This window comes from Elgaria multicarinata, chromosome 21 (assembly GCF_023053635.1).
Source record: "Elgaria multicarinata webbii isolate HBS135686 ecotype San Diego chromosome 21, rElgMul1.1.pri, whole genome shotgun sequence".
In the NCBI taxonomy this organism is placed as follows: Eukaryota; Metazoa; Chordata; class Lepidosauria; order Squamata; family Anguidae; genus Elgaria; species Elgaria multicarinata.
The window spans coordinates 2,636,905-2,708,152 of NC_086191.1; the positions used below are offsets into that span (position 1 = coordinate 2,636,905).

The following is a 71,248-nucleotide window of genomic DNA, read 5'->3' on the forward strand; positions in this document are numbered from 1 at the left end:
TGCGCTCTGGGAGGATCGAGAAGAGATCCTGGCCCTCCTCTGTGTGACAACCTTGCAAGTATTTGAAGAGTACTATCATGTCTCCCCTCTGTCTTTTCTCCAGGCTAAACCTGCCCAGTTCTTTCAGTCTCTCTTCATAGGGCTTTGTTTCCAGACCCTGATCATCCTGGTTGCCCTCCTCTGAACATAACCACCTGGAGCAACCCAGAGTTGCAGTACTAACAAGACACTGGAAATTGAGATTTACTTCAAACATGCTGGTTAATTACATTTTACCTCCACAGCATTTGTGTGTGTGTGTGTGTGTGTGTGGGAGGCTTTATTTGACCTAAATACCTCAATACAATTATCTTGTCATAGGGAAGATAACATAGCAGTAGTTTAGATAGGGTTACTGGTCCATTTGTGTGGTCGGATGCAAAACTCCTAGGTAAGTCCATAAAGCAATTTTGCAGACAGGAAGAGGTCTGGAGCATTTAAGGTCTTGCAGCCAAATGACACAGTCTTATCATTAAGAACAGGACAAGGGACAGGACAGCAGATTAACCTCCAATACGTTGATGGAACAAGCCTGCGAGACAACTCTGCCTTTAAGAATAAAAACTGCCGGATTTCTCACTGTGAAAGAAAAGGGAAACAGCTACCCCAAAAAAGCTATTTTATTGTATAAAATTATGCATTACAAAATAAGTACTGGGCTTTATAGCATATACTGGAAGAAAAGGCAGACAACATGTGAAACTATTTTTTAGGTAATTTCTGAGCTAGAAAAAAAACAGCACTGAAAACTAGGAGAGTATAAATATTGACTGAAAAGAGGCAGCATGTTCAGAAAACCGGCACCAAGAGAACGGCGTGTTCATGGTTAGGTCCTAAGGGACACAACTGGGGTGTGCCCAGAAATAAGGGTCGGTGGGCAGGTCTCCTCAAGAGAAATTGAGGTGCCGTTGGCTTGTACAGACAGAAGTGAAACCCTGTGATCTATTTCTAGCAACAGCAGTGGGTCAGACGAGCGAGGGGAAAGTTTGAGACATTCATATACAAACCCTTGGAAGGATAATTTATACGCCAGCTTTATAAATGCTTTTACACGTTAATACTATTGTGCAAACAAGGCTGTATAAAAATAGATATATATATATATTTATATAAAAAGACAAGACTGCTTTATTATTTCAGGTATACAAATGACAAAGGGCTCAGGCCAAAAGAATTGCCGTCCTTTGAGGTCTGCCTTGAATAGCTACAATCAGCGCACCTTTTCGGCAGCCTTAAGTATTCTCCTTTTCGACTTAAAGAGGACTGGGTGCTCCCATGGTTAAGAGGTCTCTGAAACTCAGACTTCAAAGCTGTGCTCAAGGACTGGAAGCCTGTTTAGAACGGTGAGCTGGCAGACACAAGGCTCAAAGCTCCCAGCTTCAGAAATGTGCTTCCAAGGTCTCAAAAAATAAAATAAAAAAAATCATCCCTAGTATGCTGCAACTATCAAAAAGAATGCAAAATCATGCTCAACAATGTGATGTTGACAAGGGTGCAGGGGGTAGTCCAGAACGACCACAGCACTCGATTCCTCAGATTGAGCCTCTTACCAAAACCTCCAAGCTCAATACCAACCTTGCTTCCAGCTGCTGCTAATTCAGAGTATTGCAAATACATTTCCTGGAGCTGCTCTTCCTTGATAGAACTGTATTCTAGTGCTCATGAACAGTACACAAAGATCACAGAAGTGCGTCAGCAACAGCTGCTGCCTCCCCCACCGGCTCCACCTGTCAGGTCTACCCACCTTCTTAGGAGGAGTCCTCCAACTGCAAGGCTTCCTGACTAATGTTCTCCCATGCCCAGTATCTACCACAGCTTGAGCTGCCATTCCATCCAGCTGGGCCAGAACTACCCACACATTCCCCCGGAGCCCCATCACCTAATCAGCAACCCATAATAGGGCAATCCCGGCATATGTGGACCTCATGCCCACACTAAGGGGCATCACCCACTTCCCCAGAGATGGACTGCTTCCTCACTTGGAAGTCCAGCCAGGGGTGGATCCGTAGTTTGTCTTTATCCTCTTCCAATACTCACCTATCAAGGAGCTCAGGATCACACTTCGTTTGTTTGACAATTTCCCCCCTCTAACGGCCCAGACTACAAATGTAATTAGTACAGTAATTAGTATCCCCAGCCGTGGAAAATGCCTCCATCAACTGGGTAGCCATATCCAGTGTCTCAGGGCCATTAAACTATCAGATTCCAGGTAGAGAACAGCTGGATGTTATTTTAACATTATTAGCTCAGCAACTTGTTCAGAGGCCCTAACGGCAGGCTTAAGCCAGCATACACAGCCTTAATCATATGCCCTAAAGTCCTGGGATGTACTGAGGAGGCGTAACAAATCTCTCGTAAATGTCATCTATACATCTCGTCACTTCAACGGAGGCTCAGTTCAGACATGTTAGTCAATGCAGTGTGAAAACTCCACTCAATGGTTGAGCTTTTTCGGAGGTACTCCCCACACAACATGTTCTAACTCCACCGTTGCGTGACTGGGCTATCGTGGAGTTGTGTAAACTCCATTGCGACATTTGATTGACAGATCCTCCACCCTCTCTTCCCCCCGTCCTCCCAATGGTATTCCATCGTTTATTGCTGGGGGGGGGGGGGGGAGAACAATCCCAGCAGCTCTCCTAGAGTGGCACTCGCTCCTTTCGCCACTCTTGCCAGGGAACTCTGTAGCCAGTGGGAAAAGTCAACTCAACGCAACCGAGAACTCCATGAAGCTCGCCACACCACACACTGGTTGTGCAGGAACTGTCCTCTGCACAGCATGGATATTCTATGTAGTGTTTTCCAAAAAAAAATCACTCCACCATGGAGTTTTCCCGCCAGACAACACATTTCTCAACGGTGGTGTAAAAACTCCACTGTGGAGTTTTAAAACCACCATTGAGAAAATGTCCAAGATGAGCCGGAGTATCCCCAATATGACTTCCTTCCTCTCTGAGTATTGCACTGCCTCTTCTGCTGGAAGAGCGTTGACTGCCTCTTATGCCGCTCCACTGAGACAAAGTGTCAGAATTGGGGCCCACTGTGCCTCTGGCCATCCTGCTACACATTCAGAAGTATTCAATGAGGCCTCGGGGTCTTCCTCTGCAGTCATCTTTGAAATAAGTACAGGCCTTGAAAATCATTTCATCTACTAGCTCAGCTGACATCTGAGCAGGCTGCATGTGCTCAACATCTGGTTGAAGAGCAATGCTTGTGACTGTTGTTGTCCCATAAACATTTTGACATGAAAGTTGTATCTGTTGGGCAGCTAACAGATGCAGCACCTGTTGTTGCTCCTGGGATCAAATCTTTTGGTTAAACAGACAAGCTTCTGAAGGGCGGGGTGGGGAAACACCGCCACCACCACTACTGGTCTGCAGCCTGCATTCTCCACCAATATCCCTGCGGGCATCTCAAATCCCTCTGCTTCCATGGGCTCCCAAAGTTCCCATCTCAGGAATCAACAAAATAAATACGCCTGACTTCAGCTTTTCAACTTGAGGCATACAGTGGCTCATGATGGAAAACAATGTCAAGTAAGCAATTCAACAGTATGATGGTAATGTGGGATGCCGGTGATATTAACTTTGTCAATAGCCAATGCAACACCTGACATCGAGGTTGAGGAAGGCAGAAAGACGCTGTCAGGTAAGGACGACTCTTCTTCGGCCTTTCACCCCTGATGACAATGGAGAAAGTCCCAGTGGCTCTCGAGAGACCTTTCCGGATGAATCAGCAAGGCCAAGGACTGGCTGGGAAATAACGGGCAGGATCCAATGGTAGGCCTATGTCAACTAGGCCCATTCACTGGAGGAATACCATTGGATACTGCCCAATGTTCCAGAATCCTCTTTGCGCACTTGTTCAGTCCTCTTTATGTACCTGTTCTGCCTTACTACAACCTCCTCTCCCTCCCAAGGTAAGCCGGCCGACTCATTCACCGTCATGGCCACCTCCTGGGTCTCGGCCTCACCCTTCACGTGTTAGGGCTTTCTCCAAACATCCAGCCCTGCTGGGTCTCCTTTCCCCTTGCCAGAGTTTCTTTTCATGCTTCTTCCTCTCTCCCTCCCACCTCTGTCCTTGCTGGCTCATCCTCTATTCTGTCTCCTTCCTGGCTTCTTTGGCTCATCCCCTGACTCTTTTCCTGTGGTCTTGATCTGTCGTCCACCTTTCTTCCACTTCCTTCCTCCCCACCCCTCAATCGGCTCCAGCTGGGGTTTAAATGATGGCACCTTGCTAGCTGACCCAGCATAGCAGGCTGACTTCTGGGATAGGCCGTGGCTTCCCAGTCAACGTTGCTGACTCTCCAGAAGACCTCCAGTAGCTGCTGTCACTCATGGCCAGCTCCTTGCCGTATAAAGCAGGGCGATACCGTGAGTCTACGACACAAGGACATGCATGCTTGCATGTCAATTTCAATTTAAAAAAGGAAGACGCAACCACACACATTGCTATATGCTACACATTACTATATACAGCTGTTAGCCTTGCTGCTGCATTTTAACTAAACGCAAAGCAAAATTCTAAGCCGATCAAGGCAATATCAACCCAAGAGCATATTCTACTTAAAATCTAGTCCTAGGATGGAGAGCGCCTAGCTCCATCACGCCCTGCGACACATATCTGGAGTTGCCTTCCGAGATGTCAAAAGAAGAATTATTGCTGTTAACAAGTTATACTGCAAAAATGACTTGAAACTGGCAATACGAAGCCAGGCTATTTTTCCTCTCGGAAGGAATAACCACAGGGATCTAAAAGCCCTGCATTTGGGGGGGGGGGGGGGAAGGTGGGAGATACTACCCTCTATGTCTTCTAATTCCTCTCCAGCTGCCAAGAATTATTCTATGTGCAATGCCAAGCTCAGAAAGGCTGAGTCAGGGATGGCCAGGCTCAAAAAATACCTCTCATTTTACCCTGTAAATGAAGCATCTTCAGAGTGTAACCATGGGAATTAATCAGCTGCCTGCAACAGGACTGATGAGAAGTCAGACCCCAAAATCTAAGGCAGGTAACACTCAAACGGTAAAAAAAATAGTTTCCCACCACCATCCAAAAATGAGACAAAAACACAGTCCTACAGTTGTGCTTTCTGATACGTCTTGTTACCCCCAAGAGTAAATGACATAAGGTTCAAAGTCTTAACGATCGCTGCTATTTTCCTTATGCCATTTTAATAATCTAGTAAATAAGATTACACCCTGTAATCAGTGTTAGTTAATCTGGATTAACTACCACAATCAAAATAAACAAATTAGAATGCCCATTGCACCTGGAATTCTGCATTGAAAACTGGGAACACACCACTATCGTACCAATCTAATAAGATACGGAAGTGTTATGCTGTAACAATATTACCTTAAGGACCCTAGAAATGGATTCTAAGCAAGCTAAATTAAGGCTGCAATCTTACCTGGTAGCAAGCCCTACTAAAGCAATAGGACTTACTACTGAGTAGACATGTACATGCCTGGACTGTTAATCAGGAAGGCTACGCAAATATGTTACAACTGAGTAACTGGCTTCTCCGGTAACCTGAACTTTTCTTCCCTTTAGTGTTTAATGCTCCCTTTTCCAGCTACTCATAGATAGCTATTCCTTAAACATCACATTTTGCTGGTTCATGATACTATCTTACAGTCCGGAAGGTAGCTCTTTACACCTATGCACAAGAAGACGGGGCAGAGTCAAGCATGACATGCACACAAGGGGCTCCTTAGTGCTGATGAGTGAATGGGGGTTATGACTAACATGATTCCCCCTTCGCTGCACACGTGATTTGCAGAGCACCTCTGCCTCTGAAGCTTGCTTCAGGCAACTTTCTATATATATACATAGTCAGTATTGCTATTTAAGAGTCCTGCTCCTAGTTTCAGTCTCTTTATAAAAAGTGCATATATAAAGTTTGTATTCTAGAAAGGTTTTGGAATGCCCAAAGAGGCTATTTCCCCCCCGCCTTGCAGTCAGTCCAGAATTATAAACAGACTTCTGAATTTATGCATTTCGCCAACAAGTACCTCTGCTTATTGTGTGACAGGCTAACTCGTAAATCACTGTGCTAATGCAGAAACATGAGGCTGCTGTATGGGCAGCAAGCCGGAACAGCAGGCTGCGAGGACGGCACACCACAGCGCACAGCAGCTTTACACACTGGCTAATGCAAGCTATATAAGCAGAACCTAAGGTACCAGTTGAATCCAGGGTCCTGGTTTGAAGATAAACACAATCCTAGTAATGAAGTCATTTAAGCTGGCCTTTTCTTGGCTTCCCTCTGATTCAGTGGGGCAGTTTGCACATCATGGCGGCATAGTATGGGTTAATAGCCCCGCAAATTTGCAGGGAAGTGCATCGCGCACGATGCCCGGTTTCTGTAAACAGCCTCTGATCGGAGGTTGTCAGCATAATGTGCAAACATGGACCAATGTGCTGTTTAGAACGTAAACCGAACTACAAACCTCCAATGGGAGGTTGTTTGCAGAAGATGGAAGTGGTTCACAGCCAGTGTGCATCCCCGGCAATTCATGAGTTAAATTACCCACAATTTGCTGCCATGATAGACAAACCAGATCAGTAGCGAGGGGTGGTGGATTCCTTGCCTATGGCTTCCACAAGCCATGCCAGATGGGGCTGGTATGGAAACGGGGACAATTCAGGTGGAAAGGCACCCAAAGAAGCTGAGCCCTTTAGAAATAATAAGTCTAACAACTTCTCCATCCTGTGCAAGAGGCTCCCCGTTAAGCTTAATCATAAGATGAACTCCATCTTCTCTAGAGCCAGGATAATTCCTCTAAGCACCTCACCACCAGGGAAGCAACTGGGTGGTGCAAATAAAGAGGTTAGGAAGAAGCAGATACACTGGGCCGGTTCGCACGACTGCCCCAGCGTATTTAAGCCACGGTGGGCTGCAGTGTGTGCTGGTGGCCATTTTGAACGTCTGTGGTTTATCGTGACGTCCAAACCCGGCGAGGTCCTTTTGTTGGTTCCGCTGAGTGGGATTTGGCAATAACACCCCAGGATGCCCTGAATGCGGAAGCACGACCTAACTCGGTTAAACCCTTGGAGAATAGCGGAAAGCAGTGATTTAAGCGCTGTGCTTTTTCGGGGGTGATGGGAGGCAGAGTATATCAAAGAATGTAAACAGCGGAGATACGTTTGCCTAACGCAGGCGTGCAGAACCTCTTCCAGCCGGAGAGCCAAATTCCATACCAGAGAAGCTCCCAGGGTCCGCATTCCAGGATCGGGCAGAGTCAAAGGCAAAGGGGCCAAAATACCAGCAGATTGTAGCTTAAAGCTCTTATTGCAAGTTACTGGGCCTCATGAAAGGCATTTCGACCTCTTAGAATGGGGGAGGAAAAGCGGGGAAACCAAATTGTGATTCCAGGAAGGCCTGAGGTTCTACACACCTGACCGAACACAGAGCTGTGCATTATTATCCGTGACAAACGCTGGGATTTTCCTGGCAATGCGACATTTCCGCTTAATACTGCTGACTGTACAGTACCTGGGTAAAATTGAGATCTAAGTGAGTACGTGTTAGTCTATTTAACACTGAAAAGGCTACATTTAAAATGTGCTCTACAAAAAAACCCTCCGGCAGAGAGGAAAAAGATAACCGAGGAGATCCAAGTATAAAAGTCTATACAGAAATGTTTAACAAAGACGTTTTTAAAATGTGCAAATGGGCCCCCTATTCTGGAAAAGGAAGCATCTGTGCACACTCTTAAGTGACGTGGTTCAGATTAGCACTGAAGCCGAATTCTGAACTCGACATCTTGCAAAATGTCAAAATTCAGAATCTGAAATGTTTGTTTTGCTCTCTGATCGAAAGATACGTAAATCTCAAAAGTGCTGGGGAGGGGAGGGGGGCTGGGGGAGGAGGCGAGGTGAGGAAGGTTGTTCTTTTGCCACTTTACAAACCGATCAGACGAAAACCTCCACAATCCAAAAATGTCCCACCGCTGAGAAGGCAAGAAAAAACTGGAAGGAAATTAGGAGGATTTGGTTGAATATTTTGCCCCCTCCCCGTCAAATTTGTAACAGCACTAGGTCAGATCCCTTTAGCAGGTAAGTTGTGAAGAGGGGGGGTGGGGAGAAAGAGCAAGGAATGGAACGAGAAATAGAGCCACTTGTTTGCAGCTCCTAACAGTTGGAAGAGTGCAGGTTCCCTAGCTGGCCGGCTGCCAACATCAGGATGTCTTTCTTCTCCTTGTGGAACCTGAGCTCCTTCCCAGCCAGCCGGGCCTCATCCAGTTCTCGCTCCGTCAAGGCCAGCTCCCTGGAAAGGGCCCCTGGGATGTTTTGCTCCCGATTCACCCAGTCCATCGCCATCTGGTTCCTAATGTCGTCATCCAGAGCCCGGTGGGAGTAGTGAGCCAGCACCTCCTGGAAGGGAGAGAGGTCTGCAGATGAGTTTCTAAACTTGTCAGACTTGCGACGCCCAAACACCAGGGCAGCGGGACGGAGTTGACTGGGACCAATCACATAGGAGGCTCTGGTGGCAAATGGGCCGGGCTCCGGAGACGTTGCCGCATGGCTTAAGAGGCACTTCAAAGAAGCCGCATGAAGTTGGGAGAACAGTGAGGGACACAGCTAGGGTACAGGAGTTAAGGGATGGAGCAACAAGTCATGCAAAGCTGAGAAAAGGGAAGCAATTGCTGGAGTGTCTGTTTGGATCCATAGAATCATAGAATGGGAAGGGGCCTCTAAGGCCATCTAGTCCAACCCCCTGCTCAGTGAAGGAATTAAAGCACCCCTGACACATGGCTGTCCAGCTGCATCTTGAAGGCCTCTAGTGTGGGAGAGCCCACTGCCTCCCTAGGTCATGGGTTCCACTGTCGTACTGCTCTAACCGTCAGGAAGTTTTTCCTGATGTACAGCCGGAATCTGGCTTCCTGTAATGTGAGCCCATGATTCCATGTCCTGCACTCTGGGTTGATCAAGAAGAGATCCTGGCCCTCCTCTGGGTGACAACCTTTCAAGGACTTGAAGAGTGCTATCATGTCTCCCCCCAGTCTTCTCTTCTCCTCATACATGCCCAGTTCTTTCAGTCTCTCCTCATACCAGAAGCCACTAGCCCCACAAGTACACAGGGTGAGGAAGAACCCCCAACATCTGTAAGTGCTGACTTAAAAGAAATCCCCCTTAACGGACACACAGAAGTCCATGTCCAGGTTCACCCTCCCGTGCTGCTTTGGGAGAATCCATGGCCAGCTACATACATGTGCATCACACGAAGGACTGGATCGTCAGTTTGAAGATTCAGGGATCCTTCCCCACAGGCTCTGCTTACCTGTCGAGAGCACTGCCTCTCTCGCATGGCTTTGAGGCTGCCGTTCCAATGCAGCAGCTGGAATACGGTCATCAGCTCCTGCCAAAGGAAAGCAATCCCGTTTTGAGTGCTGTTTCAACACGAATGAAACCAAGGAAAGGAAATTCAACAGATGCCCACTGACAGGTCAAACGCTTTTAAGGAAAGTGTAACCAGATGTTCTAAGAGCAAAAGTTGCCCCCAGCTCCTACTACTGGTCTACTACTATGACATCCCACAGGGCTCCACCTTGACCTCTGTGCTCTTGAACATCTAAACTAAAGTGTTTAATGAGACAAGATCAATGGCATCAAACTCTCTTTTTTCCATCTGATTCAAGTGAGGTAGTGTTGAATTAGCGTCTGGGCTCTGCAAAGACCAATAACCAAGTTCAGTCCAGCCAAGATGGATGTGCTACTGGTAGTACATGGCTCATCTGCCTGAGGCAGTGGTGTTTAAACCACTTTTGAAAGGAGTTCACTCCATTTAAATTGCAGGATCACAATTTGAGAGTATTCCTGGAACAAGATTTATTACTGGGGACACAAGCAATGGCATGGAGTTTGCGCACCAGCTGCAACCACTTGTAGATAGCCTGGCAGTAGTATAGCCGTAGTATAACCTTCACATTACACTACCGTAAAGCAGTGTATACACGAGAGTGTCTTTGAACACAATTCAGAAACTTCAGTAAGTTCAAAATGCTGTGTTTTAATACTGTGAACCGCTGAGAGATTTTATTACATTCAGCAGTATATAAATGCCACAAATAAAATAAATACTTGACAGTTTCTTTGATTCATTCTATAGAGTCCTGTGTTGATGGGATTGTTCTGGTTAGATGTTGTAGCAGCCAATGAGTGTAGTTCTAAAACCCATATGTGAGAGAAACACTTCAGGCTTTCTTACCACTGCGATGGAATGTGGGTTATCCCACTTACGTTTCTTTAAAGAAAAACCTGAATCTTCGGTCTATGGAATCCACTCACACAGTTTTAAATGGGTTCACACAACATAGTAACCCACCATGGGCTATCGTGTTGTCTGAATACGGCGCATTTTCTGCAGGGTGGTTTGTTAACCATACAGTGTGGTTTATTTCCCCCCCGAATAAGCCACCTTGAGAACCCACGGCTTGTTCTTGGAGGTTAACAAGTCACAAGAGTGTAAGTGGGTTCTTTGCATAACCACCTACCCAGCGTAGTTGGCCACCCACCATGGGTCAGTGCAATTGCAAACCCTGCCAACGTTTGTGAAGGCTGAGGTATAAATAACTAAAATAAACTGACTCAGGACCTCGCATTTCTATCTGGAGACCAGACCCCTATATCTAACTACCATCTGCTGTGATCCAACACAGATCTCTCACATGTTTTGGTATTTCGAAGGAGAAAAGGGGTGAAGTGTGGGGATTACTGCTCCCCAGCTGTCTTTCTCGGATACAATGCAATATGGTAGAGGGATCACAGGGCCACTGATGAAAATCCCAGCTTTTATGAAGGCTTGTAAAAATACAGTGTTATTCTAAGTGCTCAAGACAATGTATGTCTGTTGCATAGCTGGATAGAAAAGAAAAATAAAAAAACAGCACCAGCTGTCTCGGGAAATACCCTGACATCTGCAGATGGATGGTATGGATAACCAGGATGTCTCCTGGGTTGTGTCTCTTACGTGCTTCTGTGCCACTTACAAACCTAGAACCTCTACACAGTGCACAAAGGCAAGCAACGGTGAAGCCAAGCTGAAGCTGATGCCCAAAACAACCCCGCAAGTATCTCTCAGGCAAACAAGACAGCCCCATACATACGCCGAGAACTGGGAGGGAATACACAAGCAAAGGAGTCGCTCTGTATAAACAGCCCCATTAATGTAAACCTCGCTCTGCTGAGCTGCTGGACTGTTACTATTCATGGGAGACAAACCAAAGGAGACGTCAGTACTAGGGGAGCCGGTTTACAGCAAATCCCCAAACAAAGTGTCAGCCCAAGACGCCTGCCTGCCTTCAAGAAACAGTCTGGCCCCGTTCCAGGCCCTAACAGTAGGACCCTGGGGCCTGCATCCCCCTTGACCCAATTCCTCTCCATTCAGTGTGCTGCCAGCATTGAGTGACCACCAGAGATTTCCTCTAGCGACACGCAAGAAACAGCCCTCACTTTTCCATCAGCGCGATTTCAAGGTTTCATCGCTTAAGAATCCTGCAAGATTTCAATCGTAGGGACTGCCCATATTTCTTAATTATGAAAAGCCAAACCCTCCCTGCATTTCTAAACAATTTGGTTTTCCCCTCTACTTTGCATTTAGTCTTAGCAGGCATGTTGCTGTTGTTTTTAAATAATCACGCAAAACGAAGACCCTAATTATGTACACAGCAAGTTCTAAGAGCCTGAGGCTGAATTGCTTAATTATGAAGAGTACCTGGAACTCTAACATGGACTTCCCTTTGTTGGACTCCAACATGAAGCGGAAAGCACCGATGCCTGTGCTTGGATTATCTGCTTCTTCTCTGTTGCCCTGCAGGAAAGACAATCATTTAAGGAATTCAGAGTAAGCAAAATCAGCCCTTATGCCCCTGGCAGACTTCTAATCCCAAGAGGCGTTTCCACAGGGCTAGAATGCAAGTAAGAATGGTGGACTTTAGCAGTTGAAGATGTGAAATGGGGTATCCCTCTTTTTCACATAGGGCAGCCTCTTTTCACAAAGTGCAGTGGGTCTCTTACTACACAACCCACAGCTCCAATTTACCCCCCCCCTCTGCTTTTGATGTACGTAGCTCTGTCTTAAAGCACTTAAAAGGAATTAGGATAGCAAAGGAGTTATAGCATTTAAGCACAAAACAGAAAGCTGCAAAATTGAATTTGTGTGCTGATTATCAATATTCCTCAAGTTTCAGGGAGTATTTGGCCTTACACGTAATTCCCACTGGGTCTAAAATAGCACGCCACTAATACTAGCCTCTCTTTGGAATTTTGCTAACTTGAATAAAATCCATCACTTATACATCTGAAACTTGGGATTACTATGCTATTGGCATAACAGAAACTATTCAAAACTGTAACTGGTACAAAATGTGGCAACTAGAACACTTTAGAAGCTAGGCACTCAGATCATATGACTCCTTTTCTGTATCATTTGCACTGGCCGCCTGTTAATTTCCAGGTCCAATTCATGGTGCTGGTTTTGGCCTTTAAAGCCCTAAATGTTTGGAACCACATTATCTGAAGGATCGCCAACACCTGTACAGGTCTGCCCAAGCATTAAGATATATGGCGCCAGCTGGAGCCCTTAGGTTGCTGGGTACCAGAGACAGGGGTTTCTCAGTGGTGGCCCCACAGCCTTGGAACTCTTTGCCTAGAGAGACATATAGCTTCATCACTACTGAATTTAAAAAACAAAAACATTGAAGACTCATTTATTCCAGTCTGCATTTGGTGCTTAAAAATCATTGGATGCAGCTTTGTGTGCATGTGTTAACTGCAATGCATGTTCGTATTTTTGTTATATGTGAGGGTAGTGCTCCCTGAAAGATAGGTTAGAAATCATCATCATCATATTAATATTATGAATAATGAAGTGTTCTTATCCTGCTCCTCAGCCAAAAGGCCTCCCACAACAGCTTACATTCAATCCGTAAAACCACTCAGTCCCTGCCCACAAGCTTACAATCTAAAAAGACACAACGCATGAGGAAAGAGAATAGGGAGGGAAGAGGAAAAAACTACAGTCGAATGGCCTTGCTTCCCAATCTCATCTCCAGTTGTCTGGAAATGGCTGCTGGAAGGAGGAGGTGGTTAGGATGGGGAAACCCTCAGGAAACTTTCACATTGCAGAGATTTCATGGGTTTCGAAACCGATGTGTTTAACAAACCAGTGTTTGTGATAGACCACACTCCCTGGTTCACACACAACATGCTGAGATTGGGGGGGGGGGGGAACAAACAACACGCTGGCAAACTTCTTCGCTGAGCCACGTGAGAGAAGGTTGGGGCGAGTCTGTGAGGCCAAATCCCTTGCGTTCATTCCAAATCATGCACTGAGTGCTGAACTATGGTTTAGCGTTACGTGAGAACACAGCCATGTTGCAGGCACGATAATTACTTAGGAATGACTCTTAAATCTCAATCTGACAGCCCAGCTCTTTGAGCAACAGAGGTACACAGAAACCACTAAGGGCACAGCTTCACTGCAGACTTAATCTGGTTTAATAGCTATTCATTCCTAGGAACTGTAGCTGTGTGGGTTGAGCTAACAATCTAAGAGAACTCTCACCAGGCCCCAAAGTACAATTCCCAGGATTCTTTGGGGGTAGCCATGGCAATTAAATCTCTATACAGCCAGAATAAAAGCTTACAGTGTAGATGTATTCTGAGCTTCAGAAAGTTTTTCCCGCCTAGTCTTTTGCTGAAGAAAAAAAGAATAACATCTTCTCTTATTGCTTTGACTCAGGCTAGTTAAGCATGAATGCAAAAGACATCAAGCACACAACCATCAGGGCTAGTAGCCATGGATAGCCTTCTCCTGCAGGAATTGATCCAACCCTCTCTTAAAGCCATCCAAATAGGTGGTAGTGAGTTCCATAATTTAACTATGCCCTGTGTGAACTTCTGTTTATCTGTCCTGAATCCCCCACCTTGACCCAATTCCGCTCCATTCAGTGTGCTGCCAGCATTGAGTGACCACCAGAGATTTCCTCTTAACGACACGCAAGAACTTTTCCATCAGTGCGATTTCAAGGTTTCATCACTTAAGAATCCTGCAAGATTTCAATCGTCCCAGCTTCGTGGGATTTCAATCATCCCAGCTTCGGGGGATGACCCCACTGGGTTCTAGTATTATGAGAAAGGGAGAAAAATGTCTCCCTGTCCATTTTCTCCACACCAGGCATTATTTTGTACGCCTCTATCACGTCTCCCCTTAGCCTCCTTTTCTCCAATCTAAACAATCCCAGTTGTTTTAACCTTCCCTCATAGGGGACTTGCTCCAGCCCTCTGATCTTTTTCATGGTTTTTTTTTTAATGTTTCAAATGACCAGAGCTGGACAGTTGTGGCCTTCCAGATGTTGCTGGACTGCAACTCGCATGATCCCTCACCACTGGCTCTGCTGGCTGAAGCTGATGGTAGCTGCTGTCCAAGAACATCTGGAGGGCCACACGCTGCATACGACGCTGGACCGAGTTGGAAAAAAAGTCTGGTGTAAGACTCAGTAAGGGTGTACTGAAAGCACCAAGTCCAAATTAATAGATGTGGACCTGGGGGAAAATCATAGAATAGCAGAGTTGGAAGGGGCCTACAAGGCCATCGAGTCCAACCCCCTGCTCAATGCAGGAATCCACCCTAAAGCATCCCTGACAGATGGTTGTCCAGCTGCCTCTTGAAGGCCTCTAGTGTGGGAGAGCCCACCACCTCCCTAGGTCACTGATTCCATTGTCGTACTACTCTAACAGTCAGGAAGTTTTTCCTGATGTCCAGCTGGAATCTGGCTTCCTGTAACTTGAGCCCATTATTCCATGTCCTGCACTCTGGGAGGATCGAGAAGAGATCCTGGCCCTCCTCTGTGTGACAACCTTTCAAGGATTTGAAGAGTGCTATCATGTCTCCCCTCCATCTTCTCTTCTCCAGGCTAAACATGCCCAGTTCTTTCAGTCTCTCTTCCTAGGGCTTTGTTTCCAGACCCCTGATCACCCTGGTTGCCCTTCTCTGAACACGCTCCAGCTTGTCTGCGTCCTTCTTGAATTGTGGAGCCCAGAACTGGACGCAATACTCTAGATGAGGCCTAACCAGGGCCGAATAGAGGAACCAGTACTTCACATGAATTGGAAGCGATACTTCTATTAATGCAGCCCAAAATAGCATTTGCCTTTCTTGCAGCCATATTGCATTGTTGGCTCATATTCAGCTTGCGATCTACAACAATTCCAAGATCCTTCTCGTTTGTAGTATTGCTGAGCCAAGGATCCCCTATCTTGTAACTGTGCATTTGGTTTCTATTTCCTAGATCTGGGTACTAAAGGGACCAAAGAGCATTAGCAGCTTCTTCTCTCCCTGACAATTGCATCCCGCAGGGCTTTCAGAATCACTTACGTTGAAAGATGCCAACGCCTCCGAGACGCTCTTTTCAATAAACTCGTCTGTGATCCTGCGGGATGGATGCTCATTGAACACAGAATTCATCAGCGCAATTTTCGCTGCGCTCCTTCTGGCTTCTGCTTTTGTCGGACAAAACTGGGAGGGGAGGGAGGGAGAAAGAGGCATAAGATGGGCACAAGGACCGTAATCATATGGCCAAGATCAATTAGATCCCACATACTCCAAAAACCCGTCCCCACCCCAATTTTTTATTATGTTGCAACCGGGCACTGCTAAATGGCTACACTCCCAACATCCTGAAGTCATTAGGAGCGGGTTTTTAAAAACCAGCAACTCCAGACATGTTGCGTGAAAGAACTACAGAGGCAGCTGAAGTCAGCACATATTACTTGCAGAAGGAAATACCACAGCTGGGTCTGTCAACAAAATTAATTAGCTTAAAACCAAGCTGTAACCACCCTATTCTAAACATTCGGAGCTGCTCTCCATGTGGGCAGGCAATTCAAAACTAGGATTGCTTGTTTTGGATGCCTGCCTCAACCCCAAAGACTACAGCAGCCTTCCCCAACTGGATTCATAGAATCATAGAATAGTAGAGCTGAAAGGGGCCTACAAGGCCATCCAGTCCAACCCCCTGCTCAATGCAGGAATCCACCCTAAAGCATCCCTGACAGATGGTTGTCCAGCTGCCTCTTGAAGGCCTCTAGTGTGGGAGAGACCACAACCTCCCTAGGTAACTGATTCCACCGTCGCACTGCTCTAACAGTCAGGAAGTTTTTCCTGATGTCCAGCCGGAATCTGGCTTCCTTTAACTTGAGCCCATTATTCTGTGTCCTGCACTCTGGGAGGATTGAGAAGAGATCGTAGTTTTTGAATAGAGGTGTTGGCAAGCCAAGGTCCTTCAAAAACTATGAATGCAGCTCTAGCACAGAACCCTGAAGATTGCAAGAACACCGATACAAACCGCAATTCAATATACTTTGAATTACAGCAGCCCACTGGCAGCTCGTTATCCCTTCCCAGCTCCTGAGGAAGGACGTCTAGTCCAAAACGTTGAGCACTTCTGGATAAAAATTAAAAAATATATACAATCCCCTGAGCTTGTCTCTTTGCATCTACGCTATTTGGTGCATTTTTTCCTTCTTGCATATCCCTCCCAATAGCAGCTATTTTGTGAGACTGCTCACGACGCTCCTTCGAAGTGCCCCACCAGCCCTAAAAGGTTGGAGACCGCTCTAAACCTATGGGATTTAGAGTAGCAGGGGACGCACGTTGAAGTCTCTGGCACAGCAGCATCTATGCCACCTTGCGCATCACACACTAGTCTTGTAGGATCGAGGGACTTTAAACATTTATAGCTCACTACCAGAACTGGCTGTTAGTATTTTGACGAAAGGCGCGGCAGCTATCAAGCAAAGCATTCTGACTCGATCGCTTCACGCCTGAGCCTAAAAATAAAACAGGAAACCTAGAGCCACCTATCTGGGGGCCAAACTAGCCCAGAGAAACGTAAGCAGCAGTACTGCAATAGGTGAGTGCTTACTGGATTGTAACCCTGATGCATAGGCGTGCGCAGAACATTTCATTAGGGTGTGCAGCCAGGGATTTTTTTTAAAAAAGGCGATCATTTATTATCATAATGGACGTTAATTTTATTCATTTATTTATTAAACACTGTAGACGCTGATGCCCTACTCTGCGTCCGGCTTCCCTGACCGCGGGAGGGCCGTTGCAGGTGGGGGGCAGAATGAGGAGACGCTCCTCAAGCCCCAGCATTGGTTGGGCTTTGTAGTGACACTGGCCGGAGCTTACAAGGCGATATTAGCTTCCGGGGCGCTTCGTCCTGGCCTCTTTGAAGCGTGGCTCACGGCAGAGAGGCTCCCAACAGAGTGATTATTTTTTTGCTCCTGCTGCAGGGAGCAACACCACGCTGTAGGGGGTGGCAGCAATGGAGCAGCTGGAGGACTGTTCCCGCTGCATCTGGATCCTCCTCTGGCTCCCTACTCAATGCTCCCTCAATTTGGCGCTTATTGCTTGAGACATTAGGATGTGCCTAGGCACACCCAGCACACCCCTTGCGCACGCCTATGCCCTGATGTGCCTGGAGGACCTCTCTCATCAGCCTGATAGGTTTGTACAATTTTGTACAGTTATCTTGCTACCAGTCCTGGATCAGGGCTAGCTGCAGTACGGAGGGAAGTTTGCTGCTATTGTTCCACTGAAGCCATCTGTACACCACTCGAGTAGCTTATCATCAGTCCTTCCAGACGGAAAGATCAGTAAGAAGATTAAGACAAAAAGTTAACCCAAACATACAGCTGAGACAATCTAACCTGGAAACTGCCAAAACAGCTCCCCCCTGGCAACGTGACATAGCAGACGTAAGGAGGGCTGTTGGACGGGACCATCTCGTAGACCACCAGAGCACCGTTTTTCAGATCAGCGCCACGGGATTGCTTCATTTGCCAGAATTCCTGAAGAGCTTCCACAACGTTGACTGAAAACAGAAAAATGGAGGGATGTGTCAGAATATTGGGGCTGGAATAAATTATTCTTCTCAGCAAGGACAATATGATCACTGCTGTCTCTTTGCCATGTTCCCCCTCTAAAGAGATACAAAAGGTGCTTCCACAGACTCAACGCCGAACAGCAGCCAACTCTAGGAGACAAAGCCTTGGATGATCAACACCCTCATGACAAAGGTTCAAAGCTAGAGGAAAAACGAATTACTGGATGCCACTTATTACAAAGTGTGCAAGATTTGGGGGGACTGTGAAGAATGAGCAAAACGTTCTCAGAGGGCTTGTTTTGAGGCAGAAAGTTCGGAGCATGTAAACAGTGCTAATATTCCCCTAAAAATAGTCACCCTCTTGACAATTAAAGAACAAGATGTTACCATGCCTTGGTGCACCATTCCGATGCAAGTGAAAAATGGTTACGGAGTGTTTGGAAGGTGTAAGAGCATCTAGTAAGGGCCTGGCATTAACACACCTGGCACGAATCACAATATTCTTGGAATGCCTCTAATTTGAGATGGAGGTACAAGAATATTTTGTGGTTAAATGTCAAATGCACAGTCATGCAAAAGAAAACAGAAGGCTGATTCATCCAACCCAGATTGGTACCATGGTTGGCAAATACCCAAAACCACAGAGATATCCAGCAAGTGTGATGCAGTCGCCCTGTCCAGGTCGCAACAGGCATAGGGTCATCCATCAGGGCAACCAAAAGCCAAGCCGGAAACCAGAGTGAAAAGGTTCAAGATAATCTACATCATCCAGGAATACTTGAAGCTGGATTGTTCGTGCAGAAGTACAGGGGGCAGAACATAATTAAGGAAGGGATATATCATGTACATCCCTTCTAGAGAAAAGAATACTAAAGCCAGGGTGGATAAAAATCAATTATTTAATTTTTTTTAAAAAAAAACCCTGATTTTTTAAATTTAAATGGGATTTTTTTAAATAAAATGCTTTTTGAGGAAAAATCTGCCTAAAGATAGTTTTCTATTTAAGATACATTATAGTGCAAAGGTTATTCATCATGAAGTAAGAATTAGTTTTTAATTATGTAGCATGAGGCTGTATATTCATGCAATGTTTACATTTTTGGGTAAATGAATTCCATTAATCCGTTCACCATGTCATGCTCTTCCAGAGGTTTCTGTAAGGTTATTGGGCAACTTTTCTATCTAGAAGATATGATCACAGGTGCTTGGTTTTACAGTTCTCAAAACTGTGAATTGATGTCTGCAGAGGTCACAATCCCATTGTGCCTTTGCAAATCTATTGTCATGTATAGCCCTACTGCTCCTGTATTGGGAGCAGGTGATGCAGGTAATCAATCAGAAACAGATTCAGACTCAGAAGACACCAAGACAGACACCAGGCAGTTAGAGCCAGTAAGGGAGGAGGTTCACACGGGAGAGGTTTCAGCTGCGAATCTGCCCCCTCCATAGACTATCTCTTCAAAGTCAAATCCTATGCTTTCAGTGGACAGGGAGTCAACTTCTGGGGGGTGAGCATTCAGAAATCTTACTCAATGCTAGGAATCGCAGGAAACTAAAACGTTCAGCGAGGTTAGCGGCAAAGAGACAGTCGGACATATTGCATGAGAAACCGCCTTGAAGTGATGGACATTTGAAAAGCCTTTTCTTTTCTTTGAACGGACAATTGTCTTGCTTAGTTTGCATAGTTTTTGCCTAAGGGGGAGTTTCACAGAAGGTGCCTAGTTTGTGTTACAGAAGTGTTTATTGCTTGCAATAAAGCTTTGTAAATTGCCTAGCACTTTCGTCTCCCAGAAAAAGCTGGAGCAGCTACAGTACACGACATCTATGTACGCAGAATCAACCCCATACCTCTTAAGTGCGAAGTTTCAAAAAATTCAATGAATAGAGTGCACTTTTTTTGGGGGGGGGGGAAAGGAAGTCACATGATTAAATCGAGTCTTTCTGAGTAGTGATTTAAATCATGATTTAAATCAAATCCACCCTGACTAAAACTACTAACGGTACTCTTCGCCATGCACATTTTCAACAAAGAAAAAGTACCGTCACATTAATTAAGGAGTTCAGTTTTACTGGCTACATGAAGAAGAGACATTAGGTGTACATTTTAACATGGGGGAAATTTAAAAAAACACACAAATCTGGGGCTTGGGGGATTTTTAAAGCATCTTTTTTTAACTGCCTTGTTATATTGTCTTTCTGTCTTAAATAACTCCTCTGGCTTGCTTGGCCCAGCTCCACCACCACATAAGCATAAGAACAATTCTATCTAGCCTGTGTTTTTTGCACAGTGCATTTAGTCAGAGACGCTGCAAGACCCAAACTTCCAAGCTGGTAATTATGCTTAGACCAGAGCCATTTCCATAAGACGGAAAATTGGAATCAATGCCCATATTTGATTGGAAGGCAAACTTCATTTTTATGAGACTTTAAGTGTAGGTTTAGCATAATGAGATGCAATTGTAAGTATGTTATGTTTAAACGAAAGAAATTTAGTGTTTTGTTTATGTGTCTTTTTTAATCAAAACTCAATTGAATTTTTTTAAACAATCTAATCTAAATTTTAAACTTTCCATTTTAATTTAAGAAAACACTGATTTTTGTCCACTTTGAAGGCACACCAATGAATGCATGAAATTCAGATATGAATAAGTAGAGTTCTCTTGTATGAATGTTAAACATTCACGTTGATCCAAAGAGGGAGAAGACACAGAGAAGCATCTGAACCCATCACATTCCATCAGATATAGTAGCACACTAATTGCAACGAATATGCCCTTTAACTGCTCACCCATGAAATTCAATCAAAAGTTTCCTGTTAGCTAATTTGAGGCTGCACTTCTCTATATACATTTACCACAGAGCAGGACCCATTGAACCCGGGGTGGGTGAGAGGGCTTACTTTTCTAGTCACCATGCAGAGGATTTTATTTATTTATTTATTTATTTGATGACTGCATTTCTATTCCGCCCATGAGAATAAGCTCTCTGGACAGTTCACAAGACAAAACTTAAAACAGTATTAAATCACAGTAAAAACCAAATTAAAAGATAGAACTCAGTCACATTACTGAGAAAGTGAACCAGACGAGACTGCAGCAGGTATAAATGGTGCTTTCATACACCTTTTAAAGAAAGGTGGCGGCTACTGGAGATTCACCAAAGTCCAAGCCTGAGTATCTTTTGGCAATGCTGTAAGACTGGTCTGCCCTTTAAGAAGAGTGACCATAGGGAAAGAAGGACAGGGCTCCTGTATCTTTAACAAGATACGGGTCTTTAGGCTCAATGTACTCTGTAAATGTATTTAAGACTAAAACATGATGTGAATTGGAGAACTTGAAAGCCTCAAGGGGTGTGAGAAAGACTGAAAAACCTACCCAGTTGAATTTTAAATTTGCCTTTTAATAATGTATTAGTTTCAAATGTTTTAATTAGTTATATGATGCTTGCATTGGTGTTGTACTCTGCCTCGATCCAGAGGGAGGCGGGTAACAAATAAATTTATGATGTATAGAAAAGGGAATTTCAGCGGGTGTCATTTGTATGCATGCAGCACCTGGTGAAATTCCCTCTTCATCACAACAGTTAAAGCTGCAGGAGCCCTGCCCTCTTTTGTATCTGGACACTCTAGCATAGCTCCTGCACTTTAACTGCTGTGAGGAAGAGGGAAATTCACCAGGTGCTGCATGCATACAAAGGACATCTGTTGAAATTCCCTTTTCTATGCAACTGTTAAAGATACAGGAGCCCTGTCCTCCTTTTCATATGGTCACCCTACTTTAAGGGCTCAGAATTAAGTTGGGATCACCATGCTAGGTGCCACATCTGGGTCAGATGAATAATGCCAAACACCACATTTTTTTCTTTTGTACTTATCATTTAGGTTTTAAGAACAAGAAAAAAGAAAAGGGAAAACACACAGAGAAAGGCAGGATGACCACAAAGGAGAATTTTAACCACTGCATGAAAACGAGAGTTTCTGCTCCTTTGTATCTAGTCACTCTAAAGCAGTGGTTCTCAACCTGGGGCGCTCCAGATGTGTTGGACTGCAACTCCCAGAATGCCCCAGCCAGCTGGCTGGGGCATTCTGGGAGATGCAGTCCAACACATCTGGAGCGCCCCAGGTTGAGAACCACTGCTCTAAAGAGAGGAGACAGACATATACAGTGAAACAACAAATAATGCAGTTTGCAAAGCTGAAAAACTGCTTGGATTAAATTTTACTCCGCTTTCTGGCCCCAAGACTTCGGGGTGGAGCTGGCTTTAAATTTAAAGTAACTAGCCTAAAAGAGAACCTAGCCTGTATGGCAAATGTAAGATACGCACATTTCAATTCTTTCAGAGCACACCTGCGAAAACCCAACTGTCCATTTCAAAGGGAAACTTGAGTTTATGCATCAAAAGTTGGATTAGAAAGGTCTCAAGTTTGGGCGGATGAAGCCGTATGTAAAAGCAGCCCTAGCCAACCCAATTAACTATGTCTGTGCTAAATATACATCTCGGGCATCTGCTGGGATGCTTCAAAGCGAGAACTGAATAATTCAGTGCCCTCAATTCACAAGCTACTCAGGGGAGGAAAGAGGCATGCAAGGCCCCAATCCTGGGCATGTTACGTGAAACTAGGACACGCTGCAGATGCTCACCTGTTCTGCTTTGCATCCAGCATGACATGTGAACCTGGAATTCTGGGTTGAAGGGGAAACAATCCAGACTTTTCACCTGTGGTCTGTTTCTGGTTTGTTTTCTAAAGCAGAAGTGGAAAGTGGGTGGGAGGCAGGTTGTTCACTCCCACACTGGTCATTCCACGTGAACGGAGTCAGTGTGAAAAAGCAGGCTCCTACATATATGCACACACCACATGTGACAGTTGCAGCACATCAAAGTATGACTCGGCTACAGCCAGACTATTATTATCACCACCATCATCTTAATTTATTAGTCACCTTTCTCTTTAAAAAAACACCAAGTCAACTTACAAACTTTAAAGACATACGAAATATAAAATAACTATAACAGTTTTCATTAAAATGCCAAATCTAAATCATTAGTAAAAATAACGAAAAACAACAAGACAAGATGAACATCCCCCCATATTCCTTCCCACATTGCTTCCAAGGGTTCTCTGCAAGTAATTGTTTGGGCTGTTTGCACATAACTGGGGCATTTGGTGGCAAACCGTGAGTTAATTAACCCACGATTTGCAGGGCTGTGCATTACTTGTAAGCTGCTTCTAGTTCGTAGCAGCAACCTACAAACATCCCATTTGTAGGTTGTTAGGATGTCTGAATCTGGTCGCTTTGGGTTATTCATGGCTTAAACAACCCACAGTTAACCTAAGGATAAACCACGGGTGTGGGGCCACCACTGAGAAAGCCTTGCCAGAAGTTACAAGATCAATTCATCATTTGTCTAGAAAGTAGCCAAGTGGAGTTGGTTTGGGGATTCTTGAAGCAGCCATAGTGGCACTTCATAGCTAAAGCTTGGAATCACAGAATAGTATATAGTAACATAATATTCAAAATACCATACAGAGAGGGAGGCCTTAGCTAGACCTACTTGCTATCCCGCAACGGAGGGAAGATCTCGCGTTGTGTTTAACGCGAGATCCCTCCTCTGTCTACACGTGACACGCGATGACCTCAGCAGGAGAGGCGTCGCGTCCGCCATTTTGTTTTATTTTTTAAAAGATCAGAAGTGCACGAACTCTTGTGCGCTAAAGGCAAGTCCTTTTTAAAATTTAAATTAGTTTCCCCGCTCCCCCAGCAACACTCCTCCTCGTGAGGAATCACACGGAGCCGGGTCAACCCGCTGCTCAGCCCGGGACCGTGGGAAAACTGGGGCCAAAGGGGAGGGCTATATCCCGGGGCAAGGGAGGGATGTGGACGCACAGGGACGATACCAGGGTTCGCCCCGTGATGAAGCCCCGTCTAGCTAAGGACCAGAGCTACACAGGGCTGATGCTAGTCAGAGCATCAGTATTTACAGTAACAGGTATGCCGTAAAAATGATTATTTTTCAAGCTGTCAGTCCATGAACCCACTGCTTCATGTAGGAAGACAAAATTCATCCTGTACTTGTTAAGAGTCAGTACTTTCCTCTTCACTGGCATTCTTAATAACCCTATTCTAATGACACCTTAAAAGAAATGACAAAAAAAGGTTGCACACGGCCTGCACTGCTCCTTTCGTACACAAACTTGCTGTCTTGCGTTTTAAACAATCTATTTATCTATTAAAATGTTTTTATCCTGCCTTATATCACTGGGATCTCAGGGCAGCACGCAGACAAAATCTAGAGGTTCTCACTTAAAAGGAGAGATGGAAAACACAGCATCTGTGGCCAAAGTAAAAATAAAACGATTATTTTGGCTAGAAACATTTGAACAAGCGAACAGAGAAGTCCAGGTTTCCATGAAGAGCTGGCTGAGTCTTGCCTCAAAGTATGCAAACACGGCATACAAGATAAAAAGCCTAACGAAGAACAGCTTTCCCGAGGCTCTTTCCTGGCCCCTACAATACTATGGAAAAGTAATGTCGAAAGCACTACAATGTCTGAAGTTGGCTTACACTAGGGTCACACGGCGCTTGAAGGTTAGAGAAAGAGGCCACTTCCATTGGCATCAGAAAACTGCTATTTTGGGCTGCATTAATAGAACTATAGCTTCCAATTCGTGTGAGGTACTGGTTCCTCTCTATTTGGCCCTGGTTAGGCCTCATCTAGAGTATTGCATCCAGTTCTGGGCTCCACAATTCAAGAAGGACGCAGACAAGCTGGAGCGTGTTCAGAGGAGGGCAACCAGGATGATCAGGGGTCTGGAAACAAAGCCCTATGAAGAGAGACTGAAAGAACTGGGCCTGTTTAGCCTGGAGAAGAGAAGATGGAGGGGAGACACGATAGCACTCTTCAAATACTTGAAAGGTTGTCACACGGAGAAGGGCCAGGATCTCTTCTCGATCCTCCCAGAGTGCAGGACACGGACTAATGGGCTCAAGTTACAGGAAGCCAGATTCCAGCTGCCCATCAGGAAAAACTTCCTGACTGTTAGAACAGTACAACAATGGAACCAGTTACCTAGGGAGGTGGTGGGCTGTCTCACACCACAGGCATTCAAGAGGCAGCTGGACAGCCATCTGCCAGGGCTGCTTTAGGGTAGATTCCTGCATTGAGCTGGGGTTGGACTCGATGGCCTTATAGGTCCCTTCTAACTCTACCATTCTATGACCCTGGTCCTCAGGCAGAAGTGTCTGCCTCAGTTAAGGAACGCTGCACATCTTATGACTGGAACACATATAAACATAGGAGCTGTTATGCTAAGATGTCCTCCCAACTTCTATAAACACATTTGTATCTTTAAAAAAGAAATAACCCTTCAGAATACAGGGGGGGGGGGAACCCTTCAAGCAGAAGGATTGCTAGTGAGTTGAAGAAAAGCTTGAGGTGATATACTATGTAAAACTAGCACACTTCCAATGAACTCCTTCAATTCTGGATCAGAAGAAATACCGGACATTCTAATATTGGTGTTCACAGATCTTTGGGTCCACCGGAACGCTAACCATGAGTCTCTTACGGCTGTTCCCAATCAGCACCAACATTCATCAATGTTAAGTGTAGCTGTTTTTTAAACCCACACAGATGCGGATAGCAAACGGACCCAAGTCGATAGAAACTGAAACAAGAATCCCAAGAGACCTCCTGGATTAGACCAAAGACTTATCTAGTGCAACAGCCTGTTTCTTCTTAGAGCGGTAGACCAGATTCCCCTGGGAAGCCCACATAATGGAGCAATGAGGACATTGTTTTTAGGACTAAATACTGAAAAAGCCCAAATAGTTTGCTAACTCCTCTCACATGGGGGGAGATGAGAAAGGAAAAATGGTGGCCTTCACCAAATTCATCCCTCGTTCACCCCTCCATTATTAGAAAGCTCTTGTTGATAACGTTCCCCCAGCTCTGATTGTAAGGGCCTCCAAAGAACTTCTTTAATGTTGCTCTATCAAGACGACCTTCATGGACTTCTCCCATTTAAAGATCTCAGGGTTCTGCTGGATTCTCCTCTATAGTAGAGATGGCATAACCGCCCGTCCCACAGATCCTCTCCCCGCTCTCCACCCCAATACAAACACCCAACACCACCCTAGAGGTCTTTCAGCAGCAGTGATTGTGAAGACGCAACCCTCCATATTTTTCAGAAGAAGGGCTGGCAAAGACAGCAGCTGGATCTCAGCAGCAGAAGCCGTGCCAGTCCGAAGATGGAAACTGCAGCACGTCCGTAGACAAACACGCCTATGTGAAAACATGAATGCTTTTGTTTGCATGAAGCAGGGAAAGAGAAATCATCTCTCAAAACCCCTGGCGAGTACGAAACGCTAGCCCACGTTTGCGCTTCCTAGCAAAACGGCAGGCATTTACAGTCAGGGAGCACTTTGCTGTTATTTATATCCATTGTTTATGGCCTTGGATCACAAACTCTGGTCCCTGCCTTGTGTATGACAGCACAATCTGACTTGCATATTAAATAGGAAAGAGTAAATGATTCCACATGGCCCCCAGAGCCTTCCAAAGCCAGAAAAGGAGTGTTGTGTTTAAGCCACAAATTGCCTTCCAAGTCTTTACCGCTTAAAATGTGCAGCGTCTACTGGACCTGCTGCTGTTGTTGCCTGACTCTCCAAAAAGCCGTTCTCTCCCCCAGCACACGCACCTTTGGAAAAGACGGACTATTTTTCCACTTAGAAGTTCATAAAATTTCCTATTTTAATTGTCCCTTCTCCACCCTTGCCCCCAAGACAGCCAAACAGCTCTTGATGACGAACCAAGTTTAAGGCCACCCCGGACACACAGCTTGGGTCCCTCTAGGCAATCCTAGAACAAAACATGTGCAGCAGGCTGTACCTCAACAAACACGTCCCATCCCAACGCAGACAGTCTGAACAGACTGGTCTCTTCTCGCATCCAAGGATGAACAGGGACAGAAGATACCTGTATTCTGAGAATAGGGCTGGGAAGGACTTATTGATGCAAATCTTTGGGCAGGAAGAAAGTCCCCCTTTTTCCATGCTAGCTAAAAGCATCAAGAGTTCAGACGCGCACCCCTAGAGCTGAGCTTAAACCAAAGTATAAAGAACTTCAAACTGCCAAAGAAGCAATGGGCCTAAATAGCATTATTAATATATACGCTGCGTGAGTTTTTAAAGTTGGATGCCAAAGAACACCAATGAAAGATAAATGAATGAATGAACAAATAGCAAGGTTCACGGGGTTGTAAGTCGCTTCCACTCAATGGCCCTGTTCAGAAGACATCTTAAACCATGGCTTTAACCACGGGGGTTAAGCCAGAAAGCCGGGCTGTGTTCAGAAGACACCTTAAACCACGGCTTTAACTGTGTTGAATAAAGCAAAAAGCCTTATTCACCATGGTTAAAGCCATGGTTTAAGATGTCTTCTGAACACAGCCCGGCTTTCTGGCTTAACCACCGTGGTTAAAGCCATGGTTTAAGGTGTCTTCTGAACAGGCCCATTATCAGTGTGGAGGCTTTGCTTAGCAGAGCAAACAACGGAGGGATGTAAGAGAAACAGCAAGCAGGAATTGGAGGTAAACCACACCAACTCAAGTTTCTCCTCTCTCCAAGATACCCGGAACCCACACCGCTGGGACTCTCCCATTCATGCTCCTTTTCCAAAACAACAATTTCCCCTCCAGAAGTGGACAGCCCTGCCAGTCACTCCTCACACACACATACAAAAGCCCCCACATCAGTTTTTAACCCCAGTACATTGGGGGAAACCATAGGGTTCTTTCACCAGTTCTCTCAAAGATCCCTGTGTTTTAAAGGAAATTTGGTCTCCCAGGACTGGCTAAATGCATTTCAGGGTCCAAGGTGGAACACCCAGAGCCCATGTGTGTGTCCATTCCTACTATTATTTCTGCCTTGCATGTGCCTTTCTCTAGGCAACCAGATTCTTACTGGTCTGGGCAGAATTCTCTCTTCCTGGCCAGTTGTCAAAACAGGAGGATGTAGAGATTGGGGGAATGGGGTGGGTGGAGGTGTACAGTCAACATTTGTTATTTCCTCCCCCAGTTGCAGGTGGAAAACGGAGACATTGTGGCATCGTAGCTAAGAGCTACAAACCAAACCAAAAAAATATATATCCTGGTTTCCAATCTCACGTTTTGCCTTGAATTTACTACATGGCCTTAGTTAGGCCAAACACAGACACTCCCTTTCAGCCTCAGCCTCCTTCATCTGCAATAAAGAGGATAATAATACTGACACCTTACAGGGTTGTTGTAAGGATTGCAACCAGATAATGCACATGAAATACTTTGAGCACGTGAAAGCACTATGTAGATGAATGTGCTTTTTATTGCTTGTACTGTATTTTGACTACGCAAGGGCTAAAAACCAATGCTGTTTCCTGCCAGAGACCAGCACTCTGTCCTTACATGCCAGGAGGGAAAGGCACTCTTCATAAGTTCAAAGAGATTTTGCCTTTGCATCCAACTTTGTTTTGGTCTGGAAGGAAAAAACTCTTTGCGCATCAGTAGAGGCTCTTTGCCCTTACGCTTTCTTTCTTTCTGAGAAGGCATTCTGCATATGCTCAGAGGCACTCCCCTTACGTTTCACTGACTGGTTATCAAAAGTGAAGGGCATTCGGCATATGCTCAGAATTCTGGTTATCAGAAGAAAAAGGTGTTTTGCACATGCTTGGGATCGTGACCCTTACGTCTAACCAAATGGTTATCAGTAGAAATAGGCCTGCTCTATATGCTCAGGATCACTACCTTTACCTCTAGACTGGTTTGCACGTGCTCAGGATCATTACCCTTCCGTCTCAACCAAATGGTTACTGGAAGAGAAGGGCCTTCTGCACATGCTCAGGATCACTACCCTTACCTCTAGACTTATTATCAGAAGGAAATGGTGTTCTGCACATGCTTACACTCGGTTATCAGAAGGAAACGGCCTTCTGCACGTGTTCAAGACCACTACCCTTACGTCTGATCAACTGGTTATCGGAAGATTCAGGCCTTCTGCACATGCTCAAGACCACTACCCTTACGTCTGATCAACTGGCTATCGGAAGATTCAGGCCTTCTGCACGTGCTCAGGATCACTACCCTTACCTCTAGACTTGGTTATCAGAAGGAAATGGCGTTCTGCACATGCTCAGGACCACTATCCTTACTTCTGTTCAACTGGCTATCAGAACAGAAGGGCGCTCTGCACGTCCTCAGGATCACTACCCTTACCCCTAGACTCGGTTATCGGAAGAGATGGGTGTTCTGCACATGCTCAGGATCACTACCCTTACCTCTAGACTCGGTTATCAGAAGGAAACGGCATTCTGCACATGCTCAGCACCTTTACCCTTACGTCTGATCAACTGGCTATCGGAACAGAAGGGCGTTCTGCACATGCTCAGGATCACTACCCTTACCTCTAGACTCAGTTATCAGAAGGAAACGGCGTTCTGCACATGCTCAGGACCACTATCTAGACTCGGTTATTGGAAGATTCAGGCCTTCTGCACATGTTCAAGAACACTACCCTTACGTCTGATCAACTGGCTATCGGAACAGAAGGGCGCTCTGCACATGCTCAGGATCACTACCCTTACCTCTAGACTCAGTTATCAGAAGGAAACGGCGTTCTGCACATGCTCAGGACCACTATCTAGACTCGGTTATTGGAAGATTCAGGCCTTCTGCACATGTTCAAGACCACTACCCTTACGACTGATCAACTGGCTATCGGAACAGAAGGGCGCTCTGCACGTGCTCAGGATCACTACCCTTACCTCTAGACTCGGTTATCGGAACAGAAGGGCGCTCTGCACGTGCTCAGGATCGCTACCCTTACCTCTAGACTCGGCTATCGGAAGAAACGGGCCTTCTGCACGTGCTCAGGGGCACTCTGGCTCCGTGTGCCTGCCCTCCCCCGACGCCCGTCCCTCCTCCTCCTCCTGCTCCTCCTCGCGAGGGAGGCTCGGCGCTCTGCACGTGCTCAGAGGCGCCGGGCAGCGCCCCCCGGGACTCACCGCGGCCGTATCCCTGCGTGTGCTTGGCGAAGCTGCGGACCACGGCCTCGACGGCCTCCCTCAGCACGGCGGGCGGCCCGGCCGCGCCGGCTCCCGAGGCCACGGCGGCGGCGGCGGCGGCGGCGGCCGTGACGCCGGGCAGGAGCAGGGGCGGCAGGGGCGGCGGGGGCGGCGGCGGCCCCAGGGTCAGCGTCAGCCCGAGCGGCGGCGGGGGCGGCGGCAGCGGCGGCGGCGGGGCCGAGGCGGCCAGGGCGGCGCCCGCCGTCACGCCGGGCCGCAGCGAGCGCAGCGCGCCCCCGACGCCCGGCTGCAGCCGCTGGACGCGCAGCGACTCCATGGCGGTCCACAAGCAGGCGGCTGAGGCGGCCCCGTCGCCCTCGCCTCAGGCCCGCGCGTCACTCAGCGCGGGGCGGGCCAATGGCAGAGCGGGGCGGGGCCGCCGCCGCGTGCCGCCGGCCAATGGGGGCCGCGCGAAAGCCGGGGGGAGCGGGGGGCGGGCGCTCCGGGGCTGTTACCCAATCGCCGGCGCGGACGCGGGAGGCTGGACCAAGCGCTCCGCCGCCAGCCAATCCACGCGGCTTTTTAGCTCCCCCGCCCATTCGCAGCTCTCTGTTCGGTTGATTTTGTCCCTCGGGCGCTTCTGTACTGACCCCGGAAGTGGCGGCGGCGACGGCGGTTTCCTTGGTGCCGCGGCCCAGGGGACGGGCCGACCCGACCCGTCGTAGAGTGCGTCTTTCGGCCCGCAGCGGCAGCAGGCTGACAGGGCCTGGGCTCGGGCGGAGCGGCACCAGGAAGGCCGGGGGAGGCTGGCTGGCCGGCGCCATGGATTCCTGGGTGCGGTTCAGCGCCCAAAGCCAAGCCAAGGAGCGGGTCTTCAGGTTTGCTGCTGCGCGGGGACGGGCTGGGGCTGGGGCCTCTTCAAAGCTGCCCCCACTATTTGGGAGGAAGCTGGGGCGGGCAGGAGATCCCTGCGCTGAGCTGGGGATTTGGGGGTTGGACTAGATGACCTCTAAGGCCCCTCTTAAGTTTCTGGTTCTGTTGCTGTTGGGCGAGGCAGTTTCGCCTTGGCAGCGAAGTCTTAACTGTGGTTCACCTAGGGTGACCCTGTGGAAAGGAGGACAGGGCACCTGTGGCTTTTAACAGCTGTGTAGAAAAGGAGATTTCAGCAGGCGTCCTTTTATTTATTTATTTATTTGTTTATTTATTGCATTTCTATACCGCCCAATAGCCGGAGCTCTCTGGGCGGTTCGCAAAAATTAAAAACATTCAAAGTATAAAACAACAGTATAAAACCATAATCTAAAATACAATATAAAAGCACAACCAGGATAAAATCAGCAGCAATGCAAAATTTAAAACAACAAGTTAAAATTTGTTTATAGACTGTTAAAACGCTGGGAGAATAAATAGGTCTTCACCTTGCGTCTAAAGGCATGTAATGTAGGTGCCAAGCGAACCTCCTTAGGGGTGCCACAGCAGAGAAGGCCCTGCTCCTGGGAGCCACCTGCCTCACTTCCTTTGGCAGGGGCTCGCGGAGAAGGACCCCTGAGGATGACCTTAGGATCAGGGCAGGTCCATATGGGAGGAGGCGTTCCTTCAGATAGCCTGTCCCCAAGCCGTTTAGGGCTTTAAATGTTAATACCAGCACTTTGGATCAGGCCCGGACCTGGACTGGCAGCCAATGAAGTTGTTAAAGGACTGGCATAATGTGATCTCGCCGGCCAGTCCCTGTTAGTAACCGTGCTGCCCTGTTTTGTACCAGTTGAAGTTTCCGGACCCTTTTCAAAGGCAGCCCCACGTATAAACGCATTGCAGTGATCCAAACGAGAGGTTATCAGAGCATGGATCACTGTAGCTAGGCTACAGAACTGTTAAAGCTGCAGGAGCTATACTAGAGTGACCAGATACAAAAGAGCTTTTCCCCCATCATGTGATGGTTTCCTTGCTTTTGTGCAGTGTTTTTCCCTGTCCCAAAACTTACAAGTGCCGCTTCCTACAGCCAAGTAAGAAAAGGAAAACACACCAGCAAGATGGCTGTTCTTTTTCCTTTACTTTTGAGCTAACTCTCCCTTGTTCAGGGGTGCAGAATGTCAGCGTCATGGGCCAAATCCAGCCCATTTGTGAACCTAATCTGGCCCTGTGCAGTTCTCAAGCTGGCCCTCATCCTCCGGCCGCAACCCCTTTCCCTGAACTTTGGTTGTTTTGCAGCTTTTGTTCAGCCCACCCCCCACCCCCATTCAGTAAGGTTGCAATGCCTCTCCTAAGGTTTAGAAACTGACTGTAAGAGCTTTAAGCTACAATATGTTGGAGCTTTGGGTGGGAGGGGGGTTTGGCCCCACCCTTGCAATGCAGCCCCCAAGAGCTTCGCTGAAATGAAAATTGGCGCTTGGGCTGAAAGAGGGACAACAGCTGTGATCTACGATCTCACTGTGGGGTCTGGGAAAATTCCTTGCCTCTGTTGTGAGCTCAAATTACAAGAAGCCAGATTCCGGCTGGACATCAGGAAAAACGTCCTGACTGGTAGAGCAGTATGACAATGGAACTAATTCCCTAGGGAGGTTGTGGGCTCTCCCACACTAGAGGCCTTCAAGAGGCAGCTGGACAACCACCTGTCGGGGATGCTTTAAAGGTAGATTCCTGCATTGAGCAAGGGGTTGGACTTGATGGCCTTAGAGGACCCTTCCAACTCTATAATTCTATGAAAGTGAGTGGTGAAGGCTCCTTGCACTTAAGTTTTCTCATGCAGCTCTTAGTTTTCCCAGATGTCCAAGCCCGTGACTGTCAAGGTTGTTATGATCCAAAAGCAAAGAAAGGAAACTTCCCAAAACTTCAGAATAACAGTTAATTTCTGAAGGTACCCTTTGTAAATAATTTGGCCAGATTGTTGACCGGGGCTGGTTACAGGGAGCAGACAACTCCCCTGTTAAAACAGCTCCACTGGCTTCCAGTCTGTTTCCGGGCACAATTCAAAGTGCTGGTTATGACCTATAAAGCTCTATATGGTTCGGGTCCAGGTTATTTGAAAGAACGTATTCTCCCTTATGAGCCTGCCCATGCTTTGAGATCTTCTGGAGAAGCCCTTCTTTCAGTCCCACCTTCTTCACAGGCACACTTGGTGGGAACATGGGAGAGGGCCTTCTCGGTGGCTGCTCCAGTGCTCTGGAACTCTCTTCCCAGGGAAGCTAGGCTGGCTCCCTCCTTGATGGGCTTTCGGAAGCAGGCTAAAACTTTTTTGTTCAAGCAGGCCTTTGGAGAATAATCCGGCCCTCCATCTATGTTAATGTCTTATAATTTTGTTGTGTGTTTTTTAATAGTTTATGGTTTTGTTTCCCTCCCCCCCTGAATATTTTAAACTTTGTAAGGCCACCTTGAGGCCCAGCATTGGGCAAAAGGCGGGATACAAATAAATATAATAATAATAATAATAATAATAATAATAATAATAATAATATTATAAATAACAGGACCAAGTGGTTTACAAGATACTGCCTTTTCAAAGAGGAGCGATCCACAATATGGTTTTGCTTCTCCTTTTAATATAGTGATGGCAGAAACATAGGATGATATAACTTCTCCGTTCTTCTCGCATCTTATGATGGCATTCTGTAAGACTGGCCAAGGGGTCCACATCAGTATCACAGAATCATAGAATAGCAGAGTTGGAACTTTATTTTCTTTCTTGAGAATATGTCAGTTGCTCTCTTGGAGACCTTTCTATTTGGTTAGGCAGTTGGCCCTTCAAGGTTAAGCCAGTGCAGGTGTTTACTTCCAATGTTTTCTTCAATGCAAGCTGGTTCAACCGGATCCTTACAGATAAGTTGGGACACCTTCTGTTGTAAGCCATCAACAGGTTGATAAGCAATTCCTGGTTTCATTCTAGAGATGAATCTTTTATTGGCTCTTTCTAGAGGGGCCTATAAGTCAGTGGTACTGAGAGCATGCTTTGCACAAGATCACTGCAGTGGGCTAGACCACAGAATCATAGAATAGCAGAGTTGGAAGGGGCCTCTAAGGCCATTGAGTCCACCCCCACCCACCCCGCTCAGTGCAGGAATCCACCTTAAAGCATCCCTGACAGAGGGTTGTCCAGCTGCCTCTTGAAGGCCTCTAGGGTGGGAGAGCCCACCACCTCCCTAGGTCACTGGTTCCATTGTCGTACATTACAAAGCATCTTCTGTATGCCAGGCCAGGCTCATGTTGTCTAGAACTGCTAGCAATGAAGAGGTGATCCCAAAGGTGTGCTGTAGGTGTGATTTATTTCTGAAACACCCCTGTAAATGTTCTGTTCCGCCTCCTGTGTTTTCTGGAAATTCTTCTTCATTAGAAGCAACTGCAAAATGCAATCTAGCTGTTTAGACGCACACTATTTAACTATTGGAACACCTACAACGTCCTTCAAAATGCCAATTACAATTTCTTCAATCCAAAGGACCAAGGTGGATGGCAGGAAGAACTTTAAACTACACTAGGCTGGGATTTTGGGTGGTTTCAGCTCCGCTGTCTGAAATTGAATTTGGCTCTCAGTCTGAAAGTGGTTCCCTGCCATAACTACTGTTTCTTGCACCCCTTAGATTGTCAGAGTATATAATCCCCTCCCCTCTCTTCTCCTTTTGCCTTTTTTCCCCCTTGCAGTGCCAGATATGATGATGATGATGATATTTTATTTATTACATTTCTTTACCGCCCCATAGCCGAAGCTCTCTGGGCGGTTTCCGTAAGATTAAAGCAATTAAAAACAATACATGAAATTTAAAACCACAAAAACGTGCAACCTACACAGAAACATATATCTAAAAACAATTATCAACAACTATAAAAACAGATCCAGAATTGATGAAGCTCATCACGTATTGCTAAACGCCTGGGGTGGGTGGGGAAGTTTTAACCTGGCACCTAAAAGAGAGCAATGTTGGCACTAGGCGGGCCTCGTTGAGGTGGACGAGGATTCAGTTTGGTCCTGTGTTTCTTCTCTAGCCGGCTAACCCCTCGTTCGTGTTGTCCTTCCTCCCTGCTTTTCTCCCCAGGGCTGCCCAGTACGCCTGCACTCTCCTAGGCTACACGCTGCAGAAGAATGGGGCCAGCCCCGCTTTCCTCGCTCGGATCAAGCAGCTGGAGGCTCACATGAGTTTGGGGCGCAAATGTAAGTGCCCCCGGGGAACTGACTGGCGGGCGGTGGGGCTTGGTGGTGTTCAAGAAATGCAGGCTCCCATCCGTCATGCTACGTTATTCTGGCACCTGTTTCGCCTTTTGGATTTGCAAAGCGTTTCATAATAAACGAGGAGCGGCCCTGCTCACCTGGATTGAAGGGACGATGAGACCACATTATGCCAGCCCTTTTCCAGCTTCATTGGCTGCCAGTCCAGGTCCAGGCCCGATTCAAAGTGCTGGTATTAACATTTAAAGCCCTAAACGGCTTGGGGCCAGGTTATCTGAAGGAACGCCTCCTCCCATATGTACCTGCCCGGACCCTAAGGTCATCCTCAGGGGTCCTTCTCCGCGAGCCCCTGCCAAAGGAAGTGAGGCAGGTGGCTACCAGGAGGAGCAGGGCCTTCTCTGCTGTGGCACCCTGGCTGTGGAATGAGCTCCCTGAGGAGGTTTGCTTGGCACCTACATTATATGCTTTTAGATGCCTTTTTATTCTCCCAACATTTTAACAGTCTATAAATAAATTTTAACTCGGTGTTTTAAATTTGTAATTTTGCATTGCTGCTGTTTTTATCTGGTTGAGCTTTTATATTGTATTTTATATGATGGTTTTATACTGTTGTTTACAGTATAGAAATGCAATAAATAAATAAATAATAAATAAGGGACACCGACTTGAGCCTACTGTTTCCCAGAGCGGGTGGCCAGATGCCTCCATGAAGGCCAGAAGCAAAGCCGAAAGGCGCTGGGGCTCTCTCTCGCGTTCCTTCCTAGCACCACCCCTCTTGTCCTTCTGGAGGCTGCATCTAGCCGTTGAGGGACTTAAGGTGCAAACCTATGCATGGCTAGATGGAAAAAAGGCCTACAACCCCAGCATGCCCCAGCCAGCTGTGCAGTGTAGGCCTTTTCTTCTGTCTAAACATGAAGATTGCGCCCTTATTCTACATAAATTTCTCTACTCCCTTTTATAAATGATCTAAGCTAGTGGCCTCTCTCATTTTGTTGACCGCAAACGTCATAAATTGTGAATTGTGTGTTTTCTGCTCTGTATGCAATGCAAATCAACAACAACAACAATAATAATATATTTATTTGTATCCCGCCTTTTAATAATAATAATATATTTATTTCTTATCCGCCTCTCCCTTTGGATCGAGGCGGGGAACAACATTAGAACAGGAATCAATACATCTTAAAAATTCTTGATTTTACATTGATCTGGATAGGTCTGCCGGAAAAGGCTAGTCTTTAAAGCTGCCTTAAAATCACACAGAGTTAATTTTACGAATCTCCTCCGGCAGGCCGTTCCATAATCCAGGGGCGACAGAAGAAAAGGTCCTCTGGGATACTGATGTCAGCCTAGTTTTAGTTGACTGAAATAAGTTCTCCCCAGAGGACCTGAGTGTGCGGGGCAGACTATATGGGAGAAGGCGATCCCACAGGTAACCTGGACCCAAACCATTTAGGGCTTTAAAGGTGATGACCAACACTTTGTACTTTGCCCGGAAACTAATTGGCAGCCAGTGGAGTGATTTTAATGTTGGGGTAATATGCTCACCCCTAGACCAACCTGGCTGTCATATTTTGAACTAGTTGGGCATATTTTGCCCAATGCTCGACCTCAAGGCGGCCTTACAAAATTTAAAACATATACATTTTAAAACCTATTTATTTATTTATTTATTTATTTATTTGTTACATTTTTATACCGCCCAATAGCCGAAGCTCTCTGGGCGGTTCACAAAAATTAAAATCACGAAGAGCATTAAAAACAACCAACCATCTAAAAACACAAATACAGAATACAATATAAAAAGCACAACCAGGATAAAACCACACAGCAAAAAAATTGATATAGGTTAAAATACGGAATTAAAACAGCAAAGTTTAAATTTAAGTTAATAGGTGTTAAAATATTGAGAAAAAGAAAAAGAAAATAAACCTAGGAAAAGAAATGTATAAAATATATATATTTAATAATAATATATTTATTACCTGTCTCCCTCTGGATCGAGGCGGGGAGCAACATTAAACACAATATAAATCAAATGCGTAAAACTGATTAAAAGAGCATATAAAACCAATACAATATTAGCAAAACCATAATAGTAATTAAATATTTATTTCTTACCTGCTTCTCCCTATGGACTGAGTCAGGGAACAACATTAAATACAATAATACACTATAAATCAAATGCATAATACTGATTAAAAGAGCATATAAACCCAATACAATATTAAAATAACAGTCAGAACATCTTAAAATTCTTAAGTTTAAACTTCAGCTGGGTGGGCCTGCAAGTGACCCTGAGTTCTCGTATTTATATGAGAGGAAGAAATATTTGGCCATGTTCTCTTGTGACCGCCCCTGCCCCGTTCTGCAGACAATGCACCACCAAAATCTAGAGATGGAAGAGGCTGTCAGAGCAGCTGTTAAGGCTAACTTTTCCTGTCGTAGGCATGGGAAGTATCCAACGTTAGTCCTACATAGAGTAGTCCCATTGAAAAGAATGACTTGTTAATCATGACTAACTGAAGTCCTATTCGTTTTGATGGGTCTGCTCTGTGTAGGACTAACATTGGATACTGTCCCATGTACCAGACAGTCAATTGGCACTAAATCTAGCTGTTGTTTATTTACAGCACCGTATTTCTTCGATTCTAAGACGCCATCGATTGTAAGACGCATGCTAATTTCAGTGCTGCCAACAGAAAAGAAAGCTTTGATTCTAAGAAATAATAAACGCACCCGCGATTCTAAGACGCACCCCGTTTTTAGAGATGTTTATTTGGGGGCGGGGGAGTGTGTCTTAGAATCGAAGAAATACGGTATTTTTTTATCCTGTTCCTCAGCCAGAAAAGAAGCATCTAAAAAGACATGATACACAAGTCAAAAAAGGGAGGAGGAGGAGGAGGAGGAGAAAATGAAGTCACCAGACAGCAGCAGGCTGCGTGGTGGTTCAGGGTTTCTCTTATGGAGAGCTGCAGACGCCTCACTTCTTCCCTTGTCTCCCAGTGTTCCGGTTGGGGAACTCTGCAGATGCCCTGGAGGCCGCCAAGCGGGCCATCCACCTGTCGGACATGGTCCTCCGCTTCTGCGTCACCGTGAGCCATCTCAACAGAGCCATGTACTTTGCCTGCGACAATATCCTGTGGGCAGGGAAGTCGGGCCTCGTCCCACACATGGACCAGGAGAAATGGAGCCAGCGGTCGTTCAGGTGAGAAGGAGCTCTCCTCCTCCTCCTCCTCCCCCCCCTCTGGCCAGCCTTGTCTTCCTTCCCCACTCTGCTTGGCCAAAACAAGGGAAAATGTGCCAGGGGATGGCTGTGTGTTGTGGGGGTCCCAGCAGTGGGAAATTCAGGGCCCAGGCAGATCTGTGAGGCCAGTCCCGCACAGAAATGGGTTTCAGGCACGACTGCCGGTGTTTGATGGTGGGCAGAGTCAGCTGTGGATTGCCTAGCTCCGGGATGGGGGTGCCTCTGGCCCGCGGGCCTGATCCTTGCTGCTGAGCTGCCCCCTCCATCCCGCAAGGCCTCAGGTCAGGGCTTGCCCCCTCCAGGGAGGCAGAGGGGCCGGAGCAACTACACCCCAGCCCCGAGGCTCAGTCTGCTTCACTCCTCCATTCTTGGCCCAGGAGAGGCGGGGCCCGTCCTTCAGGGGAGTCTGCCTTCTCACCGCCATTGTTTCTGTCGCTCCCCTGTCTCATCACTTGCACAGCAGGCCGGGGCTTCTGCTTCTCCCTGTCTCCTTCTCGCCACCTCCATTGCCTGGGCTGTGAACAAGCCGTTGGCCATGAGGAAGAGGAGGAGCAGGTCCAGGGGGCTCTTGCCAGTGGGCCCTGGGCTTGTGCCCGGCCGTGCCCACCCTGGACGCAAGCCCTGCTGGAACGGCTGCTCTGTGATTTGCTTTTGCACAGGGAAGGAGGCAGGAAGGTGTCAGGGGCAGGGCTTCGGGGGAAGAGGCCTGCCCCGACGTCACGCAGCCTGCCGGGTTGGTCCTGGAGGCAGCCTGCCTCCCAGGACCCATCCAGATCCCCACCTATGGTCTAGGTCAGCCTTCCTCAACCTGGGGCGCTCCAGATGTGTTGGACTACAACTCCCAGAATGCCCCAGCCAGCTGGCTGGGGCATTCTGGGAGATGCAGTCCAACACATCTGGAGCGCCCCAGGTTGAGGAAGGCTGACCTAGGTGCTGTGAGTGAAAGTGAAAGGTCTGTTCAGCTGGAGCCCTGGGTAGAGAGGGAGTCCTGCATGGGGGTATTTCTTCGATTGTAAGACGCCATCGATTGTAAGACGCACCCTAATTTCAGTGCCACCAACAGAAAAGAATCGCACCCGCGATTCTTAAGACGCACCCTGTTTTTAGAGATGTTTATATGGAGGGGAAAGTGCGTCTTAGAATCGAAGAACTACGGTATATATCTGTCCTTGGAAGGTATATATCAGAGCAGTTCCTCTGCCTTGGCGTTTCTCAAACCGTGCTTCGGAGAATGCTGACCTTCCGTTAGAGTCAGTGACCGGCTGGAATGGCAATCAAGAAGGAGCCAAACGGCCATTGATCCCAGGTCACCCTATGGCGTCCTTCCCCAACCTGGTGCCCACTAGATGTGTTGGACTACAACTCCCATTCTCCCCAGTCAGCACGACAATTGCTGGCTGGGCACGATGGGAGGAGTTGTTGTTTTAAAATGTATTTATTTAGTGGTTGTATATACTACTTACCACTTTTAAAAATATCTCTAAGAGCTGCTGTCTGAACACGTCTGGAGGAGGGCACATGGTTGCAGAAAGCTGCCCCTGCCAATTGAGCTTTGCCCTCCGTCCTCTCCCTCAAGGGGGAACAGCGTCCAACAGAAAGGCCTGGGAACTCCCCAGCGGGTTCTCCATGGTAAAGGCCTCTCTGCACAGGGCGATGTTGGAAGAGCTTTCCTGAGGGCACGTGCTCAAGTGGCCCAGAGCCCTGGGACGGCCTCTGGGGCTGCAGGGCCAACCAGAAACATCGCTCAAACAGGCCCCGTGTCCCCCCTCACCTCTGCCTGTCCTCCCTCTGTGGTGTGCCGAGCAGGGTGAGGGGGGACACTGGGCTTGTTTGAGCGATGTTTCCGGTTGCGCCTGATGGCCCTGCAGCCCCAGAGGCCGTCCCGGGGCTCTGGGCCACTGGAGCACGCGCCCTCAAGCGTGGCCTAGAGTCCTTCGCGATGCACAGGGGGCTTCTGGAGCTCCAGTACTGTTTTGGTTCCCCCACGAGCCCCCTCGGACTCGGCGGGCGAAACCCTAAATGGGGGCGTGATGGGCATTAGCAAAGCAGAAGGGCCGGCAGGGCGGAGCTGGGCTTGCTGGGCATCACGCCCAGCACTGTTTCCCAAAGGCCAGCCAGGCATTGCGTAGCCCTCCCAAGCAGTCGGGCTGGAGGGGCGCCTTCAGGGGCCCGTCAAAACGGTGACGCTGATGGGCTTCTTGAAACGTGGGAATGGCTGGGGAGGCGTTCCACACCTACCAGCACCCGTCGAGAACATAAGATGGGTGGGAGATCCGAGGCTCTCTCGGACTCCAACTCCCATCGCCCCTGACCTTTGGCCATGCTGGCTGGGGCTGGTTGACGTCCATCAGCATCTGGCAGGCCACAGCCTGTGACATGAGAGCTGCCATGCTAGGCCAGACCAGCGAGGGCATAGGTCGCCCAGTGTCCTGTTCCAGGTGCTTCGAAGCAGGGTGGGAACAGGGCCAACTCTCCGACTGTTCGTCCTTGGCATCAGGTACTCAGCAGCATATTGTGCCTGCTCATGGAGGCTCCATTTTGCTGTCCCACCGACTTCCCTCTTACTCCGTGTAAGGGAAGGACTCTTACTCTGCGTAAGAGAAGATTGAGGGAAGACATAATAGCCCTCTTCAAATACTTGAAAGGTTGTCACACAGAGGAGGGCCAGGATCTCTGCTCGATCCTCCCAGATTGCAGGGCACGGAGAAACGTGCTCAAGTTAAAGGAAGCCAGATTCCGGCTGGACATCAGGAAAAACTTCCTGACTGTTAGAGCAGTACGACAATGGAACCAGTGACCTAGGGAGGTGGTGGGCTCTCCCACACTAGAGGCCTTCAAGAGGCAGCTGGACAAGCATCTGTCAGGGATGCTTTAGGGTGGATTCCTGCATTGAGCAGGGGGTTGGACTCGATGGCCTTAGAGGCCCCTTCCCACTCTGCTATTCTATGGTTCTTTTCTCTCCCCTCCCAGGTATTATCTCTTTGCACTGATCATGAACCTGAGCCGGGATGCCTATGAAATCCGGCTGCTGATGGAGCGTGAGGCGGACGGGAAGCACCCCCAAAGTGGGGGCAGAGGCGATGAGGGCTCCGTGGCGAGGGAGGACGGCCGGCTCCAGCATCTGGCGGTCAGGCTGAAGCTGCAGCTCCGGCTCCTGGGCCACGTGCTGCGGAACAACCCCCCGCTGCTCCTGGACGTGGTGAAGAACGCCTGCGACCTTTTCATCCCCTTGGACAAGCTGGGCCTGTACAAGACCAGCTCGGGCTTTGTGGGGCTCTGCGGCTTGACGTCTTCCGTCCTGTCGATCCTCGCCATCGTCCACCCGTGGCTGAAGCTGAAGCCTTGAACGGAGCTGCGGGGGCCTGCTGGCTTTGCGGGCGGGGGACGTGGCTAGTGACTCGACTACATCTGCCTTTTGGGTGACGTGGCTTCCTTCGGACTTGGGTCTTGGACCTCTTGGGGATTTTTTATTTTTTATTTTGCAGGGGAAGGAAGGGGGGGGCACTTCTGTTTCTCATTATTAAATGGAGGCCAGCCATTTTCCCGGACGTCATGAGCAAACCTCCTGACCCTTCTGGGCCACCGTACTACTGCCCTCCTATGCAGATAGTCCTCAAGATGTATTCTGTCCCCTGTGCCTATCTTCTCCCCTCCCTTTTACCTGCCCCCATACCTCTCCTCACAAATTCCCCTGCTCACCCAGCTGCTCTTGAACTCATCTTGGGCTACTCCAGTGGTTCGGCCTCCCTTGTGAACCGTGGGAATGCGTCTTTCGTTGCCCCGGCGTTTGAGCCGGGAGGGGCGTTTGGAGCTGTCCCCCCCACTGTCTTCCAATTTGACCAGGGGAACAAGGCCGAGAAGCGAAGTTCCACGCTTGTCCGGGCGCACTCATGATGGTCGTCCGCACGGGCATGGGACGTACCTGAGTCCCCAAGGCAGGGCAGGTGGGAAGAAGCCCTGTTCCGTTCACGCTGCTTCTTCTTTGGTGTGAAATGCACGAGAGGGAGGAGCCAGGGGGCAACCTGGGGGTCCACCACTCATTCAGAGCAGGGGCTCCTTCTTTGCAGGTCGGGCTCCCGTCCCCCCTCCACTTAACGAGGGCACGCAAGATATTTGGGGCTTACAGGCTTATGCGCCGTTAACTCCTTTTCACGGTTGATTTGTAAGAATCCTCCCCCTTCCATCCTTTCTTTTTTATATATAAAAAATATCCGTTAACATCTCGTGAGCCGCCCGTCTCGAGCTGCAGTCAGTTCCACGGGCTCGTCTTTGGTACCTCGTCATGGTTGGTGGCGATTATCTTTATTAGTTCTGAGCAAGAGTGCTGGTTTCCTGGCAGGCAGCTGTTGGAAACTGGCTTTCTGTACTCCAGATCCGGCGCGCCCCATCAGATTTTTTTTCCTCCCCAAAATCAGACACTTTTAAAAATCAAGCTTCCGGCCATCATGATTTCACAGCAAGGCCTGGCCTGAGAAGGCTGCCATCAGACGGGAGAATTTTGCACCTTTTTTCCCCATCACACAGCCATGATGCCAGAAGCTGTACCCAGCAGACGTCTCCTTCTGTGCAGCTTGTAAAAAGCGCAGGAGCCCTGTCAGAGTATGCACTTGGCGCCCTGTTCTTCTTAATCAGCTGCCCCTTCACGGATAATTTGAGCAGCCGCTGGACAGAATTTCTGCCTGCTCTCAGCTGCTACAGCCGTCGGACCTGGGTCTAGTTCTCAACCTGTGACGAGGCGATACCGCTGCAGCCTGGAGTGTGGGGAGACAATGTCTCAATGCTCCCCCGTACAAGGGGAAACGTCCCACCGCATTAGAGGAAATTAGCATGATGAAAAGTTCAGGTGAAATTCTTCCTCTCTTGACACGATCGCCTTCCATGTGCGCGGGATTCTTTCTATGGGGCGTCTTCAAGAATCTGACCCCCCCCAAACACACACACACGCACACCCCTCGAGTCTGACACGGATTTTCCACCTCGGTAAGGGCGAGGCCCAGCTTTCCCCAAGCTGGTACCCTCCAGAGATATCGAAAGGTGACCCTCAGAATTCCCAGCCAGCTACATCTGGAGGGCACCAGGTTGAGGAACGCTGAGCTCGGCTCCCTTTCACCTGCTGCTCATTGCACCCCTGTTTTCCTCCCTGCTCTCTGGCCAAGGCCACTAGCCGCTTGGGCAGCGGGCTGTTAGCTCCTGGCCCTGGCCTGTCCTCCCCCACCCCGCAAACCCAATTCTGTTGCCCCTCCTATACTGCCTGTAAAGTTCCTCTTCCTTCCACCCCTTCTCCCCGCGCCCAGCCACACCTGTACCCTCTTGTAAATCTGTCAAACGAACGGGTGATCACTTGATCTAATAAAAGAACTGTTGGTGTAACTGGTGTAGCTTGGGTCATTTTTCCTTGTGTGTGGGTCATCCGTGGTTGCAAGGGACTGCATTGGGGGCGCACCGCTCTCTCTCTTCCATTGCCTTTGCATCTGCTCATCGCCCTTGGGCCACTTTGCTGCCAAGCTGCTGGAGGAGAAGGCCATCCACGGCTACTAGCCCTGATAGCTATGTGCTACCTCCAGTATCTGATGCAGTAAGCCTGTGTGCACCAGTTGCTGGGGAACATGGGCGGGAGGGTGCTGTTGCACCACGTCCCGCTTTGTGGGTCCTGAGTCAACAGCTGTTTGGCCCCTGTGTGAACAGAGCGCTGGACTAGATGGGCCCACGGTGGTCTGATCCGGCATCAGGGCTCTTCTGGTGTTCTTATGCTGCTCTCTCTTCAAAAGCAGCAGGAGCGGAAGGCTGATGGAGATGTGAACCCCCTTTCTCTCAAGATTGCTCCCCATGGAAAGATTGCTGGGGGGACGGGCTGCTTGCAGCTAGTCAGTCTCTTGCTTCCATCAATCTGGCAGTCTGGTGGCCGCAGGATGGCCACAGTCTTATGAGCTAGCTATCAGGGGTGGGCAGCCAGGTTTTTGGTGTGGGTTGAATTGTTCCTCCCAGGCACCCCTTGCACCCCTTTTCCACCCCACCCGGGCCAAGGCAACTAACCACTTGGGCAGTGGGGTTTTAGGTCCTTGCTCTGGCCTGTCGCTCCCACCCGCAAACCCAATTCTGTCACCAGCCGTCTCTGAATGGCCACAGCCGCTGATGTCATCACCATTCCCAATGAGCCAGTGTGGTGTAGCGGCTGGAGTGTCAGACTGGGAGTCGGGAGATCTGGGTTCTAGTCCCCACTCGGCCATGGAAACCCACTGGGTGACTTTGGGCCAGTCACAGCCTCTCTCAGCCTACTTCACAGGGTGGTGGTTGTGAGGATAAAATGGAAGAGGATTATGTATGCCACCTTGGGTTCCTTGGAGTAAAAAAAAGTAGGATGTCAATGCAATAACAAATAAAAAATAAAATAATTTCCCTCACCTGTTTTGTGTTTTTCTGCATTTGGAGGGGCACGGGGAAAGGTGGGCCTTAGGGGTCAAGCAAGGCCCCAGGGCTTTGTGGAGATGGCAAGGGTAGCTCATTGAGAACGGGAGCATGGTAATTTGGGGGATGTGTGGTTCTTGATGTTCTATCTCGGTTAAATGTAATCGTTTTACAGCACACTTTCCTTATCTGCAGACAAAGCAGCTTGCAAGCTGAAATCCGTAAAAGCAAGTAATAAACTTTGCTGTGTTCTCTTATCAAAATAACAGCAGATGTCCAAAATGCCAACCGGTGATAGCAGTGAGAAGAATGGATTATGGATTTTATTCCTCGTATTATTATTTTTTTTTTTAAAAAAAGATGTTCTGCTTTATTTCCCTTCCTATGTTATCTCTTCTCGTCTTATTGTATCTCACATCAACCCTGCAAGGTAGGTTAGGCAGAGAGAGAGAGAGATGGTCCCCAAATCACCCACTGAAATTACAGCTGACCTGGGGGACTTCAATTTTCATGTCTCTTCCAGCTAAGATGGTTAGATAGCTTGTGCCTCCTCAGCATTACACTCCTATGTTTTGGCCTTCAGTTTCTGTGATCCTTCACCATTAGTTAAGCAGGCTAGAACTGATAGGAGTTGTGAATCAAAGCCTCCATTTCTGGTCTAAGACAAGTGTTCCAGCTGTGATGCTACGCTATTGCAACGTCCTGATCCAGAGACCTACTATGCAACCCCAAACCTTTGCCGAACGTCTTTAGGATGGGTGATACACTTCAAAATAGACGAAAGTGTTGAATAAAGCATCTGTATTGAAATATACCATAAGAACATCAGAAGTGCCCTGATGCTGGATCAGACCAAGGGTCAATCTAGTCCAGCACTCTGTTCACACAGTGGCCAACCAGCCATCGGCCAGGGATGAACAAGCAGGACATGGTGCAACAGCACCCTCCCGCCCATGTTCCCCAGCAACTGGTGCACACAGGCTTTCTGCCTCTGATACTGGAGATAGCACACAACCATCAGGGCTAGTAGCCATGGATAGCTTTTGCCTCCAGGAATTTATCCAACCCCCATTTAAAGCCATCCAGATTGGTGGCCATCACCACATCTTGTGGCAGTGAGTTCCATAATTTAACTATGTGCTGTGTGAAGAAGTCCTTCTTCTTATTTGTCCTGGATTTCCCACCACTCAGAGAGCTTCCGCTATGAGGCGGTATATAAATGCAATAAATCAAATCAATCATGGAATGACCCCATGGGGTTCTAGTATTTTGATAGAGGGAGAAAAATGTCTCCCTCTCCACGTTCTCCACACCCTGCATACTTTTGTACACCGTCTATTTTTGTAACTTCAATGCAAACCAACAGTAAAATGCAAGCACACAATAAACTGCAGAAGCAAATAACCAAGAGAGTAGCAAATTTTAAAAATCCTGCAATTTGAAGCAAGCGATAAGTAAAACAAAACCAAGGAGTTTAAAAATTCACCTGTAAAGCAGCCCCGTTGCTCAGAGAGAGCTGGGTGTAGCCAACGTGTCATAAACTAGCCAGCTCAGAAGGTGGTGCTACTCGCCTACGCTTGATGCAGCTTCTAACAAGAATTTGGAAGGAGAGCAGTGCTTTAACTCTTCCCATGGCTTAATATATTTATTATGTAATTTGCAAAGCACGGTCAAATGTACGCAGTGTTTCATAGGTAAAATTGATCCCTGCCCGGAGGAACTTACAATCTAAACTTTGACAGTGGGGAAGGCAGCAGAGAAGGGTGTGTGTGTGTGTGTGTGTGTGTGAGCGTGTGTGAGAGAGAGAGAGATTCTGTGATTCACCTCAGTCCTGTCTGGAAATCTGTCCCCTCTGAACAAATCTGTCCCCTCACCAGAGTATTATCAGATGGGAGAGGACGGCGTGTCCTGTTTTCAGTGCCCATGGAAATGCACACTGTACGTTCTGTGCCGTTGCCCAAAAGCTGTCAATGCCGACAGAAGTCTGACTTGAGCAGATGAGAACTGTGTTATTGTCTATGGTCTTTCAGCCCAGGAGAAAGAGTCAAAGGGCATCTTCTTGGCCCTCCTTGTGGGACACGTTTCCGGCTTCGTCACTGTAAACGTGGTCAAGTTACTTTCTGCACCAGCAACAGGTGTGAGTCAGGGAGAAAGAGAGAAAAATCTGCTCCCTTATGCCAGCCCCACAGGAATGGAGCAAAAGCCCACTGCCCTTGTGTCTCTCCTATAGATTTCAGTGGGGCTGGTGCAGGAGAACCGCCCGCAAAACCGTGCCCTGAGGAGGGCAGTTCCTCCATGTAGTTCTGGCACATGACCAGAGCAATAGAGGATTAATTCCGAGCATTTCTTGTAACATAAGTCTCCGTGACTGGTAAGGACGATAAAAGGGCCTTAAAAATCAGCTTGCTGTATATTCAAGCATGCAGTGTAAACTGAGAATAAGTGTGTTATCATTTGTTAATGGAATACTGGGTAAGCAAATGAGGCATATTGTGTTTTTAAAAACGACAACAAAGAATATTGAGTATTCTTTGCAACTTAAACATAAATCAAATTTTAATTACAATAATAAAAAAAGCATTTCTCGCACCATCTACTTTGTTTTTTGGGTTTTTTTACTGGAGCTTGGGATCCGCCAACCGCAGTCGTGTGCAGATCAGTGGTGCACGATGTAGCCGTTTCGACATGTGCTGCGAATTTTGGACCATGCTCAGCCGCTCACGTTCAGCCGTTTCTGATCAGTACCAGAACCAAGATGACAAGTCCTTTCTTATGAAGATCCACTCCTAGCTTCCCCTCTGAATGTTCTTTTTCGGCAACCTAATTTGGGGAGTGGGGGGGGACATTTCAGTTGTTGCTGTTGTTAGAGAATTGGGAGTCGAAACTTCTGGCAGACCTGCTGCAAATCACCCGGAGATCTACCAGTACTATCATCGCCACATCCAGTTTTGTGAAGGCCCATGACAGGACACCCTACCTGGGGTCCTTCTCGTAGTGCATCCACCTTCCTCCCTCTCCTCTTCCTCATCGTGGCCACCATTTGCTTGCCAGAGTGGATTCACCACCCCCTGACATTGGAGCCACCAACCTCCAATGCTTCCATCCGCAACATTTAGTTAAAATTCTCAGGGAGCAGGGAAGTGAAAAAAGTAGGTTTACACAGACGGAAGTTCCATGAGACAACTCTCTAGCAGGTCTTAGGATTCCGGCTTAAAGCATGGGGTTTTGAAAGGGAGGGGAGACATGAGAGCACTCTTCAAAGACTTAAAAGGTTGTCACACAGAGGAGGGCCAGGATCTCTTCTCGATCCTCCCAGAGTGCAAGACGCGGAATAACAGGCTCAAGTTAAAGGAAGCCAGATTCCAGCTGGACATCAGGAAAAACTTCCTGACTGTTAGAGCAGTACGACAATGGAACCAGTTACCTAGGGAGCCTCTTTTGTATCTGGTCACTCTAGTATAGCTCCTGCAGCTTTAACTGTTGTGATGAAGAGGGAATTTCACCAGGTGCTGCATGCCTACCAATGACCCCTGCTGAAATCCCTTTTTCAATGCAACTCTTAAAGATACAGGAGCCCGGTCCTCATTTCCATAAGGTCACCCGACTTAAACTGCCCATGTGACTTTACAGAAGACAGCCCTCTATTTCAGTTTCCCCCAACCTCGTGCCCTCCAGATGTATTAAACTACATTTTATGTATTTATTGCATTTATATCCTGCCTTTTCCCTCCAAATGATGGGAGCTGTAATTCCCCACAATTTCAAAGATATCAGCCATGCCAACACATCTGGAGCGCCACTGGGCATGCTGGCTGGGGAATGATGGGAGTTGTAGTCCCATCATTAGGAGGGCACCAACTTGGGGAAGAATCCTCTATTTGAAGAGCTACCTGCTCCAAATGCATTTTTAAAAAATAGTCAGTGGAGGCTGGTGGCTCTGATGTCAGTGGGTGGTGAATCTGCTCCGGGTTTCAATCAGAACTCTTAAGGAACTGTACAAGGGGCTCAGATTGATCTGGGTAAGGAACTCCCATGGTGTGTGTGTGTGAGTGTGAGAGAGAGAGAGAGAGAGAGAGAGAGGATTCTGCATTTGGAGACTTGGGCTTAAACGTGGTGGTTTCATGGTTTTGTGTAGGGCTGTGCACGCCCCCCCAAACCGCTTTGGATCCCGATCTGGACCTTCCATATCGGGCCCAAACTGGTTTGGGTCGATCCGGACCCCCCCCCATCCGCTCCGGAACTGGATCCGGAGCGAGATCCGGAGGTCTGGATCAATATTCGGATGCCATTTTGGGGGGCCCTTCCCCACTTACCTGCTTCCGCGGTGGAGGCAGGTAAGTGGGGAAGGGGGGGCAAAAGGCATATGAATAAGCCCCCCTCCCCCCTTAACTGGCTCCGCCGTACGCCACCGCACGGACCGTGGTGACGACGGAGCCAGGTAAGCCCCCCTTACCTGGCTCCGCCGCTGTCGCTGTACCAACCGCGACGGCGGAGGCAAGTAAGTCCCCCTCCCCACTTAACTGGCTCTGAAGCTTCGGAACAGTCTGAATTGATTTGGACCGTTCCGAACCGCTTCGAGTCAATCCGGATCTCCCCCGCTTCGCTCCGGAACTGGGTTAGGAGGTCCGGATCGGCCCGCTTCGCTTCGGATTTGGGGATCCAAAATGGAGCGGAGCACATCCCTAGTTTTGAATTCAGGCTTTGCTTTCCCATCCTCTGTCTGTCTTTCTGTCTGTCTGTCTGTGCCACCAGGGTCTGCTTGGGCCAGCCTGGATGCTTAGAAATTTGCATAGCAGCTTTCAGGTGCGGGAGAGAAAAAACAAGCCTTTTGATATTTCTCTTCCAATTCCTTAAAAAAACAAAACACCCATTACTGTGCTCTGAAACAGGCTTTGCTGAACACCTGCAGCAGCAGAACAAATGTTCCAAAACGTGTCAAGTGTTCGGCTACCTGGCTGCCCCCCCCCCCTTCCCACTTGTGTAATTTAGCAACGTTTAGGTTCATAAGCTCTGCGCTCGCTAAATGTTCACAGGCAGGGCCTTTTCTTCCTTCCCTACATGGGGTCCACCTGAGTCACTCCACACCCCTGCACTTTCCATTCACCAAGCAGCTTTTAAATTTTAACGTTTGATTTCAGGGAGAGGCTGTGATCTATAATACCCGCAAAGTTTATAATCTGTGGGAATGCAACTTTTTTTTTTTAGCAGAGGCGGCAGGGAAGATTGGTCTTCTTTTCTGCAGAATATAATGAACTGCCAGTGATCATTCTGATCTCTGCGAAGCAAAAAGGATCCCCACTTTTCTGGCATCTCTCCCCAACATTGCTGCTGTTTTTAATCTGGTTCAGCTTTTATATTGTATTTTATATCATGGTTTTATATTGTTGTTTTATACTTTGAATGGTTTTAATTTTTGTGAACCGCCCAGAGAGCTCCGGCTATTGGGCGGTATAGAAATGTAATTAATAAATAATAAATAAATAAATAAATAAATAAATGACTGTTTTGACATTTGGGATTGCCTTTTAAAAAAAAAATTCAGTTACTGAGCCCAAGTAGAGTTTTTCTGCGCTGCCTAGCAAAAGATGAGGATATTATTATTATTATTATTATTATTATTATTATTATTATTATTATTGATTGCATTTGTATACCGCCCCATAGCCGAAGCTCTCTGGGCGGTTCACATAAGATAAAAACACTTAAGAACAATATACAAAGATTAAAAACCACAAAACCAAGAAAAAATCACATACATTTAAAACCACTATAACAACTTTAAAAACAATGAGCCAAAAAACAGACCCACGGTCATTACATATTGCTAAATGCCTGGGAGAAGACCACAATGCCTCAGCGCATGCCACAAATTCTCTGTAACACAGGGATAAATACGTAACACTCTCTTCGGGCTTTTCTACACGAAGCATTTATCATGTGCTCATCATTCCCTATTCAAGTTTTTCATAAGTTCTTTAGATTATGTCATGACCCTCCAATTTAGCTTTTGTTTGAAAACAACTTTCAGCTAGGTGTTTTTTGTGTGTGTGTTTTTTAGAGCAGGGAAAATGGAGTGCTATTTCTGAAAGTGAAAGAAAACACGGTTTCCACTTGTGTACTTGCACTGTTCCGCTACACCACAGTGCCACCTAGGGATTAAGTAATGGAAAAGTGGGAAAGAACGTACTCTTAATGTAGTGCTCAGATCTGAATTCAGCGATGAAGTAAATACAGCAGGTTAACATCCGGCTAACGTTTTCTGAAGTTTTCTATCAGTTGGAGGTTCAAGGGGAGGGGGCAGCCTTAGCTCTAATTCTGCCATCTTTAATATATGTAATCACTTGTTTTTCTGAAAAGATAATACAATTCTTCAACCTCTTGTCCTGCAGCTTGCTTCCATCGCCATGAAATGAACGGTATTTAGTTCCCTGCCATGAATGGTACACTGTGTACCTTGGAATTGCTCTGTTTGAAAAACTGTACATGTGCAATTATGGTATTCATTGGCTGTGCCTAGTTTCCCCCCCCCCCACTCTCGTTCCAGGGTGGATTTGTCTCTTATAATGGTACATACAAACTGTACTATATGGGTTACTGTAGGGTAAAGGGTCCTTTTTGTTGTTGCTGTCAAAATATAGATTGTATTTTATTATTATCCCCGTGTTTGATATATTTATGACTTTTGTATTTATTAACTGATTTGATGTTTAAGCTTGGAGCTGAAAGTTTGTTCATAGGCTTATTGTAGCATTTTTATTAAGTAATTTTTATATTGCTGTCTTTTGATATCTTAGTGTTTGATACTATTATATGCTGTATGATCATACAATCGTAGAGTTGGAAGGGTCCTCTAAGGCCATCGAGTCCAACCCCCTGCTCAATGCAAGAATCCACCTTCAAGCATCCCTGACAGATAGCTGTCTTTTGAACACCCCTAGTATGGAAGAGTCCACCACGTCCCTAGGTCATGGGTTCCATTGTCGTACTGCTCTAACAGCCAGGAAGTTTTTCCTGATGTTCAGCCGGAATCTGGCTTCCTGTCACTTGAGCCCGCTATTCTGTGTCCTGCATTCTGGGATGATGTTCAGCACTTGGGGTTTCAATTTGGAGGGGAAAGTGGGATATAAATAAACAATGATGGTGATGGAAATCATTTTAAAAATAAAATAAAATACATTTTTTAATTATTATTATTATTATTATTATTATTATTATTATTTACATTTATATACCGCCCCATCGCCGAAGCTCTCCGGGCGGCTTGCAAAAATTAAAACAGTGAACATTAAAAACAAATATACAAAATTTAAAACCATAAAATGCATAAAAGCAGACAATAGCCATTTAAAACAACAATTCTGGGCATGGAAAGCCTGCCACTCACAACAGCCCCCTCCATGTGCATTTAAAGTAGGCAGTTTTGTATGTGCGTGCAATTGCACTCACCGCGTGTTCCTGTTAAGATGAGAGTCAAACCTCTCTAGTAGCGTGTAATACTTGTGTGCCAGTAGTGATGAGTAAATGCTGTTGTTGTTACCCCACAGAATGGCAAATTTGAGTCAAATTTGGGCTTCCTGTCTTTGAGTGTGTGTGTGTGTGTTTGTGTGTGTCTCAAGGATTTATTTATTTATTTATTTATTGCTTCACGGTCTTTGTGAAGCACATCTTGTGTCATCTCGTGGGATGCTGTCCTTAGTGCTGGTTGCTAGGCAACACAGAGCTTGCGGTCCTTGGGCTCAAACGCCCAGAGCCGGTGCGGTGGGGCTGCCAAGTCCCCTGGGGTGGGCTGACAGGTAACCGAGGGAAAGTTGCTACATCTGTCTTTGGGAAGGCTAAATCTTCTTCCCGGTGCCCTGCCTCTGGAGAGACTGAAAGAACTGGGCCTGTTTAGCCTGGAGAAGAGAAGATTGAGGGGAGACATGAGAGCACTCTTCAAATACTTAAAAGGTTGTCACACAGAGGAGGGCCAGGATCTCTTCTTGATCCTCCCAGAGTGCAGGACACGGAATAACGGGCTCAAGTTAAAGGAAGCCAGATTCCGGCTGGACATCAGGAAAAACTTCCTGACTGTTAGAGCAGTACGACAATGGAACCAGTGACCTAGGGAGGTGGTGGGCTCTCCCACCCTAGAGGCCTTCAAGAGGCATCTGTCAGGGATGCCTTAGGGTGGATTCCTGCATTGAGCAGGGGATTGGACTCGATGGCCTTGTAGGCCCCTTCCAACTCTGCTATTCTATGATTCTATGATTCTATGATTAAGTGTAAAAAGAACCTTGCTTAAAAGCAGCAGCCGCGGCTGCCAGCCAAAGCGTTTTTGGTTTCTCTGCTTTCCCCTTCCCCCCTGAAAAAGTGGCTTATGGTTTCAACTAAGGTTGTGCATGGACCCCACCCTGCTTGCTATGGAGAATGATTCGGAGTTTCCAATTTAGCCCTGATCTGCCTTGAGCTGGATCTGACCCTTCTCCGGATTGAGATTCAGATGTTGGAATTATTTGGACATCTGACGGGCCAAACAGACGGCTGGCGCCCGGCTTTCCTGAGCCTCCTGCTCCTTACCTGGACCTGCCATGAGCACCTGCAGCCATCCGGGCTTTTTCAAAGGAATCACCGTTTTAAAAATGGCCGTTCACTTGAAGCGGCATGGACGGCTGTGGGTGCTCAAACAGTTAAGGAGCAGGGGGCTCACGCAGTGAGGGAGTCTGGATCCATCTCAAGTGCTCTGAAGCACTTCTGACCCGAGCCAATACGACTCGGCCTGGAGCCAACCCGCTTCAGTTAGAGCCGAATCGGCTCACTTCGACTCAGAATTTGGATCCGGAGCCAAAACGGTGCACAGCCCTAGTTTCAACAACAGCTCCGTGGAGAGTGAAGGATGATATGGAGTGCTGCACCTATTGAATTTTCGCCTGTTTAAAATGCAACTTTTGTGAGTGTTGAGAAACATGTCCGTGAGGATAAAAGAAAATTATTACAAGCTTGTCTGGAGGTGGTACCTAACCCCAGTGAAATTAAATACGATAAATAAGACGAACTCAGCATTATGTTGGAGAGGTTGTCAAGAGAAAGGATCGTATTTACACATGTGGTGGGAATGTGAATTTGTTCAAAAATTATGGAAAATGGTGTTTAATGGGATAAAAGAAATTATAGGAAAGGAGATAGAAGAGACACCAACTGTGGCATTGTTATCAGTGTATGGAGAATTGAATTGTAATCAAGAGACAAAAGAATTGATAACAAATTTGTTAACAGCAGCAAGATTAATGATATCCAGGAACTGGAAGGTCCAAGGGGATTATCATATAGAAGATTGGTACAAAGAAATATGGGATATTGCTATTAACGATAAATTAACATGTAACGTGAGAGTCAGAAGAGGAATGATAAAAGCAAATGATTTTGAAGAAATATGGAAACAGTTTATAGATTTTGTATTATTAAAGGGGAGAGGGAAAACACCTCCAGAGGAAGTAATGAGATTTTGGAAATTAGAATAAGATCCCAGGGTTGGGGAAGCACGTTAGTGTTAATCAATGATTATATCAAATGGAATTAAGTTAAAATATATGATTATTAAATTGTTTACTTTGTATTATTGTGTATTTTGGGGTAGTGTTTTATATTGTATTGTTTGGAAGTTTAGAAAATAAAAAATTATATAAAAATAAAATAAAAAATAAAATGCAACTTTTTAAAGACTCAGAAAAAGTGGGCGACTCTACCACAATCTCAATCAGGAACTAGGTCATAGTGTAACCACTGAACTGAGAGTGTCCCCACCCACTAATTAGCTGTAATTAGTGGGCCAGATGTCCCCCAAATTGCCTGCCACCATAAATAGCTGTACTCTTGATCTGTTCCGCAAGCAGCGAGCACCAGTTTCATAACTCCCTTTGATCTGCAGCATCGTTGCCACCAGAGAAGTCAGAAGGTCTGTTGACAGATTGACAGAATGGGCTGTAATTGGGCTTTTGTCTTATTTTCCCTTTCTAATGAGGGTGCTAATGATACCTGCCCAGCCCGTTGTAGGCTTTGTGACTTTTCTAGGGACTCTGTCAGGAGAGTGGTGAGTAGAAGGTGTAAACAGAGCCCTGCTCGTGAACTTAGAAAGACGAGGCCTTGAAGTCCTGTCTGAGGAATGAGGATATGCAAAAAGAACAGCTCAGCACTGCACAAGTGGTGCTGAGGCCAATTAACGTAGTTCCAGGAAGAGCGTCTTGGCCTGTGATCCAGAAGGGTGGAGGTGAAAGAATATAACCTTATGTGCTTCATGGCGCATGGTTGAGCCAGCTCTTTCTTAAGCCATGACGCAGAATGAACAGGGGAGCAATTTCCTACGCAGCACCGTTTGCACACACGGAATGGGTTCTCCAGGCGGAAACAGAATTTCTCCATGCAAGGTTCTCGTCGCGCGCAAGTTGCTGGCATGAGGAAACCACCTGCCCCATTAGTGGCTCTGTGAATTGTGACCCAGGGGATGAACTTCAGAGTCCTGGGTCATAGAATCATAGAATAGCAGAGTTAGAAGGGGCCTACAAGGCCATCTAGTCCAACCCCCTGCTAAGTGCAGGAACCCACCCTAAAGCATCCCTGACAGATGGTTGTCCAACTGCCTCTTGAAGGCCTCTAGTGTGGGAGAGACCACAACCTCACCAGGCAACTGATTCCGTTGTCGTATTGCTCTAACAGTCAGGAAGTTTTTCCTGATGTCCAGCCGGAATCTGGCTTCCTTTAACTTGAGCCCGTTATTCTGTGTCCTGCACTCTGGGAGGATCGAGAAGAGATCCTGGCCCTCCTCTGTGTGACAACCTTTTAAGTATTTGAAGAGTGCTCTCATGTCTCCCCTCAATCTTCTCTTCTCCAGGCTAAACAGGCCCAGTTCTTTCAGTCTCTCTTCACAAGGCCTTGTTTCCAGACTCCTGATCATCCTGGTTGCCCTCCTCTGAACATGTTCCAGCTTGTCTGCGTCCAAATCCTACGCCAAATCACACACATAAGCTCACATCTTTGTATTCCATGTTAATTTATCTGGAATGGCAGTCCTATAACCCACAGCCTTTTGATTTTAAAAAATATTGGGCAGGGGGTGGGTGGTTTCTTGTGACCTTTAATAGCTCTTATTTTGTCTACTTGTCTTACACTTTAAACGCTGTGATTCTAAATTGCTGAAAATGTCCAATGAAGTCAAGTGAAGGCAGGCAGGGTCAAGGTTTATGAAGCAGGTAAAGCTCCCTGATGCAGAAGGTTAGGCAAAAATAGGACCTTGGACAGCTTACAGCGTTTCCTACTAAGATAGCATAGTTATGGGAAGATGTTGTCTCAGCAATGAACCAAAGCCAACAGAAGCCTTATGTAGGCTGACAAGACCTTTTGGGTGGGTTGGCTCCACCTCCCTGGAGGAGCTGGCTAGATAGTTAAAGGGCCGTCACCTGATTTTTCAGCCTTTGACTTCTTCAAGGCTGTGGAGATGAAGGGGCTATAGGGACCTCATCCTCTCAGTCGAAGAATGGTGGCAGAGTTCTGTCTTCAAGCTAGAAAGGCCTCAGTTAAGGCACCAACCTCATCCTCATCAAAGTCCTCCACCGTGCACTTTAAAGTCTTAGAGCTGGGGATGATGCCATGCCAGCTGCAGGGTTTGGAGGGCCATTGGGCAAGGCGCAGTCAATGAGTCCAGGGAGTCAACCTCACCATCATGGTCACCAGCTCCTGCTCCTCCTCTTTCACATCACTGCTACCACCTCCTTGCTTGACAGGGAGAAAGCCAGGAAACAAGGAAGCTGTGATATCTGCTACATCTCTTTCTCACCACCACCGTCGCCTGGGCCAAAACGGCAATGTGGAGCTGGGGGTGGAGCAAGTCCAGGGGGCTCTTGTGGGCCCCTGCTGGGGTGGGAGGGCCCAGGGCAGTTATCCAACCATGCCTGCCCTTAACACTAGTTTGGATCTACTGCTGAACGCCATCTGATCCCAGCCCATGGACAAATGGAGCAAATAGGTCAGGTCCTGGGGACCCAGGAAGGAGACAGAGGAGTGAGAAGGGAAGAAGTTGGTTTCTCCAGGAAAGCAGTAAAAGGAAGCAAGAATGCTCAGACCCCCCACATGGAACATAGAACACAGAATAGTAGAGTTGGAAGGAGCCTATAAGGCCATCGAGTCCAACCCCCTGCTCAACCCTCTGTCCAGCTGCCTCTTGAATGCCTCCAGTGCGGGAGAGCCCACGACCTCCATAGGTCATGGGTTCCATTGTCGAACTGCTCTAACAGTCAGGAAGTTTTTTCCTGAAGTCTAGCCGGAATCTGGCTTCCTGTCACTCGAGACCATCATTCCGTGTCCTGAACTCTGGGATGATCGAGAAGAGATCTGCATGGCTCTCAGCCCCTGAACCCCTTTCTTAAAATGCTAGGCAGGAGGGAATTCCTGGTGGTGAAGGGGAAAGAAATGCCAGCATTAAAATGCCTCCAAATGCCCAGCAGGAAGGAAAGGGGGGGGGCTCTGTTTGATGCAGGGAGCAGGTCCCACAGGTGGGGGGAAGCTGGTGGTAAAGCAATTATGGGGTCTTGATTCTGCCTACCATTAACTCTGACTCCTGGCTGATTTTTTCCCTGCGCGACGCCATAGAAAAAGATTTCCCACCGCTGCTATAAATGTTCATATATCACCTCCCCCTTTCCCCACCAGTTTCACAAATCATGGGTCCAGTCAGCCTCCCTTAATGAGGCGGTATTTGGGCAAACTTCCTAACAAAGGGGGGGCATCCTTGGCCCCCATAACTACCAAAGCACAAAATGGCAGGTAGAGGGAAGCAGAGGTCAGTTTGTGTGGGGTGTGGGGTTTTCCATCCCTCCTTGTTCCAAATGAGCTTCCAGCAAAGCTAGTTTTAGCAAAACGTTCCTTTCTTTATTTTCAAAGTTGGCAGGTACGTTCGGATCTTCATTGACCTAGAACCATAGAATAGCAGAGCTGGAAGGGGCCTACAAGGCCATCGAGTCCAACCCCCTGCTCAATGCAGGAATCCACCCTGAAGCATCCCTGACAGATGGTTGTCCAGCTGCCTCTTGAAGGCCTCTAGTGGGGGAGAGCCCACAACCTCCCTCGGTAACTTGGCCGGCCAAGTGAAACCTGCAGGAACACAGGCTTCTGCGGAAGGCTCATACACCTGTGTTTAGTGACCCGATTGGCAGGAATTCTTAGCATGCCAACGGGATACCATAGCAAGTTTTCCCCCACATCTCCGTTGCTAGGAATGCGGAACAGCCTCTCCATCAGACAATCCCTTGACACAAGCCACAGGCATTGGGTGGGGGGCGGGGAAGAGGCTAAGGAATAAAAGAGAGAACCAGAAATCTGGGTTTTCATTTCAAGCCGTTTGCCAGAAAACCAAAGGGCAAAGCTGTGTTTCCTTCCCACTCACCACCTCCTGAGCTGCACGCTTTGTTTTGTTTTGTTTAAAGCAGACTTCCTCGACCATCGGCCACGCTGGGTGGGGATGCTGGGGGTTGTAGTCCCAAACTTCGAGAGGGTGCTGGGTTGGGGGAAAGCCAGTTTAAGATGAGATGCCCTGCCCTATTGAACCTACCTTTTAGAGCTAGTGTTAAAACTACAGCTTTAACTAGAGCTGTACGGATTTCATTAAATACGTTCCATCTGTGTTTCGCAGATTTTTCCGGCTGCTTTCTTTCCGTCGTCTGCTCGTTGACAGAATCAGATTTTTTTCTATGAGATTTTAGTTTGTTTGCAAATGCGCACTTGAGCAAATCCCACCCCCACCCCCTGCCAGACTATTTTGTGCCCTAGGCAAGGTGAGCTACTTTTACACACACACACCCCAAAATATGCCAACTTTGATTTTTAAGAACATACGTTTCCTGGAAAAAATAAGAAGCACAAAACTTGAAACTGCTAAATTTATTTTAAAGTGCAAGAAATACGTCATGCCAATTCTAGCAAACAAATTGGAAAGGAATGTCTATGGGTCTGAAATGCATTATTTAATAGGAATGTCACCTCCAAATCATCCCCCCCAACTCACACATGCGCATGCACACACACACTCAGCATCACGCACTCCAAACAAACACATGCATGAACACATGCATTCACTCAAAGGCCCCATGCACCCCATGCACCCATACATTCTCTCTCTCTCTCTCTCTCTCTCTCTCTTCCGGGTGCATTCCAGAAGTCCGAACGTGGAGCCGCCCCACCCCCATCCCAGCGTCCCTGGCTTTGCTTCAGCTGGGCGGGCACGGGGCGCCATCTCGCCTGCCCAGGCCCAGCTGAATCCTCGGGCTGGCCCGGTTCACAGCCAACACGTGTGAGTACTGCACTGCGCCCGGCACCCCTCTCAGCTTGGCACTCTAGGCGGCCGCCTGAGTGGTCTCTATGGTAGCACCGGCCCTGTCCCCCCCTCCGTCCACAAAAAAGTAAAAACCTGGTCCGCACATCCACTGAATCCATGCAACACAGAAAAAGATGGTCTGCTGCAGACCCCACAGGTGTGATTCATAAAAATCCGAACTCAGTTGAATCCATTGAGGATTTGTCCAACTTCCCTACTTTTAATAGGACTGCATGCTTTTATTTATTTATTTATTTATTTATTTATTTATTGCATTTATATACTGCCCCATAGCCGAAGCTCTCTGGACAGTTAACAAAAGTTTAAAACAGTAAACATTAAAAACAAATATACAGATTTTAAAAGCATAAAAAGCATAAAATAACAGTATCCTTATAAAAACAGCTATTCTGTTTTTAATGGATTAATTTTATGCTTTGGTGGATTAATTAAGGGTGACCCTATGGAAAGGAGGACAGGGCTCCTGTATCTTTAACAGTTGTATAGAAAAAGGAATTTCAGCAGGTGCCATTTGTATGCCTGCAGCACCTCTGAAATTCCCTCTTCGGCACAACAGTTAAAGCTGCAGGAGCCTTGCTCTCTTTTGTATCTGGTCATGCTAGGCAGGGCTCCTGCAACTTTAACTGTTGTGATGAAGAGGAAATTTTACCAGGTGCTGCCTGCATGTGCTTACTTCTCCCCCACACAGAATAATATAGGCCCTCAATTTTACGTGCATTTGGATTGTGCCTAGAGGATTTTAAAATAATGGCTGAGGAGTGCAGAAAATTAAGAGGAAGGAACCAGAAACACACACACACACACCAGTTAAACACAACAAAGGATTGATTTCTATAGAGGGGAAATGTCTTCCGCAACCCTTTTTAAAAGTCACCTTTACTGTTGTATAAACAATATGTAAATATAATGGATCACTAATCTGGGTAAACACCAGACAGTGAATGGGCTCAAAGATCTTTAAACAGCGTGCAGTTCCAGGACTACAGGAGATGTTTTCGGTGCTGAGCACGGGATCCAATTTGGATTGTGCAAATCTCCCACCCTTCTGCCAACTGAAACTGTTGGGGTTGAGAATGTGGAATGTTGACCCCTCGCTCGCTCCGATATACTATGTCATGGCAGTGGCATGCAGGCTGAGGTATAACTTTCTAGTTGGAGCTGATGATGGCAATGATAAGGCACTTGTCCTTTCTAGGCGGCCGGCCAAGTGAAACTTTCTGCCCTCTTGCTTTGCTCCCTGGGGGATCTGTGGTCGCCAGGAATGGCTCCTTTTTGCCAACCACTCCTTGATCCCCTTTTTTTCATTTGCACAATATTTTGGAATGTTGTTTTGCAATTGCCTTTGCCAAAAAAGAAAAAATCCTCAGAGATCAAGTCCCTGTTGGTCCTGCTTTATAGGCTGAGAGAGAGAGAGTAATATGTCCGAGGTGACAGCGATTGGGTTTTCAGTATGGTTTACCCTTTTAGGGGCATGGACCCTGTCCTCCGGCACAGCTGTAAGCAGGAAATCAAAAGCATCTGATTCCACTTTAAAGCAAACCAAAGTTTCCCATTAAGTCCCAACTCTGGCTCGCTAAACTGTGGTTTGTTAACAAGCCAGGATCATAAAACATGGTTTGATCATAGTTGGATGAAAAATTCACATTGCAAATTTACCCAATTTCACACATTCAAACCACAATGTGGACCGAAACTCAGGCCACAGCTAGGCCTAAGGTTTATCCTGGGATCACCCAGGGTTCGCCCCTGCCTGAGCACTGGATCCCCAGCGTGTCACCTAGATGAACAGGTTTGACTCCTGGACGATCCAGGGATAAACCTTAGGTCTCGCTGTGGCCTCAATTACCTTTGAAAATGTGCACTGCTCCAAATTTTATAATGGAGCTCTCCATTATAAAAAGCCTGGTAAGAGTGTAGAGGCGCTGTAAGTCCAGCTAATGAGTTCAGAGGTGAACTTTGAACTAGGGACTTCTTGAATCTGAGCTGTCGCTACCTTAACCACTACGCTAGCACATTCCTTCCCCAGGGAGGGAATGCAGGAAGAGGCTTCTGTTCCTTTTGATAACTGTATGGGAATTTGTGGATATTGCCACCCCAAGTTTGTTATTTAACAGGGCTAAGAGAAGCTGCGACATCCAGGACAGCACTGAACAATCCAGAGACTTGCTGTCCTCAGTGGTATCCATCCACCCTGGTCCCACCGGCTTTTGTCTCCACAATGATTAAAGTTTCACCTGTTACATTTTCTAGTAAACAGCCACTAGAATGCTAATATCTGCAAACTGGGGTGGGTGGGTGAAAGCCCCTACAATTGATGGCTGGCTGATTAAATTATAGGAAACAATATACATGGTCAAGTTAACCAAGTTAGAGAGGGAAGACAACAAAATAATGGATTTATAGAAATGCGGTCTTTACTTGTAATGTATTGGCATAGCAAGAATCCAGAGAATGTGCAACCATTTGGTTATTAGGAATCTTGTGATGTTTGTTTATATTCTCTGTTGTTAAATTGTTGATCATATTTTGGTCCAATTATCTGTTTAATAATAATAATAATAATAATAATAATAATAATAGGATGTAAAATTCTGGCAGGAATGAACTATATGGACAGACACAATACAGCTGCAAAAATATTTTGTCGGCAACTGGCTATCAAATTCAACCTCATCAAACAACCTCACCCAAAGCAATCTTGGAAAATGCAGACCATAAAATATACTGGGACAGAACAACTCATATGGACAAGACAATTGGCCAGACATAGCAGTTTTAGACAAAAAAGAAAAACACACCTCATCGACATAGCAATACGTAATGACAAAAATGTTGTAGAAAAGGAAGAGGAAAAGAGAGAAAAATATACACCACTGGCCATAGAAGTTAAAGAACTATGGCAACAGGAAAAGGTCAAAATTGTTCCATTAGTCACGTCAGTCACTGGCAGGGCTGGTGCTACCATAGAGGCCACTCAGGCGGCCACCTAGAGCACCAAGCTAAGAGGGGCGCCAGGCGCAGTGCAGCACTCACGCGCGTTGGCTGTGAGTCGGACCGGCCCGAGGATTCAGCTGGGCCTGGGCGGGCGAGAAGGCGCCCCACGCCCGCCCAGCTGAAGCGAAGCTAGGGACGCTGGGGTGGGGCGGCTCCACGTTCGGACTTCCGGAACGTGCCCAGAAGCCCGAACGTGGAGCCGCCCCCACCCAGCGACCCTGGCTTCACTTTGGCTGGGTGGGCGTGGGGCGCCATCTCGTCAGCACGAGGGCGACGCGAAGCAGGGGGCAGAGCTCAGTTCAGTCACTGTTGCGAGCGGCTGGGCCTCCAGCACCCGACCCCCCAGTGCTGAAGAAGAGGGCGATGAAGAAGAAGCAAGAAGAAGCGAGTAAGGTAAGACTGAGGTGTGTGTGTGAGAGAGCGAGCGAGAGAGCGAATGTATGGGTGAATGGGGTGCATGGGGTCTTTGAGTGAATGCGTGTGTTTGTTTGGAGTGAGTGATGCTGAGTGTGTGTGGGATGATTTGGAGGTGACATTCCTATTAAATAATGCATTTTAGACCCATAGACGTTCCTTTCCAATTTGTTTGCTAGAATTGGCATGACGTATTTCTTGCACTTTAAAATAAATTTAGCAGTTTCAAGTTTTGTGCTTCTTATTTTTTCCAGGAAACATCTGTTCTTAAAAATCAACGTTGGCGTTGTGTGTGTGTGTGTGTGAAAGTAGCTCACCTTGCCTAGGGCGCAAAACAGTCTGGCACCGGCCCTGGTCACTGGCATCACATCAAAAAACTATACGGAAAACGGTCAGAAACTGGGCCTACCAAAATACACCCACACCAACATCCAGAAAGCAGGCATACTTAAAGCATGGTCAATCGTCAGGAAATTCCTGAATCAGTAAAAGACAGCATGACTTGGCAAAGCCCGTCATGTCTGTCTAGAACAACTTCCATGAGCAGAAAAGAGACATGATGATGATGATGATGACGATGATGATGATGATGTTTCACCTGCTACATTTCTAGTAAAGGAACAGGATCCCTGCCAGGAAGACATCTAAGTGGGTGGGTGCATGACTCAGAGGGGAATTGTCTTCCATCTCTCCCAATGCAGGTTCTGATCAGAAGTAAACAAAACCGTCATTTGTGATGGCCTCAGTCCTTCCCCAGCCAACAAGCCAAGGGGAAGGTGGGAGGAAGGGGCTTTGGGGGTGGGGGTGGGGAGATTGTTCTGGCTCCTTTCCCAGAGCTGTACCAGTTGGGCTATGTGCAGCTGGCCATGCTGAGCCCCTGTCCTACGTCCTAATAAGGGAGATTTCACGGAGCACCCTTGACGCTGAGCTCACGCTGCTGACCAGCGCAATTTCGCATTCAATGACACCACGTCGTTGATGAAGATTCCTGGCGTCTGCTGTAAAAGGCAACGTGCAAGGAGAGCCTGAATCAAAAAGCCACAGGAGAACGAACGTCCCTTGCTGTCCCCTATGCCAGGAACGGCCTCCCAGCACACCTAAAGTGACGTCACCTCTCGTGCCGCTTTCAAATCCCTCCTCAAAACCCACCTTTCCCCTAATGCTCTTGGCACAACCCCTTAGGAACGAAGCGTTTCCAGACGGAAAGGTCTCGGCGCTGCCCTTGTGCAGCTATTCCAGCGTTTGCTCCGTTTTGATGTTTTCTGGCAAGAGAAAAGATGGAAGAGGTCGTAGGAGAGCAGAAGGAGGACTCCAAATGGAAGATGACACCGTCCGGACACCCCCGGCCATTGCACAATGAACTTGAAACATACTAAGCCCAACGCAAGCAACGGAGACAGCTCGGCATATTGCTTTCTGGACTAGTATTAAGAACAAAACATAAAAACATCAGAAGGGCCCTGATGCTGGATCAGAGCAAGGGTCCATCTAGTCCAGCACTCTGTTCGCACAGTGGCCAAGCAGCCATCGGCCAGGGATGAACAAGCAGGACATGGTGCCACAGCATCCTCCCACCCATGTTCCCCAGCAACTAGTGTAGACAGGCTTACTGCCTCTGAGACTGGAGGTGGCACATAGCCATCAGGACTAGTAGCCATGGATGGCCTTCTCCTCCACTACTTTATCCAACCCCCTTTTAAAGTGGTGGCCATCACCACATCTTGTGGCAGTGAGTTCCATAATTTAACTATGCGCTGTGTGAAGAAGTCCTTCCTTTTATTTGTCCTGGATCTCCCACCCATCAGCTTCATGGGATGACCCCATCGGGTTCTAGTATTTTGAGAGAGGGAGAAAAATGTTTCCCTCTCCACATTCTCCACATTCTGCCATGTAGATTGAAGGCAGCATATCAAACATATACATATAAAAATAGACCTCAGGTTAAAATCAGTCCCAATTCGACTCGGGGTGCTTTGGGCCCAGACCGACCCGCTTCGGTTCTGGATCCAAAGCAAGATCCGGACACCCCGAAGCCATGTGTCTTCAATGAGAGCCGCCATTTTAAAGGAAGACCAGGGCTCTTTAGTTTCGTACATCTAAGGCCACAAATTACAGCAGCCGTGAAGGGCCATTTCTGTAGTTGTGACCTTAGATGTAGGAAGCTACTACAGCCCCCTTCTTCTTTCAAAATGGCGGCTCTCAAGTAAGTCCTGCGGGCAGGCAGGGGCAGGGGCTTACCATCGCCCCAGATTGGGCTGAAATACTCCGAAGCACTTCAAGCCTGGCCCCATCCTGTGGCGATCTGGATTCAGCCTGAAGCAGGCCGCTTCAGTTCGGATTCAGGGTTCGGCCCCGAGGCGGTGCACAGCCTTCCCTCGTTTTTTCACTCACTCACTCATTCATGCAAGTCGTCACCTACAGTCTGGTGTGGCACAGGTTTTGCATCTCAGTGATCACTTAGTTTGGTGTACCATTCACCAGTATAATACGGTCCCAAGAGGCTTGGTTCAGAGAAAGGCAGAAGAGTGGTCAATTTGATTTTATGAATGAATGAATGAATGAATGGGATGGAGCGATGTTCTCCAGAGAACACGCAGCACCCACTCACAGCCTCAGCAACGTGCCCAGCAGCTGTTGGCTCGCTGTGTACCATCCGAGTGAGTCCGTGGCACCCCCGCTCTTGAGGTGAGACATTTCCTTTGCAGGGAGGTCCCCCGGGGTGATGGAATTGTGCTAGAACACATGCAGAGCCCGGGAAGAAACATATTCACCCAGCGGGGCAGGAAGGGAAGAGAACACGACCGTTGTATTGAGTTAACAGGGAGGAATAACACAATAAAGAGGTGGCAGGAGGAAGCAAAGTGTAGCTCTCTTGCTGTCGTCTGCCAGGTATCCGGCAGCTGTGGCCGGGGTCGGACAAGGCTGGGGGGCAGACAAGGCTCATTGAAGCCAGAGGACAGTGCTACGTCTCGCATCAATGTGGGGGATGCCAGCCTGTATCCTGGTCTAGCCAGGCTGATTCGCTTGGTCCCATCAGTGATCTTTGATTTGATGTAAAGTCTGCCACATTCCAAAGACTTAACAAGCTAGCTAAAAGTGGGCTAGTTGGAACAACTATTAGGTGGATTCACAGTTGGCTACAGAATCGGACTCAAAGAGTACTTATCGATGGAATCTTCTCAAACTGGGGAGAGGCAACGAGTGGGGTGCCGCAGGGCTCAGTCCTGGGCCCAGCGCTCTTCAACATTTTTATTAATGATTTGGACGAGGAGGTGCAGGGAACGCTGATCAAATTTGCAGATGACACCAAATTGGGTGGGATAGCTAATACCCTGGAAGACAGAAACAAACTTCAAAGTGATCTTGATAGGCTGGAGTGCTGGGCTGAAAACAACAGAATGAAATTTAATAGGGATAAATGCCAAGTTCTACATCTAGGAAATAGAAACCAAATGCACAGTTACAAGATGGGGGATACTTGGCTCAGCAATACTACAAATGAGAAGAATCTTGGAATTGTTGTAGATCACAAGCTGAATATGAGCCAACAGTGTGATATAGCTGCAAGAAAGGCAAATGCTATTTTGGGCTGCATTAATAGAAGTATAGCTTTCAAATCGCGTGAGGTACTGGTTCCTCTCTACTTGGCCCTGTTTAGGGTGACCATATTTGGGAAACCAAAAAAGAGGACACCTAGTGTGTGTGTGGGAAGCAGCTTTCTGAGTCCTGCAGAAAGTACGTTATTCCCCCGCCACCTTAAAGAACCTGATTGGAGTGGAGGAGGGGAAAGGATTTCATTCTGCACCACCACCATCCACTCCAATTGGGGCCTTTTCTATAATGTCCACGAATGACCCACTTTCCCCTTTAAGACCTCAATTGGAGCTCGGGGTGGGGGAATGATGTGCCTCAAGAAAGCATGTCACTCCCTCCTGCCATGCTTTAAAGGGGAAGGTGTGTCATTCCAGGACATTATTGAAAATTATAGAAAATCCCCCCTGACACCATGGAAAGAACAAAAACCAGGACAAATCCGGGGAAATCCTGACAGTTGGTCACCCTAGCCATGTTTAGGCCTCATCTAGAGTATTGCATCCAGTTCTGGGCTCCACAATTCAAGAAGGACGCAGACAAGCTGGAGCGTGTTCAGAGGAGGGCAACCAGGATGATCAGGGATCTGGAAGCAAAGCCCTATGAAGAGAGACTGAAAGAACTGGGCCTGTTTAGCCTGGAGAAGATATGATTGAGGGGAGACATGAGAGCACTCTTCAAATACTTAAAAGGTTGTCACACAGAGGAGGGCCAGGATCTCTTCTCGATCCTCCCAGAGTGCAGGACACGGAATAATGGGCTCAAGTTAAAGGAAGCCAGATTCCAGCTGGACATCAGGAAAAACTTCCTGACTGTTAGAGCAGTACGACAATGGAATCAGTGACCTAGGGAGGTGGTGGGCTCTCCCACACTAGAGGCCTTTAAGAGGCAGCTGGACAACCATCTGTCAGGGATGCTTTAGGGTGGATTCCTGCATTGAGCAGGGAGTTGGACTTGATGGCCTTGTAGGTCCCTTCCAACTCTGCTGTTCTATGATTCTATGACTTGGGGGGTCACAATGACCTGGTTCACATATAATGACTAACCATGACTTAATTAATTAAGTTAACCATGGTTTGTTGAATCATGGTTTGTTGTTATCTGCAAACCCAGATCTACAGGTTAACTATAGGTTGTCAACCACAAACAACCCCATGAAGAGAACCCCATGGCTTATCGTTGGATTGTGAACACGCATTGTTTAAACCATAGCTTGTCATTTATTTATTTATATTTATTTAATTCAAGGTGCTGGTTTTAACCTATAAAGCCTTACACAGCTTGGGACCGCAATACCTGACGGAACGCCTCTCCCAACCTGAACCTACCCGTACACTACGCTCAACGTCTAAGGTCCTTCTCCAATTGCCAACTCCGAGGGAAGCTTGGAGGATGGCAACAAGGGAGAGGGCCTTCTCCGTGGTGGCCCTTCAATTATGGAATGATCTCCCCGATGAGGCTCGCCTGGCACCAACACTGTTATCTTTTAGGTGCCAGGTCAAGACTCTTCTCTTCTCCCAGGCATTTAACACCATTTAACAATGATAAGTTTGTTTTTTAACAGACCCCAGAACTGTTGTTCTTAAATGGATACTGTTGTTTTTATACTGTTGTTTTTATGTTTTTCAATTTTGAATACTTTTAATGTTTACTGTTTTTAACTTTTGTAAACCGCCCAGAGAGCTTCGGCTATGGGGCGGTATGCAAACATAACAAATTAATAAGTAGCTTGTCATTACATGCAGACCCAGAATCATGGGTTGTTCATAGGTTGTTTCTCCAGGCTACAGAGGCAGCGGGCAGGAGCAGACAAAAAACAGTGCCGCAAAGGCAGGGAGGAGGGAAATGAACACCCCAGCGATTGAGAAAACAAACCACGGTTTATTCAATTGTCCTCCAGACAAACCCAGAATAGGGCAACAAACCATAGTTTAAATAAACCATGGGTTAGGGTTACATGCAAACCAGGCCAATATGGTAATAATAAACCCCCGGTTACTGTCAACTATACCCTCATCTGATCCTCCTCCCCCTCACTACAAGCCAACAGAGTCATAGAGTTGGAAGGGAAGAAAACACTCATCTTTCTTAATTGTCTTTTCTCCAGGATAAAGATATTGAAATCCTTCAACCTGTCCTCAGAGGATCTCGCCTCCGAGACGTTGACTGTCTTTGCCTAGCTTGTCAATAAACGACTTTAAACGACAGTGCCCAGAACTGGACAAAAGACTACGGCTGAAGTCCGACCAAAGCTGAACAGAGAGACGCTATTAAGTTCGAGTTGGTTTTTTTATTTATTGCATGTCTATGGTGCCCAATAGCTGAAATATTATTGCAAAGAGAGGGGGAATATCCCACTTTTTTCCTCCAAGGAACCCAAGGCGGCGTACGTAATCCTCCTCCTCCTCTCCATGTTATCCTCACAACAACAACCCTGTGAGGTGGGTTGGGCTGAGAGTCTGTGACCAGCCCAAAGTCACCCACTGGGTTTCCATGGCCGAGTGGGGACCATGGAAACGGGTAACCGAGTTGGTTACCCTTTTCTGCCAGAAGAAGCCAGATCTCTTTTGAATGAGCAGCAATTTATGCCTGGCTATGTCTGCAATTTGGGGCTGATGGAGGACAAGGCTCGCAGAGACATAAAAGAGGCGAGGATGGTTATGAAATGAGAAAGAAAATAAGTTCTGTTCGTGGACGTGACCTGGCTTCACCAAGGCTGTTTGTGTGTTCTTAGTTATTGTGCCGTGTGCGGCTGGAAATTAAATCTTATTTTGGAACCATAAAATAAAAACCGGAACTACAGGGCCAGCGATTACAATTGATGTTACTGAGAGAGATGGCAGAATGTAACAGGAGTGGAATTTTCCAGCCGGTATTGATTGAAGGGAAGGAGAATTAATTAACCAAAGGGGAAATGAGATTTGTCAGATGTTATTTGTGACATTTAGAGTATTTAGATATGTTTGGGGGCTTAATAATCTGGTTCGTCTCTGCTTACCTTGAGTGACCTGCTTCATTATTTCCACGGCAGACTTTCTCTCTGCAATTGCTTTCCCATTCTCTCTTTCCCTCTCTCTCCCACACCAGCTTAATTTGGGTGATGCGTTCGGTGATCCCAGCACCTGGCTGCAAACATGATAGCTGAAAGGTAAAAGCACATGCTGTGAATGCAGAAACTCTCAGGCGTGATGCCCGGCCTTCCCAGTTTTCCCAGCCTTCCCAGTTATAAGCAGGGCTGGGGGGAAATTTGGAGGGCAACTGCCAATCAGAGGAGACGGTGCTATGGAGTGAATTATTGATCCAATGTAGAGCTGGGGGATGAGGAGCAGAAGGGTCCCCTGTAAGGTGACCATATGGAAAGGAGGACAGAGCTCCTGTATCTTTAGCAGTTGCATAGAAAAGGGAATTTCATCAGGTGTCATTTGCATGCATGCCTCACCTGGTGAAATTCCCTCTTCATTACAACAGTTAAAGCTGCACTAGCAATACTAGAATGACCACATACAAAAGAGGGCAGGGGTCCTGCAGCTTTGTGATGAAGAGGGAATGTCACATGGCACCTGCCGAAATTCCCTTTTCTATACAACTGTTAAAGATACAGGAGCCCTGTCCTCCTTTCCATATGGTCACCCTAGTCCCCTGCCCAAAAACAGCTTGAGTGAAGGGGGAGCCTGCCCACCCTCAAAAAGAATCTGGAATTGTGTAGTGGGGGTCAAAAGGGGTCTGGCAGTTGCATTGGAGGATCTTGGCAGGTGAAGGTTATTATTATTATTATTATTATTATTATTATTATTATTATTATTATTATTTATTTATATAGCACCATCAATGTACATGGTGCTGTACAGAGTAAAACAGTAAATAGCAAGACCCTGCCGCATAGGCACCCATGGGTGCCACGTTGCAGGCCCCTGAGTTAGAGTGTTGGACTGGGAATAGCGAGACCAGGGTTCAAATCCCCCCTCAGCCATGAAGCTCATTGGGTGACTTCACAAGGTTGTTGTAAAGTAGGGTGACCCTGTGAGATGGAGGACAGGGCTCCTGTGTCTTTACAGTAGCATAGAAAAGGGAATTTCAGCAGGTGTCATTTGTATATATGGAGAACCTGGTGAAATTCTCTCTTCATCACCACAGTTAAAGCTGCAGGAGCCCTGCCCTCTTTTAAATCTGGTCACTCTAGTATAGCTCCTGCAGCTTTGACCATTGTGATGAAGAGTGAATTTCAACAGGTTCTCCATATATAGAAATGACACCTTCTGAAATTCCCTTTTCAATACAACTGTTAAAGATACAGAAGCCCTGTCCTCCTTTTCATATGGTCACCCTATTGTAAGGATAAAATGGAGAGGAGGTGGACACCGCCATGGGCTCCTTGGAGGAAAAGGCAGGATCAATCAATCAATCAATCAATGAAACAGTGGTTTAACACTGCCCCAGCACCAGTGTTGAAGAAAGATTCAACTGCCAGCCCAGTTGGCTTTTGTCCTTATAACGGGACGGCCGCCATCTTGGTCTTCTTTGGGGCAAACCCACTTGAGAGCCGTGGACTCAGACAGATGGGGAGGGGCTGGCTTCCCTTCCCAGAGAGCCCTGCGCTCCTGTTTCCCAGACAGCAGCTATCAAGGTCAGCAGGGCAAATACCAGCCCCGGTGGGGCAACAGCCGTCGGCTACCATCTGTCATCAGCAGGCCTCCTGCGAGATGGAGCGGCGAGGTCTCAAATGTTGCAGCTGCCCCGGAGGCCACGGCAAAGGGGAATTCTATCCCTCCATGGCAGGTCTGGTGTGGGATTATTGTGGGAATGGAGGTGGATTTCTGTGGGTCATTGGAAATAGCGTTCACAGTTCGGGGTTTCACACGCCGGAGGCAAAGTGGGTTTGTTGAATTCTTGCAAGCAACAGCAAACAGAGAAGGAACGAGCAGCCTAACTTGGCTCCGGGAGAGAGAAAAAGAGCTTAATGTTAGGAGTTATTCCCTAACCCTAAAGACATGGTCGTTCTAGCCCCAATAGTACTAAAATTCATTCTGTTTGTCATAATCATCTGCAAATAGACCGTGTGATTCTTCCTTTAGTTCTCTTTTCCTGCTTTGCCTTTCTTCACCTTCACCACC

At 47.2% G+C, this 71,248-nt stretch overlaps 2 protein-coding genes across 2 annotated transcripts; one reads left to right on the forward strand and one right to left on the reverse strand.

Moving 5' to 3' along the window:
• Positions 1-6,311: 6,311 nt before the first annotated feature.
• Positions 6,312-30,309, reverse strand: LIX1L (limb and CNS expressed 1 like). Its single transcript, XM_063146111.1, has 6 exons — positions 29,973-30,309; positions 17,761-17,924; positions 15,422-15,562; positions 11,759-11,854; positions 9,326-9,403; positions 6,312-8,418 (listed from the first exon to the last, which is right to left on the reverse strand). Exons 1-6 carry the CDS (start codon positions 30,307-30,309, stop codon positions 8,176-8,178), a joined length of 1,059 nt encoding a protein of 352 aa, XP_063002181.1. The 3' UTR covers positions 6,312-8,175.
• A 383-nt stretch (positions 30,310-30,692) lies between these two features.
• On the forward strand, positions 30,693-43,744 carry PEX11B (peroxisomal biogenesis factor 11 beta). The gene is made up of 4 exons (XM_063146120.1): positions 30,693-30,850; positions 34,997-35,112; positions 38,134-38,335; positions 41,345-43,744. Exons 1-4 carry the CDS (start codon positions 30,795-30,797, stop codon positions 41,718-41,720), a joined length of 750 nt encoding a protein of 249 aa, XP_063002190.1. The 5' UTR covers positions 30,693-30,794; the 3' UTR covers positions 41,721-43,744.
• Positions 43,745-71,248: the final 27,504 nt, after the last annotated feature.

Bases quoted from the DNA above. Each gene is read 5' to 3' on its own strand.
- PEX11B (XM_063146120.1), top strand. From the start codon at position 30,795: ATGGATTCCTGGGTGCGGTTCAGCGCCCAAAGCCAAGCCAAGGAGCGG. The intron at 30,851-34,996 runs GTTTGCTGCTGC...TTTTCTCCCCAG, and splicing joins GCCAAGGAGCGGGTCTTCAG to GGCTGCCCAGTACGCCTGCA. The intron at 38,336-41,344 runs GTGAGAAGGAGC...CTCCCCTCCCAG, and splicing joins TGGAGCCAGCGGTCGTTCAG to GTATTATCTCTTTGCACTGA.
- LIX1L (XM_063146111.1), bottom strand. From the start codon at position 30,309: ATGGAGTCGCTGCGCGTCCAGCGGCTGCAGCCGGGCGTCGGGGGCGCG. The intron at 15,563-17,760 runs GTTAGATTGTCT...CTCCCCTCCCAG, and splicing joins GCTGTTTTGGCAGTTTCCAG to TTTTGTCCGACAAAAGCAGA. The intron at 11,855-15,421 runs GTAAGTGATTCT...TCTTTCCTGCAG, and splicing joins AGGCGTTGGCATCTTTCAAC to GGCAACAGAGAAGAAGCAGA.